This window comes from Vidua macroura, chromosome 1, assembly GCF_024509145.1.
Source record: "Vidua macroura isolate BioBank_ID:100142 chromosome 1, ASM2450914v1, whole genome shotgun sequence".
Taxonomy (NCBI): Eukaryota; Metazoa; Chordata; class Aves; order Passeriformes; family Viduidae; genus Vidua; species Vidua macroura.
In genome coordinates, this window is record NC_071571.1 from 14,528,194 (window position 1) to 14,589,141 (window position 60,948).

At 38.3% G+C, this 60,948-nt stretch overlaps 1 protein-coding gene across 2 annotated transcripts; it reads left to right on the forward strand.

Annotated features, from left to right (window-relative positions):
- The first annotated feature begins 26,601 nt into the window (after nucleotides 1–26,601).
- On the forward strand, nucleotides 26,602–60,116 carry KIF5B (kinesin family member 5B). 2 transcript variants are annotated; one of them, XM_053976177.1, is made up of 26 exons: nucleotides 26,602–26,935; nucleotides 34,258–34,345; nucleotides 35,922–35,995; nucleotides 36,418–36,522; nucleotides 36,930–36,978; nucleotides 37,278–37,333; nucleotides 37,445–37,532; nucleotides 38,921–39,045; nucleotides 40,529–40,633; nucleotides 41,028–41,173; nucleotides 42,941–43,089; nucleotides 44,436–44,629; nucleotides 45,565–45,633; nucleotides 46,736–46,942; nucleotides 48,687–48,830; nucleotides 49,467–49,655; nucleotides 50,491–50,608; nucleotides 50,948–51,009; nucleotides 51,121–51,230; nucleotides 51,407–51,508; nucleotides 53,515–53,575; nucleotides 53,679–53,750; nucleotides 53,927–54,031; nucleotides 54,534–54,750; nucleotides 56,066–56,195; nucleotides 57,575–60,116. In XM_053976177.1, the coding sequence occupies exons 1-26, from the start codon at nucleotides 26,810–26,812 to the stop codon at nucleotides 57,579–57,581; spliced, it is 2,898 nt and encodes a 965-aa protein (XP_053832152.1). In that variant the 5' UTR covers nucleotides 26,602–26,809; the 3' UTR covers nucleotides 57,582–60,116. The 2 variants fall into 2 exon arrangements, with proteins under 2 accessions (XP_053832152.1, XP_053832158.1); XM_053976183.1 differs by lacking the exon at nucleotides 35,922–35,995 and having other exon boundaries at nucleotides 26,852–26,935.
- Nucleotides 60,117–60,948: the final 832 nt, after the last annotated feature.

Consider the following 60,948-nt stretch of genomic DNA (forward strand, 5'->3'; position numbering starts at 1 on the left):
CTGTACTTTTTTCCTGTATTCAGAAGTTAAGAGCTTCTTGTAATTCTTAGTAATATCTGCAGTGCACTTTGGAGGGAAAAAAAAAAAACAACCTTTTCTGACCTACCTTTCCCCTTCAGCTGTCATAGTCTTCAAGCCCCCTGGAATTGTAAATGTTCTTAGTCCTGAAAACTGCTTTTAATTTGCCTCATCTCTTACTGTGTTGTGCTTGAATCACAGCTGAATGATTGGTCTCAGGACAGAGCATGAAAAACAGAATCCTAGGGAAAGTAAATTAATGCATCTGCTACTGCAAGTACAGTCCACTAATGAAATTATGGACTAGAAGCTCATGTAAGTCCTTGTAGCTACTCTTAATAAACAACATAAATGGTCATTGAGAACAAGGCATAATTCAGCTTTTTATTCAGCTGAGTCTGTATCTTTGAACAAATCACTTCCAAAACTAATTCTTTTGACTGCTAAAGTGAAAGATAACTGAAAAAGCATTCAGAAAACAAGATATATTTTAACTGTCAGATTGGGAAGACAATATTTCATATTTCAAGCTTAGTGGGACATATATTGTTCTGATAGAAATCCACAGTTTTTACATTAATTGGGTGAACTTGGGTGAACTTGAACCCAGAAACTAGATATTTCTGTACAAGTTATATAAATAATAATGAAAAAAGTTTAAATGTAATATTAATATTAAATCTATTTTTAAATTATTAAATTAAAAAAGGAAAGTGTACAACACTAAAGATAAAATAATTTCTGAACTATTTTAACAGCAAGTGTGCTTTGCTTGGATGAAGGTTATATCTGTTATGCATCTGACAGTGACATACTGACCTGGCTGCAGGGCTTGTTTTCATTTAAGGAGAAGCTGAGAAGGTCTCTTCAGTGGGTGACCATAGACCCCACTGAAAAACTCAGGGTCCCTTTTATTCTCCCTTAAACCCCATAGGTTTAGGAAATGCCACATTCCCTAGGTCCCAGTGGATAAGTTCCAGCTGAGCAGGGAGCAGCCCTGGTACCACCAGAAAGAGAAGGAAGGATTAACTCAGGGGCACAGCAGTTCAGGTTCAGGCTGCAGTGGGTGCAGAGAAATCTAAACAACTTGGAGGCAAAAGAGAATTTCTCCACCACTAAATCAAAACCACTCTGGCCACTGTCCCCAAAGCCAATTCCCTGTACTTCTCCAGTGCAATGTGGTTTTACTGGAACTTCTAATGTGAGTGCTAGCACCAATGTATGTGAGGAGCAGACCCTTGAAACTGTGGTTGTAAATAATTTTGGCAAGATTTCAAAGTGAATTTCACTGGATGTGTGATCTAAAATCTTAACAGTCTGGCCCTGGCTGATGTGCTGGAAGTGAACAACTATTTTTAAGTAAAATTAATGCTGTGCAGGACATGAACACAAGGCCCAGGAGCCAGAAGAAAATTTGCTGCCCAAGAAAGTGTTTAGTCTCCATAAAAGCCTGAGATGATGGCATACACACAAAAGGACCAGGATCATGGCTTTTTGGCAATAGAAACTGGTTCATTAGGTTACCACCAGACACCAAAAACCAGCCAAATACCAGCTTTGCAACATAAACTATCATGGTCCAGTTTCTTGATAGTGTGTTAGAAATCATGCTTTCCAAATTGGCCTTCTGGTTTAGTAAGTTTCTGGGATAAAAGAGTTTTTATCATCAAAGAATTCAAGTTGAATAAAAAGAGAGAATTTGTTTAATGTGTTTGATTACATAATTGTAATCAAACACATTAAACAAATTTCCATGGATAAAATGGGATCAAATCACCTGAATAAATGCACTTCTATGTTCAATAGTATTCTCTAAGAACAAAGATGGCATCATCTTAAGAGCAATATTAGTTTTGAGATATGTGTATTTTTGAGATATGTATTTCATAAAGCTTGAAAGTTTTCATTCTGTTTATAATTGCATGGCTCAGTGTGATAAACCTTTCTCTCAAAGTATGTTTGTGCACAGAGGCAGGAAGCCAGCCACATCAAAAATCTGGACAGAGATAGTATAGCACAGATAAATCTGAAGTCTGGCATCTGCTGGGAGTTCAGAGCTTGTTTAATTCTCTGATAGTTTGTGGTTCACTGATGTCATCAGGAGAACAGGCATAACTTTCAGCTTCAAAAAATGCCTGATTTAAAGTTCAAAGCATATGGCAATAGCTGTTGCTTTAGCCCAGGCGACTGCCACATGAGTGTGGAATCTGAGTGTGTTGGAATGAGTTGGAATCTGTGGTGTGTTTTAGTATTTTGTCAGCAATATGACCAAAATGAAAAATTTCAGAAGAAAAACCTTCTGAGTTTTGGGTGATTTAACATTTTGCTCCACAGATAATCAGTATCATTTGTATCTTAGAAAGTAAGGCTCAGGAGGGGTAACGAAGTGTGTCCACCAAGAAATCATCTATTCCATTCTTCATTTCCATAACCATCCTCCTTATTTGTAAGAGCTGTCAGCAGCAAATGCCTCTGCACGTTCATGTGGGTGTGCACCAGCTCAGCCTTGGTGGCCAGGATAATCACTGTCCCTTGGGGTCACGGCTGGCCAGAGGGCAGGGTCCTTCCTGCAGAAGGCTTGTGTCACTCTCTGTGGGTAGGAAAGAGGGCTGGGGGGAGAAGATTGCCCAGGAAGAGGAGATGGATGTGGGTAAACACTGAACAAACCTGGAGAATGAAAATTAGCAGCCTCCTTTGCAGTTTCCTTGGCGCCGGCAGTTCCTGCGGGAGCGCAGCCCTTGGCAGCCCGGCTTGCCTTGGTGCTTTGGAGGAACGCCTGACTCTGGCTGCAGACAGCAGTCAGATGCCATCAGCCAAACCCACTTTCAGCCTTTTTTATAGCTCATATTTCCAACTGTTTGTCCTTGTTTCTCTCCTGGTGTATGGCTCACAGATCTGCCCTCCCGAGCTGCTCACCAACTGCTGACTTTTCTCCTGCTGTTCCTTTAGATTTGGCCACTGCCCCTGGCTGTCTTTTGGCCTTGTGCTTTACCTTATTGTTTCTCTTAATACAGACAACATTGATATAGTTAAGTTGTCTGGTTCAGAAGAATCAAAGGCATTGCAGGAGTGTAACAAGGGCTTGCCCTGAGGGCATTTGTCTGCTTGCAGCACAGGCCAGAGCTCATCAAAGGACACCTTTTAGCTCTTTGGTAGTAGAGCTTTGCACAGTTTGTCTCAAGTCAGGTCCTGACAGACATGGATCAACATAATCATTAAACCAATCACCACAAATGCAAGTAATTTGGACCTCTGTAAGCATACATGTGAGGTTTGGTGATACAATCTCAGTCCTGAAGAAGAAATGTAAATGTGCTTCAGTGCTCTGCATTGAAGATTCAGCTTTAAACAGAGCCAACAAAGACATACCAGCTCCCTTTCATTGGGAAATTACATTTTCATTTCCCACCTCAGATTTAGCAGTAGTAAAGTAATCTGCACCTTTGCATCAGGCAGATGTAGGAAAGAAGAATTGTTTTATGTAAGTAAAGGCACCAAAAAGATGGGTTAGATGATACACTGAATCCAGCTATGTAATTATCTCCTTGCTGATGATCTCAAAAAAACCTTTCCTCAGACTAAGTCAAGTGATGACAAACATTATTTCTCAGGGATTTACTACTTTCTTTCATTCCCTGTAAATCAAGGTGACAAGATAATTATATGGAACACTCTATAGAGAGGAAGTTGTAGATTCAGCAGAGATCCACAGAAAGAGGCACGCAACAAGGCAAAGCAGCAGGGAAGATAACATGCACAAAATTTCTACTGAATATTGACATGCCAGAAAACCAAATAACCTAATTGGAATTAGGACCAACTTTGCATAAAATACAATGCTGAAATTATAGCAAGAACAGGAGAAATCTTGCTGACACTTGGCAACTGACACTGTTACCTGTGATGATCCCAGGGTAGACCTGAAAGAACTCTCAGCAGCAAGAACAAGTTGGTTGAAGGTGTTGAATGTCTTCATACACTGCCTTTTCTAATAGGATTCTATGTTTAACCTGGAAGTTTCAGGGAGACATCTCATAGTCAATCTTTCTATAATACATGCAGCTCTGCCAGATCAGCTGAACAAACAACTTTCAGTGATGAGATTATTTGTATAAAAACACCATTAAAATTGCACTCACTGAAATATGGAAACCTGTCAAGGCTTTGTGCCTTTTTAGATACTTACTGTTTCAATAGAAAAAAAATTATGTGATATCTGGCCTCCCTTTCAGTTGCTATGGAGTTTTGTGGATACTGGGAAAATTTACCTTTCACTTATGCTCAGTCTAATAGACATTATAATGAAAATATTTTGATTGAATGAGATACAGAAGATATTCCAGCTGGTGACTTTTCATCTTGTCAGGAATATTAAGCCAGTTCCCTGAAATAAATTGCTAGTTCAATTCCATGTGTCTGCTGGGGTTAAACAGCCTCTTACTGTAGGATGGAAAAAGACAGATTCAGCAGCAACCACAGAAACCTGGCCCAAAATAATTTGGCAGAGATTAGGCCTTGGGTTGGCGCAGTGCCTGGGAGCGAATTACATCCATGCCACTGGACTTGGTGGCCTTTCTCATATGGTCATTACTATATGCTCCTACAGTGACTTAGCATCTACCTCCATTTAGGTACTTATTTCCTCAAATATCTTCAAAACACCCATACCATAACTATCAGAAGATTTCTAGTGATTATGTGCTTGATATCCAGAAGTCTCATCTCTCTAACCTAGTTTGGCTTTTATTCCTCTCTTTGATAGTCATTTTGGATACATTTTGCTGTTCTCTGTCCTTCCCACTACATTTCCTGGTGCAAATTTCTATCAATTCACTGTGAACATGGCTTTTTGGCCAGCTCTCAGGCTTGAGATTCAGTGAAAGTACAGCAAAGAGAATTCTAGTCAGAAAAGCACAGAGATGAGGGGAAAGAATAACCAGAACAGAAGTCTGACTTTCTGCCAGGAGACTGACTTTGCACTGGCTGGCAGTGGAGCTGCACTGTCTGAGAGCAGCTATCTCTGTGGGAAGAAAAGGATTTGCCATCATCAGGGATGTGCAGCAGGCCTTCCTGGGTCCCCATTCCCTGTGTAGGGAACATCACAAGGGATATTAGGACACTTCAAAGACAGGAGGTGTCTCACCAGTCACAGCCAGCACTAAATTGCCTTGTTTTCAGTACTGGTGAAGCATCACAAGTACCTTTTTTTTTAGTTGCATCTAGAAGGTTTTTATTCAGGATATGGCAAATGGGATCATTGTGACCTCAGCTCAGCTCCATCTGCTGATAGAGACTTTATTTTTGAACATAAGTCACAATGACTTTAAATAGTTGAGACTGAAAACCTCCAGGATGATTCCTGCAATGAAAATCATAATACTTCCCATAGCATCCTGCTCTGGGGCAATGTGTAGAAGAAAGTTGAAAACCTGAGCTCAGCCTGCAGGTAGGGAAAGGCTGTGCATGGAAACTCAGCTGCTGTCTGCAATGCAGGGCAAGTTCCTGAGCTGGCCCTGGCTTGGCTGGCCAGGACCCCACTGTTTCTCAGAAGGCAGATTTGTCCTGGCACAGCAGCTGCTCTGTGCTCTGGTGTGAGACACAGAGCAGTGTCAAGATCCTGAGGGCATGTGCTCAGGGGAGAGAAAAGCAGAGAGGGGAGGCAAGGCAGCACAGAGGTGCAAAGCTTACAGGAACCAGACCAAGGGTCTCTAAATTTGCCTCCTGCTTTAGTTAACTTAGAATCAACATCTTACATTTTTGAAGGATAGATCTGACCACGTACTTCTACTTCCTTAGGCTGGACTCAAGTTAGTAAAAAAATTATGACTAGCTGAAAACCAATAAAACCCACACACATTGTGCTGTACTTTTGGCTCTGAGCCAGTGGGGTGTACATTCAGCAGTTTTTTCAAGGACTTGAGATATGCTTCTTAGCAAGAAAATCCCTGAAAGTGAAAATTCCCACACAACGGTCAGACTGCAGGAATGATGGATAGGATGAAAAAAACCTGATGTTGCAAATCTTGTTGCGGAGTGGAGGCAGCTGAGAACACTCAACTGCAGGAACACAGGACTTGTCAAGTCTGGATTATTTTGCTTATTTGTGCTATGGACAAGGACCACTACAGACAATGTCTATCCTGTCTCCCTCTGCACACAATATAACATGACCACTGTCACAAGTCTATAATGGTGGCTTTCTGTGCCAGTTTATAGGCAGGTTTCTTGAAAGACAGCTGGTTTTGGCTTTTGAACAACAGCCAGCTCTCATTGAAAGCACTGTACAAAGTTTTCTAGCAGCTTAGGAGTTGCCTGTCCTGTTCCCAATGCACGTTGCCCTGCTACTGATGGCAGAGCACATGGGTGGTATAACTAAGTTTCAGCAGGAAAAGACTGAAGGGCCATGGACATCAAATTCACATCCCACCCTTGGAAATTATTTCTGCCTAGTGAAGCTGGAAATAATAGTTGTGAAGTGCATTGACAAAGAAGGCTTCACAGATACTCCCCATATTAAGCATTTCAGTGGAGGAACCCTCATTCTGTAAGAGTCACTCATGCCCTGAGCAGCTTTTTCAATGAGGAACTCCCACTGAAATTGCTGAAGAGATAAAAACAGCCTTAGGTAAGGCAAGGGATATATTTCATTGGAAGTAATCCTAGATACATTGAAATTACTTGCAAATTTTGTTTTATTTCAACAGGATGAGACCTTGGCTACTTTTGATGTAGTGGAGAAGAACTCCATAGGATGGCAAGTAAATTTAGTACATTTAGTACATTTAGTACATTTAGTACATTTTCATATGTGTTAGTGCAGGAATTCCAAGCAAGGCATCTCTCCTAACATGCATGTAATGAAGCACAGTTACTGTTCTGCTGTTCCCAGCCTCTTTAAAGACACAAGTTAGGCAGAAATCAGCTGCTATCTGATCTCACATACTATCTTGGATGCCCAAGTTGTATTACATGGCCAAGGAACTCACGAGCAATTATAAATTAATTAACACAGACACAATGCAACACTAAGAAAATGGGGTATATGTCAGTCTAAAAATATCTTAATGCTAAATTTCAAAAATCCCAGGTGACTCTCCACAGTTACACATCTGGAAAGTTCTGGTTTTGCTCTCTCCAGTGACATTTCACAAAGCTTGGTCAGCTCACAGCTGACAGCTGAAAGCTGTCCTTGGTCTAGTTGCTTTTCCTAAGCAGATGTCCTTAACTACACCATGATTTCTGAAGCCAGCAGGCCTCTGTACAAGAATCAGCAACTCTCTTCTCATCCTCAACAGCAGAACCGAGCCAAAGCAAGAAAGAATGAAAGAAAGAAGGAAAGAAAACACCTCATTTCTGATAAATCAAATAGACTAATCAAATATAGTCAGGAAAGGCCCTGCAGAAATGTATTTATAATACATGGGATGTCAAACAAATCAGTGACAGAGGGAGAATGACTTGAGCAAGTTAAGTGTCCAAATAATCCATCAGGCTTTGAGTTGGCAAGAATGCTACAGGACCAGATGTAGGCTGTGAATCAGCAGCTCTGGAATGCCAGCACAGAAAGAATGGCAAGAGTGATCCAAGGGGAGACAGAGGCATGCAGAAACTGCTCCAAGACCATTTTAGCAAAGCACATGTTTCTAACATACATTTATGTCCCTATGATGGCAAAGTAATGGCTGAAATGCTTACTAGCTTAGTTCCTCAAAGCATTAATTGAGGTCAAAAAGACTTTCTAATGTCTTGAACAAATGAAATCTACTGCAGACCAGGCACTAAGACAAAATTTAAAATTTTAAATTAAAAAACATACTTTAGAAAGGCCTAATTGCTGGCCCATTTCAGTAAAATGTTTAATTACTGCTGCTTAGTTTCCAAAATCTGCATTCTGTAGACTGACTTCTGTCTTATCTGTCACCAGAGCAGGCTGCAGAACAAGTGGAGGAGAGCTCTGCCCTGCTCTGGCAGTGTGGTGCCAAGGGCAGGATTCCTTTCAGCGGGTGGGGATGGGAGGCATGCTGAGGGCATTTGCTCCCAGCTGACTTTGGCTGTTTGCTGAACAGCCTCAGGATAGATGTGGGTCCAGCAGGAGGGCTTGGTGGGTCTCCCTGCCCTCACCCTGCACATTGCTCCCTCTCCTTGGCCATGGGCGGAGCAGGATTATTGCACTTCATTGCTGAAGACCTTTTGTGTGTGAAAAGACACTTCACAGGTCAGTGAGAGTCCTTATACCATTTTCTTTTTGTAGTATCACTCCTTTCTTAACCCCTATGAGAGGTGAGTGATGCAAAAACACTTTCTGTCCACTTTATTCCATTTGAACTCATAGACTCTGTGCTCTTCTAGAGAAAAATCAGACTACGTATACTAGAGAAAGGAAATGAAGGGTCTGTTTCTAGAAACAGGAAAAGCACATGATACTGCCTGAAGAATTATCTTTATTTTTCTGAATTAAGCCATAGTTCAGGATATTTTGCAGGGGTTAGAACAGATCTGTTTAACTTCAAATGTGTCTTACTGATTTTATGATTAATTTTTCTTTTCTTTCCTTTTTTATCTCAAATGGGAAAAAAATGAATTAATTCCTAAAATTTTAACAATAACTTTTTCTCCAACTCTCAACCCAGGAAAAAACTTTAAAATAATTTCTCTATCAGCTGACTGGCTGTGAGTATACCCTGGTCTCCTCAACATACAAAGAGACCACTGTCAATAGTCAGAAAACACCTCAGCACTTCAAACAGAAATCACATGAGAGGACCTTTCTGATGCCCAGTTGGCAGGAGGAGAACTGATAGCAATGAGAACCCTACTCTGCATGTGTTTATAATTACCACACAGGCCACTGAGGATATTTTTATTTCTTTTTTCTCGTGACTCTGCTGTCAGCAAAGTCAAACATCCTCATGGCTTCCATAATGTACCCAAAGATGCATCTTCCTTGAAATCCATTCCAGTATTATAAGGCAGGAATATTCCTGTCACCAAGGAAGCAGGAACTGTTTTCTTCTTTCAATTAGAAATTAATTCTAGCTTTGACTAGTTCCTCAAATTACTTTGATCTAGTCCAGAACAGCAGATAGCAACACTTTTTTTTTTCTATGCTAATGAATTCTCTGAATGTAATTGGGATGAAGACAGGACAAGGAAAAATAAAATTAACAAGAAAATATTAAGGGAATTTCCAGTGTTCTGTTCTGCTTCTCAGGCAAAAAAAATCCCATGCAAGATGGTAATGCACTGGACCATGGGCTGTGGCCAGGAGGAGAACATTGTTTTCAGAGGACAATTGCAAATCTCCATTCCTTAGGCTGGAGCTGTGCTCTGGGGCACTGGGATCAATGACATTCCTTTCAGTTCCGCTGTGCCCAAACTGAGACCTGGGGATATTCAGTAACAGGGTCTGTGGGCCCTCTGCCCTCACTGCGTTCATAGCTGCAGCTGCTTCAACAAAGGGAGAAGCAGCAGAAGCATTTTCACCCACTTCTACCTAGTGTATCTCACACCTAACTTGAAAAGACCACAGGTAGGATGAGAAATTTATGTCATTCTTGTGTTCAGGCTTCACTTGCTGCTACCCAGGCTGCTGCCATGTCTGACAAAAGTGGTATTTTGGGTTCTGGGGACACCTCTGTCCTGGGAACTGGCCCATAGCTCCTTGCAGAACACTGGCCCATGGCTCCTTGCAGAACACCAAATACCTGGCAGCAATGTGCTGCTGCCAATGGGAGAATTGACCCAAACTGTTTGTTAGAAGCATAAATTGTGCTTCCCATTGCAAGCACCTGGGCATTTAGAAATTTGGAAGTGTTTTGTTGGTTTTTTTTTTTTTTTTTGGTACTGTTTAACCATAAAAGGAAGCTCCTCAAACAAGTGCAATTTTTTGTTTCAGTTACTGTATGGTGAAACTAATCCCAGCCTTATAAAAAGAAAAACTGGCTCCTGTTCAACACCTCTCTTTTGATAAAAAACTTGAAATAGTGTAAATAAAACTAAACAAATCAGAATTTAAAACTACCATGTATATTTCACATGAAGTGAACCTGCTATGCCTGCTAAATACTTACAGGCAATAGCTGATCTGCTTTTGATTCATCACTTGTTTAAGTAATACAGACATTTTGCTCTCCAAAGTAAATGCAGAAAAGACAAAGTAAAACACAATGTAAAGAACCTGAACCAGCTCTATGCCTACTGGCTTTTGTTTGCAGGTCAAATAAAGCAGAACTCTTTGCAACCCTTTCTGAAAAGCTTATGGGTTTGGGTATTATCTCACCTAGCAGAAAATCACTGAGAAATGTTGAATTTAAGAAAGACTTCATCAGCAGAAGTGTGACAACTCAATAAATGGATTAAAATAAGTTGATCTGCATCTTGAACTGGAGATAGCAGTGTGGCTCTGTGTTTGATCCTTTGCCAGTTGTGCCACTGGGAATTTGTCTTTGCACTTGTAACCCAGGCAGAGAAATGGCATGCAAGGGAAAAAGTGCTGGAAAGGCTCATTAATACCTCTGCAAATAGTAGTTCTTGCCTTGTAAAGGCACTGGGAATGCTTTTTTCATGAAGATTGGGTGAATACCCAAGCAGTCTCAACACTGATGAGCCTTGTGTTGCTTTAAAAACTTTATACAGACATACAAGGGAAGAGGAAAATGCATCTGCAAAGTATCTCAGTTGACCTTCATGTAGACTTATTCTATTAATTAACATTTTGATATTGAAAGGTTCTTTATCTGCATCCCAAGGTGCCACTAGCTAAAGTAAAAAGACAGCTCTTGGGTTTGCTAGTGAAAAACAGAGTGGATGCAGGGCACACAGAAGGATTCTGAGTTTGGCTGAGTCTACACATTCTTTCTGTTACATTCCCAGCCTGAATTGCAATATCAGAGATGACAATCATAATTTCACCTTGAAAAGCTAAAATACATGCCCTACAAAAAGAAAACAAAACAGTTTGTACATTCCAAATTGAATGAAATTATTTCCTTTACTGACTCATGGCAGTTTGTGCAGAACTGCCCATGGTAGATTGTCAGACACCTGGCAATCAGCATATTGCCAAAAAATATAATACAGTCAGCTGTGCAGACCTGATGTTTGTGACTTGAAATTATATGGCTTGATAGAGCAAATGTTTCAAGTTTTGTTAGTGACACATTTGTTCTTCTGACAAAATAATTAAGTATTCTGTTAAAAAGAGTATTTTATTGTGACAACCTCAGAAATAACAAAGCATCTATGACACACATCCATCGCATTCATTTGCGCAGTTGGAAGGCAAATCATCTGATTGATTATCTCTGTGACACGGAGCTCCATTTACATTATTTGAAAATATAAATTAGTGTAATGCAGTCAAGGAGTTTGAATTTTGGCAGTGTCATCATATGCACATAATGTTAAGAGATGATACTTATTAATCAATCATCAGTTTGACTCATCTAAAAACACCATATGCCAAAGCAGAAAAAAAATCAAAAAGAAATCCATCCAATCAAAATAATTCTTCTATCTTTCAATTTCAGTAAATAAAACTTCCATAGTCTTATTCATCAGCTTACTTTGATTGTTTAGGAAATCAAAAGTATTGCCGCAGGGTTAAGATTGGACAAAAAAATCATGGAGATGGTTTGAATGAGGACCATCGCATTTAGATGAATCAGACTGTGAGTGCTTGCTTAGGGAGTCTGGAATTAGAATACTAAATGATTTTCTATTTTCAAATCCTGTATCTTGAATGATGTGGAATTAATTATTTTCACTTATAATTCAGCAGTGAAAACATCCTCTTACTGGGAAAAAGGAACTTGAAAAGACTGCAGAAATTTAAAAAATATTGATATTACCCTTCTATATAAACTTAATTTTGATTGCATATTAGTTAATTTTGATTGCTAAGAACTTTATTATTTGGTTCTAAATTATTGAAATACTTTAAATTATAGTAAGGACCATTTTATAAGCTCAATTTTATGAAAATGAACTGTGTATTTAAAGACAGAAAACAGCAAAAATACCCTCTAACATAAGATGCGGTAGCTTATTTTTCATGCAATTATCTTTATTATCCCTTCCAAAAATGCTGATCACTTTGATAGTAACAGTACATAAACTGAAAGGAAAAGTGCATGCCGTGCTCTGCCAATGGAATGTCTGATTTTGATCATTGCAAAGTATCAATTAAATACTTATAATACACTGGCACACCATTTTTTTTTTTAATGCTGTGTGGGTAGATAACTTTTCCACACTATTCTGTCCTTAGGGCTTGTTTCCACTCAATCTGACATGCATTCATTGATATTGATGTTTCTGTTCCCACCTGGTGGGGAAAGCACAGAGTAGCCCATTACTGGCAGGCTGCTTAGTCAATCTTTAAAAGATTCCATTTTGAATCTGATTGCTCCTTACTTTCCTTTCAAATATACCACAGGCACCTGGCAAATTTGTCTCTTTGACATAAAAGTAGAAGGTTTCTTTAAAATATTTTCAAATCTAGTTTCAGTTGGGCGCTTTTTTTTTTTTTTTTTTTTTTTTTTTTTTTTTTTTTTGGTAGAGAAAATGCAATAATAGGGTGGACAAAGCAATAGAGAACTCAGGCACAGGCAAGAGGGGATGTACATGAATGCCTGAAATGAGTTATCCCAGAATCATGGAATGGCTGAGGCTGGAAGCGAGCTCTGGAGAGGATCTAGTGCTGCCCCCTGCTCATGCCCAGTGCCTTTCATTATGCACACTAATACCATTTGGTAGCTTCTCTCTGCTCATAACTCATGTCAGAGTCTAATCAGCCCTTTCAAAGGGCTAATGGCAGAGCTCTCACAGACAGCACTTCAGCACAAAGTTTGAATCAATAATGTTTTAATGGATTCTATTTGATCTTTGCAAGATACAGAGAACCGATCTAGTTCTACGTCATTTGAATGCTCTCCTTCAAGTGAGTACCAAATACAGCCTCTGCTTTGGAAAAAAACTGCTCTGTGGAGTGTACTAAATGCGTGCAGCACATCTGAGACTCTCACGTGATTAGAAATGTGTTGCTGTTATCACTAGATTGCACATTGCTGCATATCTTACTGCAGTTTTCTGGAAGTCTAATTAAGGTGGGTCCAAATTTACATTTAAGGGTTCTGTGGGTAAACTTAAGCACCTGACTAAAATTACCCCACTTAGGAGTCCAGCTCAGTCTTCATCCTATCTAAGCTTTAGGCCTCTAGTACTTGGATATCCAAAGCTAAATTGGATTACTTGGACTCTTATACAGTAAATAGAAGGTACATGGGCCTCTTCAGAAGATAATTTATCTGACCTACCTTGCAGTGACATAAATCACCTTCTGGGCTATTTAATTTGTTCACAGACTACAAGAGGAGACTAGGAACACTAGACTATATGCTAGCTTATAGATGCATAAACAGGTTAGGTGAACTCTGCTCTAGGTTTTAGCTGTTCTGTTAAACACTAGAAATCATCCTGCCCAAGGCAAGGTCAAAAAAAAAAAAAAAAAAAATAACGTAACACCTCTCTGGCAGACAGAACTTCAGCCTTCCTTGGTCAAAATGCTGAAGAGACTTTCCTGGACACAACCAGACTACAGAACATGAATACCAAGGTTCCTATATACTGTGGTATATGATGTTTCCTTAGATAATCTGTTTTCCCTTGCTATTTCTTCAAGAAAAAATTATTGGCAGAAGAACAGTGTTTCCACATATAAAATATTATTATTTTGGCTGTTTTTTCTTTGCAGGAGCAAAGTAATCTCAAAAAATTAATAATCAATTAACCAGTTGACAGCAACTTTAAAGTCTTGTTTATATGATTTTGCCTCTTTTAATGTTGAACCTTGAGGAAAGATCAAAGCAATAAATATTGGTAATCTCACGGGAAGCCTGTCTGAAGCAAACTAAACCTTTGCTCCTTTTTCTGTGTTCTCATTAAGTTACATAAATATCCTTGCTAGCAATGCAGTAAATTCTGTTGGCCGTGTATAAAAAGGAACAGAATTCAGCTTATTACCTAAGACATAATTACCCTGTCTAGCAGGAATAAAAAACAAAGGAAAATTTCTTTTGTTGCTTGTGTGTGCAGATAAAATCCTTACAGAACAAAGAAATGGATTTGCTAAGTGAAAATCTAACAGGTTCATATAATTTTTTTTCTCAGAGCAGAAATGCTCTTTAAAGTAAAAATCTTCTACACATCAGAACACACTGGTGTGAGCACTCTACTGTGTTACACTGCAACACAAAATAACTCACAGAAGCAGGTTAGATGTAAAAGGAAGGAAAAATAACTCAAAAAAGCAAACTTTATTTTCTGACTCCACTATACAATAGCAAAAATGACAGTGGATTGGAGGGTGAAACTGCCACATCTCCAACTACACTGGTCAAACTAACAGTCTATCAATTCTCTCTACCCACAAAGAAGAATGCAAAACAATCATTTATATGAACATGCATGAGAAAACTCAGTTGAAATATGTAAATATCAGAAGGCATAGGAACTTTTAGAAGAACTTTAAAACTCTCAAAGCACAGGGTGACACTGCTATACTTTCATTAACACACACAAGATTTTCTGAAAGGGTTTCCTCTATAATCTTGTATACCTCATAAAACCTTCAGTGATCTTAATGAGGATTTAGCTCACATTGGACTTCTTAGTTAATTTGAACATGATGTGACCAACATGCCAGTACTTGTCTTTTTTAATGTCAAGTCATGCTGTTGAGCTGGGAAGTACAAGAAAGGAAATGCCTGTCTCTCTGGGAAAGACCTACATCTAGATACAAAGAAGAGAAAGGAAAAATGTACTTTGCACTCAAAGCCAAAACCAGTTCATGTGACATATTCAGTATCCACAAAATGCTCAGTAGGGATTTCTGGAGGAATCTTTAATTTGGCCAAGAAAAAGAGCCCTAAGCAGGTCAGAGGCACAACCAACAGTCTTCCAAGCTTACAAATACTGCTTGTTCTTCTCTGGGTTCAGGCTCCAGCACAGTCTAGAACATAGTAATAGAGGATTGAAAAAGACTACTTGGGTCACTGAACCATGTTCCAGGCAATCCAAGAACAACTGCAACAGATATTTAGTCTTAAAAGGTCCATACAACTCCATGAACAGCCCCATACCTCAGTTTGCATGCTATTCCTGATTCCCTGTGGGCCTGAGACACAAAGAAAAAGGAGTAAAGCTGTACGTCTGGGGTACCATGAGAAGAGAGCAGGAGTGGTCATTTCCAAACACCCTTACAGCAGTAAGAATTGGAAGCAAATTGACCAAAAGATCCTAAGATGCTCCAAGAGCTCCTAACACCAGAAACAACAGCAGTGCTTCTCACTGAGTGCTCAGCCCAGGACCCACTTGACTGCCAGAGCTAAGAACAGAAGTCCTGTAATGGAAGGCTAAAGCACTGCAAACACACAAAATCTCCTCTCTAACAAGCATTTGGTTACCAGCCCTACCAATAAATTGATACAAAAGAGCAGTGAACTCAAGTTTTAATTCTAACTCCACAGTCATTCTTATCTTGTTTCGGGATCCCCATCCATAAACTTATCAACCTCCATCTTAAAACACTTTGAGTTTCTTATAACAATGTACCATTGTTGTCTACCTTTCCCCAGAGAAAGCTAGCCTTGGGGAATACAGCAGGAATGTGATGCTTTTTTTTTTTTTTAATTTAAACAGCATGAGCTTCTGTGTTAACCCTTACATCATTCTGCTAAATATTATATGTCTAAAATAATAGTGACCACTGCTGTTTTCTGTAGACGAGGCTATACCTTTGTGCAATGGAAGTAGGGCTGATGTATCTGTAATCAGTGTGATCTGTAATCCTTACACAGAAAGGACAGCTGCTCCAGATCATCAATTCATGCATAGAACACTGCTACAATTGAAATCATAAAGTCCTAGATTAAATGCAGAACACATACAAGCATCATTTTTTTCAAGACATACTAGGTATCCATATAAGCCACTGTGACCCATGACATGATGATAATGTTCAAGAGGGAGGATTTTCAGAAACAGTGACAGGATTAAAGAGGTATTCCTTCCTCTTCCATTTTTAAATGAATTTGGGGAATTATATCTGCTCTGGATACTTGATCATCAATTTTATTAACAGTAAGAAATTTATATATGATTCTAATATCACACAAAAAATAATGATAGTATATTTACAATGTAAATAAATACAAATTATTTTCTTTTCAATAATCACAAATAACCATAACAATAGAAGTGGAAATTTTCTGCACTAAAATTACTTCAGCATATTGTTAATGTGGTTGATTATACCTCCAAAAACGGGAGAAGTTAAACTGTTGAAAATGGAAAACGCCAATATTATTGACTTGTAAGTAGAAAGGGAGATTATGTTGATGAGGTTTAGAATTAACATGTAAACAAAGATGGAATTCTATAACAGAAACATAGAAAGGCCTATTCCAAGGAAGACAGTTGAAAAAGGACTCTGATATCCATGAAGGCAGTTGTTCCAAGGCTGCTGACTCTGACAAGCGTCAGGTACAATGTACACTGGGCCACAGCATACAAGGACAATTGATGTTTCACACTACAAGTCTGACATTACTAAATTAGTTTCAAATGGATTTTCACTTTAGAAAATAGTCTGGAGAATTTTCAGGTCAATGTATAAAATTATTTTCCAAGTTATTCTAAAAGTCCTTCAGTGATTATGAGGACCATGAGGAGTAACCATTCCGTAGAGCCGTGACTGGGTAGAGGGCTGGTGGATGAGGGAAGGGGAACTAAAGGACACACAAGGCTTCAAATCGACAGCGTCCTTTACAACCTTCTACAGGCTGATCTGCCAAACTGCAACGACCAATGAACCACATGCTAAAGCTTCAGCTGCCTCACTCTAAGCTTCCAACCCTCTTCTGACATCCTAACCCTCACACACTCTGCAAGGTAAACCTTTAATCCCACATCATTGAACTGGATTCAGAGGAATGCAGTGATCTATCACCCTTGTGTGCTGCCTGTAAAATGCTTGGCCAGAGCAAAGGGCACAAAGAAAATTTTAGTTTTAATCACATTATGCTATGTAAGTTTCAGCTATTGCAAGGGGCACTGTTTTCCATTTTAATGGACATAAACCTTACTGAAAAGTTTACTATGAATTCTTCATTTTTAGTGGATGACAAGTCTAATGCTTTTGGGGGCTCCAAAAATGAAGACTACACCAACTGAGGAATCCATTTCCTTATTTTTCTATCCAAGTACAAGACCTCTCTTCAGAGCTGTAGGCAAGGAAGGAAATATTCTTTGCCAGGAATGATGATACTATTGTTTCTGAAAGAGATGCATATGGACAAATCAGAATACAATTATTCAAGAGGCGTGGGAATCACAAGGACAATTTCAGTTTCACTATTCAATTTTTTCTCTGTATTTCTGGCAATGCCTTAAAATTTTCTACAAACAATTAGGAAAACAACAAGGTCGTTGATGTCTATGGAAAAAGAACTCAGAGTACCAGAGTCAAAAGGATTAATGGCTTTTGAGATGAATCCCTGTTTTCTTAATATCAGAAATAAAGGGGTTTCATAAATTGTTCTCACAGTTCTTTTGTCTTTTGTCTGCCAATATTATTCACCATTGTGGTAGGCATCATGACAGAAGTCATTCTTCCAGGTTATTTAATAGCTAGGGTGATGCAGTAGAAAGCATTGCTGCAACTCTGGGAGAGAAACTGTACTCTATGCTCAACATTGAAGAAAAGAGAACAGGAAATCATGAGCAGAGGCAAGGACAGATTAAAAAAGAGCAGCAAAGTCATACAAATCATGAAACACAAAACCAAAGATCTTTAATGTCATGAAGGTATTGAGAAAGAAAGAATTAAATATGTGGTGGCAAGAAAGGTTTCATTAATAGCTATACTTTTTAAAAATTGTTTGAGATGCCTGATGGACATCGGGAAAGTGACAAATGTATCACAGAAAACCATTACAGGGCTGGATAGACAGGGTAGAGCTGTATTAAAGCTGAAAAGTGACCACCTTCATGAATGAAAAAGGGATGAGACAAAAGTTTTTTTAGGATGACAACAGCTCTTTAGATGTTGCCAAAAAAAGTGATTAGTACCTGTCTCATCCCTTACCTGATTTTATTTTCTTTATTCAGCCACTCCTTAGTGTGCTAAATCAGCACTTTAGCACCAAAGCTCCAGAACAACCACTTAGAACTGCTGCTTTCCCACATACTAAATCCATGTTGTAAGATCTGGCAAAGATCCAGAGGAGAAAGAAAAAAAAAAAAGGGGGGGAGACTTTTACTAAACATCTTGAAAATCTGTTGTAACCTCTCTACTGTTTCCTGTGGATAGCAAGCTAAATGAGCTTGATAAAAATGTGACTGAGATGGAGAAAACAGTATGAATTGCACTCTGACACATACATGTGCATGCAAGCACACACTCCCCCACACCCCATCACTCCCTCCACCTAGGGCAGCACACATCCATTTATGGGAGCAGTGGAAGTCAGGATGGTGAGTCTGTGTGAGGTCAGCAGGAACTTCACAGGAAAGGTTGATTTTTGAGGTACAGCTGTCCCACCCTCTCACCCTTCATGAATGGTGTGTTTACAATTGCCAGAGAAGTTTCTTCAGCATGCAACTTGAAAAAGAACTTTCAGCCTGGCAGTTTTAAACTGAATTCTGAAAGTCAGCTCTGTTCCACCTATCAGATGTACTGTCACTAATGATAAATGTCAGAATTGAGACATTTCTGTTGATAAAAGAACTAGAAAAAAGGTTAGATTCTTCTCTTCCAACATTATTTCTGCAAAGCTTTAAAGTAGAGATTCACAAAATATAATTTTGCCAAGAGATTTTAGACATGAATTTGAGTATAAGCATATTTCAAACTTGCTGAGTAAAAAGCTATCTTTTTAAACAGAATTATCCCTACAAAATACATTTGAATTTTACAGTCACTTTGCGTGTGTGTGTGTGTGTGTGTGTAATGACTGTGAAAAACACGCTTTACTTCAACAGTCACAGCCTCTGACGTTTGGTGTTTTTTGATGCATGAATTGGACAAAAAGATCTAGCCAGGTATAATTTTTCAGAACAATATCAGTGGGAGGCAAACCCCTCTTATCTTAAACTGATTCTGACTTTAATTTTCACTGGCCAATAGAAGCATGACAAGCTTGGCTAGTTAGCTGCAAGAATTAAGAAACAAGAAGAAGGGCAAGATGGGATGTCTGCTCAAGCAGGCTTTTTAGATCCTTCCCTAAGAAATCAAAAAGTATTTCGCAAATATTACTGTCTTTTGAGCTTTAGATTTTAAAGAAACTTATGAAGAAATGGGGCTTTAACTGCTACATTTAGGGGCCTTTTATTCCTTTGATACTTCTAAATTCAAATTCAAAAACCATATGAATGAATATATGAAAATTTAGATTTTTTCTTGCAAGTGTCCAATAAAATACCCTGAGCAACAGCAGAGGAAAAAGTCTCAGAGAAGGCTCCTTAAAGTCCATCAATCACTGAAAATAAGGTCTCGCTGAATTACATGCACTATCTCAAGACAAAAGCGTTAAAAAAAAAACCAGCAAAAAAAGACCTAGGGGCCTTGGAGGACTTTTTTCCACACTCAGTATGGGACATTGCATATAATTTCTGACACCCTTATAGCCAGCTATATGAGACCACTGGACAGACTCTGATGTGCTTGGAACTACCCAGGATATATGACTAATGTATTTTGGTAGATAATACATGTCATATAGATTTATGGTCATAAAAGTACATAGCTTGACATTTCCTTCTCATTCAACCTACTTTTTGCACTCTTCTTTCTCCAAGTTTGCGGACTGAAGGACTGCAAATTTGCTGTGACCTAACCCAAATTATATCAGAGTGGAGGGGGGGTTTTGGCAGGTAAAAGCATTTACATTAATAAAGCAAGGTTATCTATAGACCATACCAATGAGGAGATGTGACTGGCACTTTACAATTAAGAATAGATCCAAAAATTGTGCATCCTTTAAAGTTCACAATGTAACTTGTGAACTCCCTAAATTTTTGTTTGCCATTTAAAAGTTGAGAAAAAAAAAAGCAAGGCTGCAGTTTGAAGAAATAAGCAAGGCTTCCGTTTCAAATGTAGACCTTTTATCCATAATTTTGCTGCTTCCAGGCAAGGTTATCAGGATATGCTCCTTCAGAAGAAAAATGCTGCAGTGAAGAGAAGGAGAAAACAAAATTGAGAACAAATAGGGGGAAAAAAAAGAAGAGCAAATCCAAAACAGAATCAAAGAAAAATGTTGCATTCTGATTACACTGGTGTTACACAGTTAAGGCTGACTTACATTTCACATTTCAGGTAAGGCTGCTTCCTGTGAAATGGCAGTTTCCCCACCAGCTAAGTGTGTAACAGAATGATCATCTCAGCGGGATTTCTTGCCATTTCTGTATGCAACCTGACGTGCAAAGCAATAATGTTCATAGCCACCAGTGGTTTGAAATCAGGTTATTGTGAGACCACCACTCCTGTCAATACCAGATCTTTACAGGTGGATCAGCCAAGAACAATTTTATGCTCTTTTGAACCCTTCAGATGCTAATTTTTGTAAAGCTTGTTCAGTGCATAACTTCTTTGTCCTTTAAAAAGCTTGGAAATTTCTCTCTATTTCTATATATTGCTATATTGTAGTACTGGCATGAATTTTGTTCTGCAGCGCCCCAGCCAGCTCTTTTCTGGAGTACCTGAATAAGCCACACAGACACTCTCATGATCACACTTTGCCCCTGCCCCTTCCGCTAACAAAGCCTATGGCAGCTATAGGATGGTGTGCCTCTGAGTGTGCCAAGATTCATGCGCTCGGTCCATGTTTCTTTGCTCACAGTAGACAATAAGGGATTGTAAATCTCATTCCTGATGCTGAAAGAGTTTCTGCAGAAATCACAGGCTTTTTTGCATGGTTCTTCTGTGTTCCCAAACTTCTGTTTTCCACTTTGCCTCTTCTATACCAACTACTTTTCTTGTTTCCTTCTGTAAATTCAAGACAGTCCTGCTCCTTGCCTTCAGCTCTGGCTCTCAGATCAAACAGACCGAAAAAGCAAAGGCTGCTAAACCCCCATTGCCGAGACATGGAGCAAGATAATTTGTTCAGTGATGCACAGACAGCAGCAGGCATGGGCTGGGAGTTTTAATTCCAATAAAAGATTCTGCAGGACTCTAAAAAATATGTTCATATGAGGTTTTTCCCCCAATGTCAGCTTTAGTTTTTTGACAATCAAAATCAGAGCCCTACAAAAGTCTCCCCACTGAATTTCAGTCTCTAGGTTCTCTTTTATAATTCCCACATGAAAGGATTCTACGTTTTCCTTTTGCAACAATGGAAAACAAGGCATTTCTAATTTAATTAAAAGAAAAAAGAAATAAATTATCAATTTTTGCACAACTATAAGAAACTTGCTTCAGGCAGGCACCCAGCAAGCTAAGATTCAGTGATCAGTTTAGTAAGGGTTATAAACAATGAAAGCAACTAAGAACAGAGATTTATGACAGGATGTTTCAGACTACATATGCTGGATGCTTTTAATGGTTAAGAACATAAACAAGGTCCACAAGTGTGTTTCTTCTTCAAAGAGAATTGGAGTCAATGCTTTAGGTAGTGAGCAGACAGATTTTTTTGCATGAATTTGCACAAATTAGCTGAAATAAACATCTAAAATGTGACATTATTCCCAGAGCTTGCTTTTACTTTTAATTAGTCTATCGCTATCAGAATATTAAATATGATCATGCTGATTAGGAACAAATTAGAGGGTTTTCAGGTTTTATGCATTTCCAGCTAAAAAGTGAAATAAAACTGATTTTTTAATTAATTACATTTTTTCCCAAGAAGACGTTACCATGTATCAGCAGAAACACTCTCAACACGTTTCATCCTTCTAGGTCACCTAAAATCCAAAACTTGATTTGGACAGGAGATACATTCCATATCATATTGTTTGCTGGAATGAAAAGAAGGTTTTTTGCAACCAGGTAAGAGCTTAAAATTATCTAGTTGGATTCCAACAGTTTCTAAGGCCATTGAACTTCATCCACCAACCTTTTAATCTCAATAAACCAGTTAGTGAATTCCTCAAGCTGAGTTGACCAGACACAGTGTCTTGGTAAAGAGACTTAAAATATATTTATATTATTTAAGATATATTTGCACAAGCTATTTGAGCCATAACACTTTGTTAATTTTAATTACACTGTTCCAGTGTCAGGCAATGTTTCTAGACTTCATAAGTCATTTTAATAGCGTTTATTTACAGAGTGTGCTACAAGCAACCAAGAATTTTGTTTGAGGTACACTGTATCTGGCAGATTAATCGCTCTTTTGTCCTGCAAATTGACTTGCAAATTTGGAATAAATTTGACCTGGAATGCACCTCAAATTCTCAGACGTCATGTAATATATTTTCCCAGCACACTGCAAATTAAAATGAGAAGAGTACTTGTGTTTGCATTAGGCACACTGAATGCCAACAAGTGCTATCAACCGATGAATCTCAGAATTTAATACTTGAAAGGGCAGGAGGAAGCAGCTTTAATTTGCTTCCCCACAAGCACCTGGTTTAAAGATTTATTCAAATATGTAATGTTCTTTTAAAACCAAATCAAGATCACTTTTGCTCTGCTGAAACAATTTTGAAGGTTAATTACATCATAATCCCGATATAGCTTCCCTGTAAGGCTTAGGTTTGCCAATTCACTTTGCTTAGCAGGTTTTTATTGCTGGGAAAGACTGAAGATCTAAAAGAGCCATAAGTCATAAAAGAATTTGTAGGGGTTTATTGCACAGTTAACAAATGGAAAGAAACATGGTTAGTGAACTAACAACACAAATTCCTTACATAAATTGCTTTAATAAAACATGTTGGTCTTTACTAAGAAACTTTACCAAACTTATTGCCAGCTACATAGGGCATACTAGGCTTAAGCACCAAACTAAACAATTCACTTTTTATGACAACTGAGATATAGTTTTTTCTCATTATAATATATTACTTTTAAAGAGAGTCTCTTATCCTAATTGTCAAAAAATGTATGCTACACACATTACATAGCAACATACAAGGCAGCAAATATAATCTTAATTGGCAAAGTAAGTGCATTCTGTTATTGCCACAAAATGGGAAACTTTCCAGGATGCTTGGTCTCTGCCATGTTCTCGTGAGACCACATCTTTAAACACAAGCCCTCAAGGCTGCTCTTCTGACACATCCTGGCGCCAGTAGAGATAACACAGTGCCCTCTTTGAGCACACAGCTTTGTTGTGTCAGTCTTTAAGTAGGTCATGCCAAGGAGCAGTTGCTATTTTGAACAACAGATCAGAGAAGAGAAACTTCATGGCAGAGTCCCTGACAGGGATCTGAGAGCACACGTGTGGTTCAGCAGAGCACTTTTACCAAGGGCTCCCACAGCTGGGATGGGACACCATCAGCCACTTCTCCTACGGGCTCGCACAGAACCAACAGCTTCAGAGTGGCCAGTTCTTACTACAGAGTTCGCACATGCTGACATCTTTTGTTTCAACATAGTTAGAATTAATAATTATCTACTCATGTGTCTGTGTTGTCTTTGTGAAATGTCTGCTCTGTCAAACATTCAACAGGTAAACAAGGCCAAGCACCTATTTTCTTGACAATCATGTAATTATGAGGTTTCTTTTTTGACTGAGATGTTCTTACATTGGGCACTACATGTCAGTAAATGCAGCTAAAGATACATCCCCTCTGCTTATGGATAACAAGAACTAGAAGTTTCTTCAATACATTAGGGTAAAGGATGTTCAGCAGGTGAAACACACTTCTGTGAGTCTAATAATCACAAAGTTGTTTATCATGCAGCTAATATTTATTTTCCTTATGTACAGAAATAAATGAATTGAAAAAGTAGTAAATAATTCAGGCTCCTTTCATAAAAGTAATAACCTTCTGTCACAGGAAATCTTTGAGGATTCAAATCCTGCAGCTGCATAAGAATATTGCTAGCCATAAGCTTGTGAATAATCCCAGAAATAGATGAGATAGAAGCATTAATACATCTTGCTGCTTGAGATACAATGTAATAATTTCTAAAATAGCAACCAACTAAACCAGGTTTTCTGACATGTAAAACCTAGTAACAATTATGTTTAAAACATTTTATTGAAAACTGTAGACAGATGTCTGTGTATATCTCATATGCTAGATGTTGTGGACTAGCACAGCACCTTCTATAGACTGCGCCTATATCTTGCCTTTTCCTGACAACTATTTCCACATGTGCTCATGGGTGTGGACACATCATTGTTGCTGCCCTGAATAAGACAGCACAGTCCTGCTGCATTTTTAATCACAGAGGAAAAATAAACTTGTTACAACACGAACTCAGTTTAGAAGACTTAGCTTACCTCATAAGATAAACTAAGCACAGAAATATTTTTTGCATTACTCTGTGAAAAGAACCTATAAGTGCAACTAGATTATTAGGTTATTTTTCTGTCATGTGGAGCAGTTTTGAAGTGTTTGCCTTGCACACCTATCCTAAGTAAAAACACATCACTGAAATCCCTAAACTGAGAAGTCTTAAAAATGGGGGATATCTGATTACAGATGGTCCCTGTTAAAATTCACAGTAGTTTCCCCCTTTTTTTATAATGAAAAATGAGTACTTTTAAGTACACTTAAAACTGCTCTTCTGAGTAATTCTGGCCTACTAAAATACACTAACTTAAGAGAAAGGCTCCCTATTATTTTTTCCTTTTTTTTTTTTAATTAACTTCAAGGCTATTTGAAAAATTACCAGTACAAATAATGATTTCTGTAAGGAAACTGGCTGAACTCAGCCAAGCTGTGAGTTTGTACTTTGTTCCAATCTGAAAATTCATTCTTGGATGAAAGAGGCACAGCTGTAAAAATGTGAGATTCTTGGGGCTCTCTGTTAGAATTGTTTACCTGATGTTTTTGTCTAGACACAGTCCCTAAGTTTTGGTCAACTAGATTTAGAGCCCCTGTAATAAATAGGTAAACAAAACTTCCAATAAATTAAGCTTTAAGAAATTCCTGTCCAGGTTTTCATTTTTCTTTTTTTTTCATTTGGGATGAAGAGGTGGTGAGAGTCTCCATCCCAGGGGTGACATCATGAGCTGTGGGCTGTGTGTGTTCTGATCCCACTCGCTGGGTTCCAGCTCCAGGATGCACACAGGCAATGAGGCTCATGGGCACACTGGCCTCTCCCTGGCATCTGTGAACACCTCATGGATGTGCACTTTCTCCCTTTTAGCTAACAGAGGAAAAGAAATGTAAACAAACTAAAAATCCCAAGTATCATAGGTAAGCCTTTACCTCACACTCAGCCCCTCAGTTTTGTCACACATACAGTGCTGCCCCCAGCAGTGCCATGCCTGCTGGGGCATGTCCGACCTGTCCAACACCAGCTGCCAGCGGAGCTGAGGTGGCAGCGCGGATCGGTGCCTGCCATGGCCATGTCACCTGTCTGACACCAGCTGCCAGTGGAGCTGAGGTGGCAGCGCGGATCAGTGCCTACCATGGCCATGTCACCTGTCCAACACCAGCTGCGAGCAAAGCTGAGGTGGCAGCGCGGATTGGTGCCTGCCATGGCCATGTCACCTGTCTGACACCAGCTGCCAGCGGAGCTGAGGTGGCAGCGCGGATCGGTGCCTGACGCTCCTCACCAGGGAGGCCAGCGAGGCTCGTCCCTGCAGCCCTCTGCCCATAACCTGCCTGAGGGAGCTGGGGGTGTTTAGCCTGGAGAAAAGGAGGCTCGGGTGTGATTTTATTGCTCTCCACAACTGCCTGAAAGGAGGCTGTAGCCATGTGGGGGTCAGCCTCTTCTCCCAGGCAACCAGCAACAGGGCCAGAGGACTTAGCCTTAAGATGGCCCAAGGGAGGTTCAGGTTGGACAGTAGAATTTCTTCACAGAAATGGTTGTTAGACATTGGAATGGGCTGCTCAGGGAGGCTGTGGTGGCTGTCCCTGGATGTGTTTAAGGAAAGACTGGATGTGGCATTTAGTTGACATACATTGTACTCGATGACCTCAGGGCTTTTCCAACCCGATTCTGTGTGGATGATGCCAGGTTGCCCAGGAACGTGGTGGAGTCACCATTCCTGGAGGTGTTTAAGAGGCATCTGGATCTGATGCTGGGTGATATGGTTTAGTGCTTTAGGGGTCACAGGGGTAGTGCTGGCTTGACAGTTGGACTTGATGATCTTAAGGGTCTCTTCCAACCTTGATGATTCCATGATTCTATAATTCTATAATTCTATGATTCGATGAGTTTATGGCTCCACGACTCTAGGCGCACGGCGACAAGAGCGGCGGCCGCGGGCGGAGCCATGGCAGCCCCGCCCGCCTGAGGCAGCCCCGCCCCTGCCAGCGCCCCCGGCGGCCCCGCGGGCACCGCCCCGCCCGCCTGTGGGCGGTGCCGCGCCTGCGCACAAGGCTGGGCAGGGGCGGGGCTGGTGCTGCGGTGGATGACGTCACCCGCCTGCCCCACCGGCGGGGCGGGGCGGGACCCGCGGCCGCAGCCGCCATGGCCGGTGCCATGTTGGGGAGGAAGTGAGAGCGGGAGGCGGCGGCGGCGGCCAGGAAGGAGCCCTTCCCTTTTCCCTCCTGCCGGGGCGGACGCGGGTTTCCCGGCCACGGCGACTTGCGAGACCCCCGGTGCGGGCGGTGCGGCGGCGGCAGCTGGCGGCGGCGGAGCTGAGCTCCCCGGAGGCGGCGGTGGCCTAAGATGGCGGACCCGGCGGAGTGTAACATCAAAGTGATGTGTCGCTTCAGGCCCCTCAACGAGTCCGAAGTGGCCCGAGGCGACAAGTACATCGCTAAGTTCCAGGGCGAAGACACCGTCGTCATCGCGGTGAGGGCCCGCCCGGGGCGGGAGAGGCGGGAAGCGCCGAGCGGGAGGGAGGGAGGGGGTGCCAGGGGTCGGCGGGGTCAGACGCCGCGGGGATGGGCGCGCTGTGAGGCGGGAGGGCTCGGGAGCGCCCGCGGGCGGGGACGCCTCGGGGAGGGGAGCGGCCTCCTTGGAGACCGAGGCAAAGGGGAAAGGGGGCAGGGACAGCTGCGAGCGGGGTGGGCTGGTCTGGGTATGGGAGGCGGTGGGGGCAGAGGGGCTGTGGAGACAGGGCGGTGGGGGCAGGTCAGGAGACCTTTGGCAGAGGCTCCAGCGAAAGGCCCAAGTGCCGAGGTGCGGAGTGAGGGCGAGTCCCGCAGACTGTCCGCCGGCCGGGCGCTCCCCGGGCCGTCCGGCCGTGCTGAGTGACTGCTAAATGCACGCGTGGGAGCTGCCGCCCGATAGCTGTCTGCGGAGAGTTTTGGGCAAGAAATGCGGAACGGCAGTGCAGGCTCCAGAGAATTAGTGCTCAAGATCTGTACATCGGTCTTCAGCTGACAGCTTCATTTTTGTTGTTGTTAAATCAGAATAAACAGACCATTTGCCTTACTGCATGTTCGTAAATGTATTTTAAGTGGAGTTTCCTTGCAAGGTATGAGGCCTGTTAAAAACAGTATGGATGTTGCGGGAGAAAAGATAATCCTTTTTCTTCAGTGGATCATAGCTAGCTACAAACTGGAGCTGGAGTATAAAAATAAAGTACAGTAGTTTGTTGCCTGGTTTGGTTGGTGTTGTACAAACACACTTTAGCCCCAGTGTTTGTTTTGTTTTTGTTAACTTTTAATTTGTGTTTTCGTGTAAATATATTTCATGAGAGACTGCTGAAAGTAACTTAGAGGCCAGTTATCTGTCTAAAATTTTTTGGGGTTTATGTTTTATTTTTTAAGGCTAACAATAATAGCTTTTTTGCACAATATCTGAAGTTGCAGGAGGCAGTGGAGGCAATTTAATAAAATACTTTTTTGTAAGAGGAGTTATAAATACTAGTGCTTTAGTCTGTTAATATTCAGCTGAATTTGTCAATAAAATACGGAATTCCATTAGTCTGGAGTGACAAGAACAATAGCATGCTTGTGAAATGAGGTAATTTGGGTTTATTTCAGCTGGCAAGGTACTATCTTGGAGTACATCACTTCTTCTTGAGGTTGTACAGGTAAACTCAGAGGAAGGAACCAATCCTGGAAAATGGAAAATTTAACTTGAGTGACTAATCTCACTTTCATCACTGAATACCCATTCATTGTGACACTGCACAGTCTGTTTATAATCCACAGTTTAGTGTAGAAACCTTGATGTGTTCTGACTTAAAAAATAAATTTTCTTTCCGTAGCCCTCATATAAATGAAAGCTTATCTTTTAAAAATACTCTTTAGGTGCATTTTAAAATTACCTAAAATGTTGATTTTGCTGAGGTGTTTTTGTATCCGAGTAGAACAGTTTGACATTGTGCTCCTGAGGGATCATGTGGGGCTTTCTGCTCAGGATTGATGTTTAGTGTTGCCAGCTGTACCTTGGTGATTTCACCTTGGAAAAAATCACAACAAATTTCCCAGTTGTCCTGGATCCAGGACTTGCTATGTCTGACTTGGGGGAAAATGACCCAAAATTATTAAATTGGGTAGCAGTGACAGTATTTGTGTCTTGTTTCACAAAATTTGAATAAAGGTTTGATACTCTCTGATTTTGTCTTTGTAATGGTGGCTGTAGGACAAGATTGATATCCTCAAAATTATTACTTGAATCTGTAAAACTGTTGACAATAACTTGTGTTTGGTGGTTTTGTTTTCAATAGCTTGACTGAGTTGTTACAAATTTAGGGACCCTCTAAGCTGAGCCTGTAGCCAAGCACCACTTCTTTCTGTGTGTTGCAGAACTGCCCAAGGGAGGATAACAGAAGCAGTGCTCATGAAACAGTGTCTGAAAGGCTTCCTCCATAAGCTGTGTGTTTGGTTACCTCAGCTCTTTGGTTTCTGCCCTTGTTGCTGCCTGTTGAGCAGTAATTGAGCCACTTTTGGTTTTTTATAGCTGCTTCCCTCAGCTGCCTGAAGGACTTGCACCTCCCGTGGGTGCCTGGCTCGGGGCTGGAGCAGTGGAGGCTGTTTTAATGATCTTGGGAGTTGCCTGTGATGGTCGATGGGAGGTGAAGACTGGGAGGCAGCGGAAGCAGAGCTGATACCAGGCTGCAGATTTGACTCCTCTGGAGGAGGGTGGGGAAGAAAATCAGTGACTATAGCCAAACCCTCCTCCTTCCTTGACTCCCCTGTCATCTCTGAGCTAGCTGTCTTCCCTTCTTTTCCTAGCTCCTATGAAATTAATGTCATCCTTGTCTTTCTGGACAAGTGAGTCATTTTGATCTGTGTTAGATAAAATAAGAGTTTTAACTATAGCTAGTGTGTGTAACAGCAGTTTGAGGGGACATATGATGCTTGTCTGCTTTAAAGAGCAGACTCTGAAACAAAGTATTGTCTTTCCACAGAATGAAACTTTTTAACTAGTAAAGGGCTTTTAATTTTTTAATTGCCGGTGACTTCTTTCCATCTTAGTATATAATATATATATATATAATATAGTATATTAATTATATTTTCCTAATGGCTTCTTCTGTTAATTAAATATAAGGATTTTGTTAAAAGAGATGATAGGATTACTCATTATATGACTTTTATGTTAAACATTAGAAATGTACCTGTATGTGAAAATTGATAGCAATTTGCTAGTGGATTTCAGGCTTTGAGTAAGATAGACCAGGAAGGAAGAGCAGTTTGATACGGGATTATCTCCTTTGTTTTATCAAACATAAAGCTGCTTGCAACTGAGTAGCTTTATAATTCTGCATAATGTATGTCTACATCCTTAAAAACCTTTCTATATCTAGTCTTGTTCATCTTAAAACTACCCAAAAGATAAATTGCTGAATACAGTGACACTCTGGGGTTTGGAACTGAAGCCTGAACCAAAAGCAGCACTACCCAGTGGCTGCAGTGGTGAGGCCTTATGGGTGTGCACAGAAATGGGCAGTATGCCTCTGTCCAAAAGGTTTTTAGCAATGGTAATTGTCTATTCCTTATTTGTATGGCTTTCAGGAAAGAATCATGGCTACTTATCTGTATTTTCATATTTGTTTAAGATGTACCCTTGTGATCCTGGAAAGAGCTTGAGACATTTGGCTTTCTTTTTTCATTATCTTTTAAACTAGTGTTGTATCGTAAATGAGACAAAGCTAGGTTAGAAAGTTCTTAGAATCAGGTAATGAAGGTCACTTGGTACTACTGCAGCTTTTAGTAGTAGGTTTTTCAAAAGAAAAATGCTGGCTGTATTGGGCTGTATAAATTCAAGAAATTAAATGCATTCTTTAAAATAACTTTAATATTATTATTATTATTGTTATTATCTAATGCTAAAAGAAAGCAGTGTTTAATTAGAGACCAAAAAAAGACATCAGGCCTACAGTGGACCTTTGCAATTCCTGATTCATATTTAATCTGTAGCTGAAATAATACTCTTCTTCCAATGTTTCTCTCTATTTCTTTTTCTTAATTTATTCCATTAAATTAACAAAGGTGCTTTTCAGGTGACAGTGGTGTGATGATTTAACAGAAAGGAAATATTCTGATGTCCAGGAATCTGTCAAGGCAGAGCTTTTCTCCCTGGCTGCAGAGCCATTTGCGTAGAAACACCTTGCTCATATTTGCTGGAGTTTTCTGTCCTGAAATTCAGTGCCAGTTTTTATAAACAGCAGTACTTGCTTTTCTCTTCAGAAGGCACTTTCTACTAAAGTAAAAGTTTGGCTGAAACATTTACTAAAAAAATACTGTTTCCATTCTGGAAATTGAGTTTCTAGTCACAGTGTTTTAAATCACATGGTTTACTAATTCTATAGCAATAAATAACTGCTGTAAAAGTTAATACTTGAGCTGCAGTATTTCCACAGAAATAAGAAAAAGAGGACAAAAAGCTGAGATTCACTGACTGTTCTGTATCAGCTGCACTTTTGTGTGCATGAGGCTAACACAAGAAGAAAATCCTCTTTCTTTATCCTAAAATTAAAATATTAATTTGTAGCTGTGCCTTTTCACCCTTTGACAGTGTTGGACTTGATTAGGTGTGTCAAAGCAGCAATACCTTAGCTTAGTAATAGGAAGAAGTGAGTCAGGTATCTGACATCATACTTTCCAGAAATTATTCCATTTTGGATAAATCTTTTAACATATTTTGTGCTGATGTGAAGAACATTCTTTAATATAGATGCAGATCTTAAAGGCAAAGTAAGCCCATTATGTACTACTTTAAGCTTTCACCAAGAATAGGCTAAACGTGGGTAGGTATTGTAGCACTGTTTTATCTGTCCATTCTAGCAAAAAACCATTAAAGAGCTTCTGCATGTGTTGTGGTAGAAAAATATGCTGCTGATTTTTCAAGTGAATTTTTTACTGCTGACTTTGCTTCAGATATCAGTGCATAAGAAGTAAGGTAAACTCAGGTGATCTTATGAATAACCAATTCTGTACTTTATGGAAAGTTGCAATAGTAATAAGGGATTTTTAAAATTACATTTATGCAGATAATTTCTAGTATTTCTTGGACTTTTGATGTAAGTTTTCAGTGTAATTGTGATTGCAGATTTTTCTGTAGTCTTCATTGCATATGTTGACAAAAAACTTTTCCACAGAAACTCACATGTACTCCAGATTTTGTATAATTTAGATTGGCTGAGCATCCTTTTATATAATGGGTAACTAGTCTTTAAGTTAGCTGTGGAACTGTACTTCAGCATTATCCCTTATTAAGATTCAGTTTAACTACTGCTAAATCATGTTGGCAGCTGCACCTTTCTGAAGGCTGTGAGAGCACTTGGAAAGTTTTGCTGTGAGACCACATCCCTTCAAGTGCAAGGCAACTGCGGGAGCTGCAGTTGTCTTGTGGTTGACTGCAGACAAAAGAAATGCTGGGCAGGGAACTAAAAGAGTTTGAGAGAGGAAACTCTGCTTGTTTGCTTGGTATTTTATATCTTGCTTATAAGGCCATATGTATTAAATTTCTAACAGAATTTGAGCACCAGTTTCTGAAAATTTCTGGAGTGTGTCAAAGCAGCCTCATACTGTGTTGGTGACACTGCTACTGCCCCTGTTAGGGACACCACACAGTAATGCTGCTTGGGCCCTTTGTGTCTTCAGTTCATCATTAGATCTGATTGTTTACTGCTTGGGGAAGAAAAGGCATCTGGTGCAGAAAAAATATCTGACACTTTAATCTTTCTTGATTAATCTCTTAAAGGTAATGAGGAGACTTTCTAGGGCATGATAATCCGTGTAATACTGTTTTAGCTTTGTTTACTGCAGAAAGTAGACTATGAAGAGAAGTGATAAGACATAGCATTGTATATGTCAAAGATGTGAAATCATACTGAGTGGGAGTAATTTGCATTCTTAAAACATAATTATCTTGGAACCTGCTTGTCTAAACTTACTTGATTAGATACTGACTCAGTGATGATGAAGCAGGGACATGCCACTAATATGGATTTTCATAGGTGTGATAAAAAATGAGGATATGTGAGGAAATATTCCACTTTCCACATGCAAAGGATGAAGAAATGACAAGTGACAACAGGACCCCTTTTGAGGATTCTCTTGGCCAAAATTAAGTTTTGTATATTGGTAGCAATTGTTAACTTGAGGGAAATTGAAATTGGTCATGTGCTTCGCAGCTTTCACTGTATAAATAAACAAGCTCAATTAAAGGCAATACTGCCCAAGTGAAGGCCTTGCAGCTTGATTTTCTATTCCACAATGGAATTGTTTCAGTGCATATAAATATGCACTAGAGCACGAAACAGAGCTGATTAATGGTTTGTGGTGTAGCTGACTTGCAGTGTGTAGTGTAGCTGATTGATATCTGTGAAATTGGAGGCTTTTTGAAACTACAACTGCTAGTGAGAAATATGGTGTCGTATTTTCTACAAGATCTTCATTTTTGTGTAATGTGTTCTCAGTCTTCATTTTCTTACCTCAGGGGTACTTGTTAGTTGCCTCCCGCCTGGTGTATCTAACGGCCTCAATTCTACCTGTAGAACATAGGTATTTGAGGTGTCTTTGAAGCTGAAATGAGTAATAGAGAAGGGTGGTGTTTTCCCTGCTGTGAAACAAGTGTTCTGACAAACTTCAGCCCTTAGGGACAGTTTCTGCCTACTGAGTCTTGTGGTTTCTTGAACATATTTATACAGTGAACGCTGTAATTATTTTTCCAGGAGAGTGCTCATCCACCTGATTTCAAGGCCTCAGATAAATGTGTTTAGTCTCAAAAAGCTTTGTTTGGTATGGTGCTAGATGTTATTAAAACACAAATGGAAGGCCAGGCCAGGGAATGCAAATGTGTGTGGGTAAAAGATGGAAACCGTACTTGTTTCGTTGCTGGAGAGACAATTCCAGAATATCCTTGTGGGAGGATGATAATGAATTAAATTTAGGCAGAATGGAACACTTAACATTTGCAGGGAGTTTAACAGTGTTAACTGACCTGGGTTTTTCATAAACTTCGCCCATCTGCTTGGCTACCTACAAAATCAAGCTCTGAAAATGCTACAAAAATTTGAGCTTTGTAAGATGAGCATGATCATTTATATCCTAATGGATTGTCAGCTGCTTAGAACTGTTATGAGAATCTCTTCTCTAAAACAAAGCAATATCCAGCATTACTCTCAAAACTCTGTCAGATCTTCCTAATGTAGTCTTTTCCAAAATGAGTCTTGTGAAAGGTTCCCTTCCCCAGTAGTGCCTTTTCTTCTGCTTGGGGGTCTTTATTTAAAGGATGTCTTATATGGCACAATAGTTTATGTTGAATGTTTTTTTTTGTTTGATTTTTTTTCAAGAAACACTACCAAGACAGATATTCTATGTCATGGGGTATGTTTTTAATAATTTGAGTTTACCAGAGTAAACTACTACCAGGGTAGGTGAGAATAAGGGGTTCTCAGATGTACAGACCAGGCATTGGCTTACCTTGTAAATCAAGTAACTTGAGGTCATGTGGCAGAGTAATTTTGCAGAACTATGTAAATAACACTTTGAACCCAAATCTATTTAATTCAAGGCCTTCCTTGTAAGCAGGCGTGTGAAGATTTAGGCAACACTATGAAAGCTGATTTCCGCACTACAGTCTTCAAGTGCTTAAAATAGAAGATTGGGCTGAGACAGTGTAGAGTACTTCTAAACTATTAACAAACACCTTCCAGTTCCACTTCCAGCATTTTTTGATAACTCTTCTGTTTTGGTTTTTTTTTTTTGCAGTCCAAGCCATATATATTTGACCGTGTATTCCAGTCGAACACTTCACAAGAACAAGTATACAATGACTGTGCTAAAAAGATTGTCAAAGGTAAGGTGAAAGAGCAAATTTACCATAAGAAAATCTTATATTCCTGTGGATTTCAGTGTTGGAAATGAATACTTCTATTGCTGCCTTTTATCTTTGGAATGCTTAATAAGTGCCAACATGATTGTAGCACCATACAGTCATCCTGTAGTTGAGCTAATAAATTATGTCAGTGCTTAACCTGCTGTTTCAGTTGATTGCAACATTTGATAACATTTACCTGTTACATTTTGGGTTTTTTTTTTACAGTTCTCTGCAATGATAATTTAAAACAATTTGTCAGAAATTAAACATAATAACTGTTATTAATAAGTTTGAGACGTGTCATCTGCCATCCCCATGTCCCCCCAAATTTACTGGTGACAAACATCATACAGAAATTCGTTTGGAGGAATGCAAGAGGAAATGAAAATTGTGAAATATGAGTTATTGCTGTGCATGCTAGGGTATACAATTTCTCCAAAACTGAATTCTCAGATTTAGCCTAGTACCTTCAGAAAATCAAGTCTTGTCGCAAAGAAGGATATACCACAGTAAGTTTTTGTAGTAAGCAATTAGCTAGTTCCTTGAAAATAAAATTGATTCATTTCTTGAGGGCATCAGTAAGTTCTAATTGATCCAGCTTCCAAAATACCTATACAAAGCCTTGTCAGAAATCCCTGAAATACCAACTATTAGTTAATACCAACAGAATATTGGGTAAACATACTGTGTTTTTCATCATTAGAAAAGTAAATTGCTGTGGGAAATTCATGCTGCTGCAAGTATTTAACCCATTAATGAGTTAAATAGTAATCAGGCTCAGATCAGAAGGTTGCTCCTTGAAAACTGAATGTAGCTAAGAATTGTAATGCTGCCCCTTTTCTTCATGTAAGACTCTGAGCTCTGTGTGGCATTTCTCAATTGTGCTGCATCAACTGGCAAATGAGGTCTAGTGGCGAGACAAATGGATTTATGAGTATGGTGGAGTGGCAAAGACCTCCCCATTTGGAGTATCTCCTCGTACTTGTTTTTGGAAAATGAAAGTTTGCTTGCAGGATGTAATTTTAGACTAACTTACACATAAACAAGCCAACCCACAAGCCCCTCCCCCCTTAATCTAAAACTTTGCTTGGCTCATTCATAATTTGAAATAGAAGCTTATGACCTAAGAGTAAGATGCTTGAAACTTAGGGCATTGCTCATTGTCATCACAATTGAACAATTAAACTTTCCTGAAAGCAGAAAATATGATGGTGTTCTCCTATTTGGTTTCTTCTGTGATATCAAAGACCATCTGTTCAGCCTGGCAATTGTATCTATTTCCTTTTTTTCCTAAATGTGAAGTCTTGATTTCTCTGGTTGAAGAAACAGGTGCTTCTAATCAGCCAGCTTCTAAGACACTGTCAGTGATGGCAAAATGCATTAAAAGATGTAGGGAGGAACACCCTCCCTCCCCCTAACTCTAGCACAAGGTTCCCAGACACTGAGTGATTTAACTTGCTGGGCGTTTTAGGACCTGCTTGCTTGCATTCTGCTTAATTCAACTTATCTTTAGAAGAAGGAAATGAACACTAATGAAAATACTCTTTCCCTTTAGATGTACTTGAGGGATACAATGGTACAATATTTGCTTATGGGCAAACATCATCTGGAAAGACACACACTATGGAAGTAAGAAATGTTAAAATAATTTTCTCTTACTGTCACTGTCATGTCTTTTCATCATAATAGTCTTTGCTTTGTAGAAATAAGATGTCAGCTTGTTTTCTTCTTGCAACATTTTGATATCCCATTATTTTTTTTAGGACTGAGAATGGCAATTAGAGTGGGTTTTTTTCACACTCAGTAGCAGGATGAGAAACAGAGGAGTAATATCAATAGCATAGTTTCACTTGTTGTAGTTAGGGAGAGTTCTGAGGCTGTTCTTTTCACTTTTGGGGAACTGTGGGACTCACTTTACTTCATGGAGTAAGTGCATCATACCTGTTAGCATTTTGTCTGTTAAACTGAACCAGGTGTTTTGTGTTTGAATACTGTTTGTAGTGCTGGATTGAGTATGAAATTTTTGTTATATTCTGTCTTTTTCTGTTAAGGGGAAGCTTCATGACCCAGATGGAATGGGCATTATTCCAAGAATAGTGCAAGATATTTTTAATTATATTTACTCCATGGATGAGAATCTTGAGTTTCATATTAAGGTAAACTTTTCTTGATTTTTACTTGAATCTGTATTCAAACTTGAAGGTAGTCTGTGTGTAAATGGATATTCTGTATCTGTTTCAAATGCCTGTAACTTGGAAACCTGATAACCTGAGTTATTACTGAAGTAACTAATTTTTCCTAAAGAAGAATTATGTTAAAACTTTCATTTTGTTCCAGTAAACGTTGATGGAAGCTATGCTGATAACCTGTGGCAGTGCTCATAGTGATTGAAACTTCTGATCAAAACAGTTGCTTCTTAAAGATGTATTTTAATTCAGCCTTAAGGACTTGAGCTGGATGTAGCGTTACGTGGGAGGTCGTAGTAATCATACTGAATCCTTGTGATCAAGAAGCAAAGCATTTTTGCCTCCTGATGTATCTCTTTTCCTCTTCTTACTTCTAGGTGTCATATTTTGAAATATACTTGGATAAAATAAGGGACCTTTTGGACGGTAAGACTTTGATTTGTATTTAACTATAAAATAAGTTTTTCTGGAGGGACATGTTAAAAAACCCCTTATGTTACTTAGGTATTCATTATGCTAATAACTTTGCATGATAAAGGTACATCATAATGGGAAAGCATGGAGCTCCTCTATAAGATATTACTAAAGCTGCAGTGGTGGTGGTTTCTTACACGTTAAGTTTTTTGTCAGGTGTTGCTGAGAGGTAACATTTATGACTCAGGCATGCATTATAAGCAGTGCTTTCATTCAGTTTTGCCTTAGCTTTGGAATGTTTTCTCTTCCAGTTTCAAAGACCAATCTTTCTGTTCATGAGGACAAAAATAGAGTTCCCTATGTAAAGGTGAGCATCAGTCTGATATATTTTCATCTTGCACTCCTCTAGTGTGCACCACTTACTTGTGCCTTGTTTATGTGGTGTTATTTTTCACAATCCCCCCCTTTTTTTCCAAAGGGTTGCACAGAGCGTTTTGTATGTAGTCCAGAAGAAGTTATGGATACTATAGATGAAGGAAAATCAAATCGACACGTAGCAGTTACAAGTAAGTGTCATCTTCTGTTTCCTTTTAGTGATATATCTATTTGCTTCTGGTATGCCTTAAAAAAGTAGGGGAGGCACAGATAGTGAGCTAAATAATTCAGGTGTTTGAAAGGGTCTGGCATAAGCAGTTTCACTTCAGAAACTAGTATTTGAGTTCATTTCTGGTTAGATCATGTTGCTCTTAGACTGGGATTGAAAAGAGAAAGTAAGTCATCCGTGAGGAACTGTGTATCACTGGAGAAAAAGGTGTAGTTCTGCTTCAGGAGTAGTGCAAAATCCCAGTTTGTGGAATTTGTTTCAATTAACCTAGAAATCTGTAAGTGTGGCTTGTCTACAATTTGATCATTCTGTTGCATATTCTAAGAGCAGCTGATCAGAATTCAGACCTGCTGCAGATTTAAGCATCATCCCAAGATTTTTGGCTGTAGCATGCAACTGAGTTGCAAGGAGCCATGCCATAGGTCTCCAAATTCCCACAGAGAGCAGGGTTTGGAAATGACAGAGGGGTTAGAGAAGACAAGGGAAGATGTAGGTGCATGCAACTTGAGCTCTTAGCAACTGAGGTGACTGTCAGATGTCTCAGAGCCAATTTGAGGATGTTTTACAAACTTTCTGTGTTTAGTTCTTTATTCAGAAAGAGAGATTATACAGTCATTAAGAAAATATAAGTGTTTTCTTCTCATTTCTTAGGTTAAGGATCAAAAATAAAAATAATATATTCCTTTTAAGGAATGTTTCAGTCTTGTGGCTTTGCTTCATCGCTCCTAAGTAAAAAAGTTCAAGTGGGGACTGCACTAAGAAAATTTGGATAGAATATTATTTTGTGTCCTGTGCTTCTTTAACATCAGTAAGCCAGTACTTTTAAAACTGTGAGAGATTTATACTTAAAAGGGAGAAGAAATGGCCAGATGTTCTCATTCAGATTAAATTTTGTTACTGGATTAAAATAATACTTTAAGTTCAACAAGCCTTGTTTTCTCTTAATGTTTCACAGCAGAGGGGGCAGTACAAGACAGGAATGAAAGGCTATGGCCAGTTAAAATTTTCAGAGAAGGATAAAATGGGGTACACTGGAAGTCTACAAAAGAATCTCCTATTAAGACCTAAATATACTTTCTGTTCTAATAAAGTAAATTAATGTGTGAAATCCATGGTTGACAAGCTAGCAAACCTGATGAGTGAATTTATGTGATATTAATAGGAGCCCAAGGAAAAACTGGATCTTTCTTACCCAATTGATGATACCATTGGTTTTGCTGCCTCTAGGTCTGCTGCCATTGAGAGATTACACTATACAGCTTCATTAGCTTTGGATCTCTTGCTGCACTGTGGGGAGGTGTTGTTTTAAGGTTGTACAAATCTTTTTGATGTGTTTATTTTGAATTATAGATATGAATGAACACAGCTCCCGGAGTCATAGTATTTTTCTTATTAATGTAAAACAAGAGAATACTCAAACAGAACAGAAACTAAGTGGAAAACTTTACCTTGTGGACTTGGCAGGTAGTGAGAAGGTAATTATAAGTTTCTCTTTCTGCTCTGAAACAGTGTTTTTTCTTTACAGTCAAGTATTTTACATTAGTGTAATACTGATGGTTCAGTTGTCATCTCTGAGGCGTGTTAATTTTGATGTTGAAACATGGTTTCTGAATCCTAGGCTGGCTTGGCTGTTAGACACTTTAAGCTGATCCCCATTTCTGCAAGTGAGGGTTTGTAAATCTGAACTAGGGTGGGGAAAGAGGGTAAAGTTCAGTTTCAATATCTGAGAGTGCAAAAAAAAAAAAGTGTTACAGATATGTGGGTTAGCCAGGTACAGGAATAAAGTTTTATGGCTGTGGAATATCTGGATTTTCTTATGTAGTGATATCAAGTTTCGTAATATGAAAATCTGATTAACGTTGGTTGACAGCTTGCTTTCCTGTATCAGTAGCTTAAAGCAGGGAAGGAAATAGATACTGTAATTAGTCTTCTAAGAACTGCATTTCTGACATTCTTTTCATCTTTGCTTCTGTGTTTATACCTATCTTTGCCTTCGGCTTTTTCAGACGTTTCTGCTTGCTGCTGTTTTTCCTTACATCATTGTTCTATGACCTTATTGTTGTCTCTGATCCTGTATTTATTCTGAAATGTGTTTCTTTAGTCAGTGTCTTTTTTTCTTTTAAAGAAGAGGACTGGGTTGCAGGTCTCCTTTGTCTGTAGTTCCTTTGCATTTCAAACTTTACTTTGGTGCATTTCCCCAGTCCCTTTGAAATACTTGGAGTTTTCTAACGCCTTGTATCAGTTTATATGCAGGGAAGTAGAATTGTTTCATTGTAGTCATGGTCACAGCTTGGTAGAAACAGTAAAGGTAGGTTTTATAGAACTGTAAGTCAAATTCAGCCCTTGAGGCAAAAGAGGCAAGGTAAATAGAATGGCATCAGGTCAGATTTTTTTCATGTTTCTGCTACTTACTTAAGTTCCTAGAGCACTCATGTAGGTCAGATTCTGCCTCTAAAATCCGTTCTCACAGATTTATGCTTGTGAAGATTTTCTGCTGTATTTTCCAGGGGTAGTAGTGGTATGTGGTTTGGGTTTTAGGGTTTGTTTTGTTAGGGTTTTTAAAGGGGAGAGGTAGTTTGGTTTTAAGGATGATTTCTGGACAAACTATTTTTAATGCTTATTTACTTTTAAGGAATTAATCTTTTTTACAGACTTCAAAAAACTTTTGAAGTTGTTCATTTGACAGAAGTTATTAACTATACATTTATCTACTACAAAAGGCGCACTTTGCAGGGAGAATATTTAGTTCAGTTAAAAATATGAGAAATGTCTTCAGACACTGAGTTTTGAATGAGAAATTGATAATGAATCGGGGAAAGTGTCTTAAGAGTTTGCTTATGTGTACCTCATAAAATGAGGAAGACTGACTTATAAGTGGGGAAATTACATAAGTTTTCTCTTAAATGTTGAAGGTATTTTTTGAAGATGCATTTAGTAATGTCCTGAAATATTGTATAGGTTAGTAAAACTGGAGCAGAAGGTGCTGTGCTGGATGAGGCCAAGAACATCAACAAGTCTTTGTCTGCTCTTGGAAATGTCATCTCAGCCCTGGCTGAAAGTAGTGTAAGTGTTCTCTTTTGTCTTTTTTTACTTAAAGGTTGAAGGTTTGCATCTCTGAACATACTGTGCAGAAATTCTTACCAATCTCAGTGATATGAGCCAGTGCATTGCAGGTGGCCATTACTCTTGTACTGTATTGACAGTAAAGATTAATAAGTTACATTTAATGCTGAGGGACCTGAGCATCATACTGAAAGTTTCTTTGTGCTCTAAAGGTTACCAAACATAGAAATAAAATTTTGTCACCCCATGGATCTTCAGTCTTATGATTAATGAATTAAAGTAGAATTTAATGTCTTTCTAATAAGGTCATACCTAGCAAAAGTGTAGTTCATATTTCAGCAAATTAAATGTGTCTGAAAACCCATGACTGATCATTTAACCTCTTCCTTGGTAGACATATGTTCCATATCGTGATAGCAAAATGACCAGAATCCTTCAAGATTCACTAGGGGGTAATTGCAGAACCACTATTGTTATTTGCTGTTCTCCATCTTCTTACAATGAATCTGAAACTAAGTCTACTCTTCTGTTCGGCCAAAGGTGAGTACATGACTTAAGAGGAATAAATACACACTGAGAAATAAGTAAGTTGCTCTGTTAAGATTCCTGAACCAAATTAATTAGAATGTTTACTTTCTTTGTGTAATTCTTCAGTGTATACATGGCTAAGTGTTGTGATCTATCTTGTCTCATAATATATAAAAATCCTTAAACCAGACAGGATCCTGAAGACTGCATTTTCAGGAGAAGCATATAATTTGGTTCAAATTGTGGTTTAATGTAAAATCTTGGAGGGCTATAAATACTTCCCCGTCCCCTGCCTTCCCTAAAGTGGAAGAAGGTAGGAAGGGGCTCTTCCCTGGTAAGTTGAATCCTTTATTTGCCAGGACAGCCTGTTCTCTGATCTGTATCTAACAGTCCAGTAAACTTTGAAGTTATACATGTGAATTCCTATGTAATTTGTAACTGAATTTATACATACCCATTTCCAATTAGGTACTTTGTTAGGTGGTTTTTCTTTACCATTGTATTATTGTTGCTGCTTTGTTATACTCCAGTTCCTGACCCCTAGATTGAATCACACCGTTTAGCGGAGCACATTACAAAACCAGTAAGTGTTTTGCTAGTCCACCTGGTCTTTGATGTTAGTATACCTCTTCCACTTCAGTCCAACAAGATAGTTTCCTACTGGTGTTCTCTGAGAAGTTTTGTATTATGGAAAATAGACCACATTAGAAATCTGTCAGAATATGAATAGTTAGTGAGCGTGGAGTAATGTCTGCATTCTGCAGCAGTGGAGGCTTTTGGTTTCCTTTTAGAAGGTAGGAGGTCTTTTCCTTTTATTATTTAGTGAATGAGGTACTGGAAAGTGTCTTCCAGCTGCAGCTATGTAGTTTCATTGCCTTGTGCTCTTGATGTCTTCAGGAGTTAACAGAGTGCATTCCTGTCTCAGCTACTATAGTTAGTCCGGTATAATAATTCAACTTCCTAGGGATATCAAATTTATGCTGAAGCTCTCAGCTGTAGTAACTGAAGGCTATGTAATATTCATATAATACAGTAGAAAATCATATCTCTTTTAGTAGTAATGTCTCCTTAAGACTTTGCAGAAGGGTCCTTATTGGAGTCAATGCAAGGCAAGAGAGATGTTTAACTGCCAGTAAGCTTTTTTCCTGTTCTGAATTTTGGAGTAGGATATTCATTAGTAGAAGACCAAACAGGAAAACTACTGAGATAAGTGAGGTATGGCACTATAGTGAAAACCATACATTACTTCATGAATATGTTATCAGTACCTGTAGTTTTGTCTCCAAACCTAATTTAATGGAATTCACCTGAACATAGACACTCACATCTGCCATTACCTAAGTAGCTTGTAACACCTTTTTGGTTAGTGGAGATCTAGTAAATAGACTTTTTGGTTGAAATGAGCTGTTTCTTAGATAAGCATGCTAGAAGTGTCCTCTCTATTGGACAGTGTTTGCTAGATGTGGAATACTATCCTTTGTTCAAAACTGTGTACAACTGTCCTGACCTCAGTTCTTTCAGATGAAGATATGCAGCTTAATTTTTCCAACTCAATCAGCTTGAGATTTCTCAGCTTCCCAAAAGTTGTGTTGCTCTGTCCTTTGACAGTTGTATCAATCCAATTGAAAGAATAGTTACTTGACGGGGAATAGAAATAAGGTTCTGGAAGAGATGGGAATGTTTATGCGTTCACTAGTGATATGTGAACATGTTATTTAGTAACCTTTAATTCCTTTATTTGAAAATGAAGTTTCAGAGCTTTTTGCTTTCTCTGTGTAGAGCAAAGACCATTAAGAACACAGTCTGTGTCAATGTGGAGCTCACTGCAGAACAGTGGAAGAAAAAGTATGAGAAGGAAAAAGAGAAAAACAAGACTCTGCGTAACACCATACAGTGGCTGGAAAATGAGCTCAACAGATGGAGGAATGGTAAGAAGCAGTTATATTATTATTCTGCAAACTTTAGACAAGACAGCACACACTGAAATAGTCTTCAGGCTACCAGAAATAGCTAAGAGCACTATGCAAGGCAGTAATAAGGATGTTAAAGCTATAGTAGTAAGTCAGCTTTGGAACATGATATTTTTCGCTTTATTGTAACTGAAATAACTTCTGATAATCGTGTTATGACAAAAATGTCTGAAAGTGTATTCCTGTTAGATTGTTCAATGCTTGGTTTTCTAGCAGGACTACAGTTACTTACATTGAAAAAAAATTATTTTGGGGGACAAAAAACTGATATTGTTTGTAAGTGCAGAAGCTAAGTAAAATGATTCCTCTCTTCTGGTTTTCTGATTCAAAACAATATCACAAGATCTTGCCCTCATTTAAAACTCAAACATGTGAATAGGCAAAAAACTCACCCAAACCCCAAAGTTGCTGATAGTACCAAATATATGCCTGTCAATTCTTCCTGAATTATTAACTTCTTATCAGTTCAAGTTGCTAGCAAAATGCAAGTTAATAGTGAAGTCATAAATTCAGGAAAAGAGAACATAGGTCATACAGACATACTCTGGAGTTTCACAGCTGTAGAAGATGATTTTGCAGTCTGACAACTGCACCACATCCTGATACAAATCTGAAGAAAAAGGGGTTTGCTGAAATAGGTTTGGTAGGATGTGGGGTTATTTTGGTTTTTGTTGGGGTTTTTTTATTGTTTTGTAGAGCTGGTGTGAGGCCACACCTGAAATGTCAATGTTCTGAATGAACTATACTTAACATGAGATACTGGAGTGTTGGAAAGAGCCTATACTTTCCAAGGACTGCATAAAATGTTTTGAATAAAGCACTAAGGAATTTAGTTTAATTTACCAGAGAAGTGCCTTGGCATGTTCTGTCTTCTTCTCTGCAAAGTTAAAGTGTTCTCATCAGAAAAATCTTCATGAAAATAAAAGGATAAAAGTGTAACTGAAAATATTTTAAACTAGAAGCAGAGCAACGTAAAAGTAAATGTGGCTACCTAGTAAAACAGTGCCAAGGGAGAGAAAGTTTTATGTCTTCTGGGAAAGTTAGGTGACTTTCTAGAAGATAAGGTTTGATCTGTAATTTGCAGCTCATAGCAGAGTAACTGGGTGAAATACAATGTTTTGTGGTAAGCAGGAAATAGTTTGAATGATCTAATGGTCTTTTTTTTTTTTTTTGCCAAGTAATCAGCTGAACTCAATTACTTATTAACTGTGTAAAACTGTTAGTAGGAAATATGTAACTCTCAAGGGTAATTTTGTGAGAAATATGTCATGGCTAATTGTACTAAAATTAAGTTTACTTTTAAGGGGAGACTGTACCAGTTGATGAACAGTTTGACAAGGAGAAAGCCAACTTAGAAGCTTTTGCAGTGGACAAGGATATTACTGTTATTAATGATAAACCAGCTACCACAATTGGAGTAACTGGCAATTTCACTGATGCTGAGAGAAGGAAATGTGAGGAAGAAATTGCCAAACTTTACAAACAACTGGATGACAAGGTATGCCGTTCTTACTTAATGTAAGATCTCTTGAAAATATGTCTTGAACTATATTATTGTATAAAATATCTTCAGCATTCTCAGGAGGAGAAACGAAGGGGCAGGTACAGATCTCTTCACTCCTGTGACCTGAGGGGGAGTGGCCTGAAGTTGTGTCAAGGGATGTTTAGTTTGGATATTAGAAAAGGTCCTTCATCCAGAGGGAGGTTGAGCACTGAAACAGGCTTCCCAGGGAAGTATTCACAGCACCAAACCTGGCAGAGTTCCAGAAGCCTTTAGACAATGCTCTTGGGCACAGGGTGTGACTCTCAGGGTGTCCTGCACAGGGCTGAGAGTGGGACTTGATGATCCTGACGGGTCCCTTCCAACTCAGCTTATTCTGTGATTCTATGTTTCATTTGCCAGTATTCATTTGTTAGCTCAGCTTGATTAAGTATTTGCTGAGAGTGCTTCCTCTTAATTCCAATTAAGAGAAATCAAAGTTGCCTTATCTAGTGCTAAGGGAGTATCGTTTGTTAGTTGGAAAACAATGGATGTGGGAAAATGAGTAATTTGAAGACAAATTTTTTTTTCTTTCCATGTTTTGGATATTTTATTTGAAATAAATAATCTCAAATTTAAGCAGTAGTATTGTATTTAAATAGAAAAATATTTTAAATAAATATTAATTGTTCCTTGGAAGTTAGAACAACTTGGAGAAGACTTGCAAAAGCACAGATATAAGGCTTTTATCTCTGAAGCATGGTGTATTACACATACATGCCAGTTAGGAGCCTAATTAATCAACCACTGAAAAGAATTAGTTTTTATTTTTATTGCCTTGTTGTGTGATTATCTCATAATAGGGAAAAGTTAGATACCTAACATCTGCTGTCTCATAGTTTACTTTTTTCTGAGTGGTATTTGTCAGTTTAATGACATTATTTCAACTACAGGATGAAGAAATTAATCAGCAGAGTCAACTAGTAGAAAAACTGAAGACACAGATGTTGGATCAGGAAGAGGTGAGTTTTGCTCTTGCATCTATATTTTATTTTCATTTGTCTTTCCTTTAAAGAAATTGGTGGTATTTGGAATAGTTCTCAGTTTATGACCAGGGAATAGAATGGCAGCTGACTACTGCACAGCAGTTCTCTTCTGTGCCTTATCTAAATGCTCTGCCTGTTCATTCCTCCCACCTACACTGTGCTGATGGCCAAACTTAAACCAGCTTTACTTGGATCTTAAGTACCCATGAAGATTGAAAGAATTGAAGTATTTTATGCAAAGACAGCCACAATCTTCCCTATGCAAAGTTAGCAGGTTGTCAAAAGTGAAGGTAACTTGATTTAATGTAAGAAATCTGTTCTAAGGTTTGCTTCTGGTCAGTTGCTGTACAGAGAGATGGGAGAGGAGGGAAATGTATTGGCCCATAACAAAAAAGGAAGTATCTATGTGTTAATTCAGACCATACTTGCTAGAATATTCAAATGATTTGTATGCACATGTTGCCAAGGATGTAAATTAATGAGGGGAAATTCCTATTAATAACGAAAATTTCATTTAGCCAAAATATTAGAAAAATTATTTCTCTATACCACAAAAGTTTTAAAAAAATGCAGTCCTTGTGTACATACTCAGAGAGAAATGGGCCAAGGAGTAGGGAAGTTGGAGCTACTGTTGAATCTAATTTAAATAAATAAATCTGCTTTTTTAGCAATTGTACCCTTTGTCTAGTTATTCTTCAGCAGCTAACAGTGTTAAAATGCTGGAAGTTTAGTCCCACACTATTGATAATTTCAGACTCATGAGTAGTGTTCAGTGGCTTTTTTGAGAACTTGCAATGTTCTGTGTACATTTCTAGTGGCTACTTCTATATGTCTTCATTTGTAATCGCTTCCATTTTTAAGATATTTAAAAACTTAAAGAACTGTGAATATAGATTGTGAATTTAGTTGTTCATTATATTCTGTTCTTGGTATCCTTATTGCGTGAAGATAGTCACTTGGAATGTAGATACAAGCTATTGTAGCAGCTAAAAGCATTAATAAAATTCAAGATATATGTGGAATTTTCTTCATGATTATTTATTGTTGTATTTTTATTAAACTTCTGTCAATATTGCAGCTTCTGGCATCAACCAGACGGGACCAAGACAACCTGCAAGCAGAGTTGAATCGCCTTCAGGCTGAAAATGATGCTTCTAAAGAGGAAGTGAAAGAGGTGTTACAAGCCCTTGAAGAATTAGCTGTCAACTATGATCAGAAGTCTCAGGAAGTAGAAGATAAAGCAAAGGAATATGAACTGCTTAGTGATGAACTCAATCAAAAATCGGTATGAAATTGGGATAAGAAATTACTGACAATCTTCAGTGTGACTTTCTTGCCTTACCTGTATTTCTTAAAGTCATTTGAAAGTATTTTACAAAGGAAAATGAGATCCTAAGTCTAAAACTTACTTGGTTTTTGCAGCAACCTGTAAGCTTAAGAAAAAATGTATGGTGATTATTGACCTTGATAGTGCTTGTCTTTTTAATGCCTGTGGCATTTTACAATCTGAAGGGCGTTCAGAAATATCCTAGGTGGCAAAACTTAACACTTTCATTACATGCTAGTTTTGTTTGTCTTTCTGGTGCAGTTGGAGAAATCCTGACTTAAGAATCTGCTTCTTCCAATCTTGAAGTTGCAGTGAGCATGCTGCAGTTTTTCTTGAAAGGAATATGTATTTACCTGCTGTGTGTTTGGAGTGTGAGATAACTTACCTTGATGCCTTCAAAAATAAGCAGTTTGGTTTACTTTCTGAAAAGGGGTAGTTGGGGACGTATTCCACAAGATAACCCTTGTTAAAATACAGATGCAGTATCAGTCTCACAGGCTGCTGTGCACCTCCTTACATACTTGCAAAGTTTCTGAACTGACAGTTTTGGTAGCCAGCTATTTGGCAGACCTCAATCAGTTTTAAGCAGTTAGTACTCGACCTACTATCCTAAAATTCTAAGTAGTGGAAAGGATCAGCATGTTTGCTGGCATTGCAGACAATATTAATGGCACAAGTCTCACTCTTCTCTGTTCTTGAAGATGATAATAAGAGGGTCTGGGTCTTCTAGTGACTGTGGCTTTCAACTTTCAGTTAGTAAGATTTGACTTGGTAGAACACTAGTGATGTAATTGAAGTTCACAAGATCATGAAACTTCTCTTTAAACTTCTGAGTATTCTAAGCTGAATAATCTTTACTGATAACTTACATCGCTTGAAGATTGGCCAAAAGTCAGAGTCTTATGAGCAGTATTTAAAATTTGTTGGAGTAGGTTTGTTCTGTGTGTGTGTATGATTCTGAAGTGTATGGGGTTTTTTTTTTGCTGTTTTTCTTTATTTGCTTTATTGATGTAGTTTTTAGTAATAGGTACTGATTCTAGTTATTATAACTAACATCTGTTGAGTGTCACAAATAACTCAATCTGCAAGAAAGCATCTGTTCAGAGGTGTCATAAAATTAATACATCCCAATCTGGCACTGCTAACCCATGCAGTAACCATTCTTTGGCATCTCTGCCTGAGACTTCTGCTGTAAAACTTCTGGTGTTTTTTAAAACTGGACAGCAAATAGCAGACTCTTGAGCATGCAAGCTGCTGAGCTGCAGCCACTGTAACCACAGCCGCTCAAACCAGCTGAAAAAGTGCTCAAGAATAAGGGTTGTGCGTATGAAATATCAGTACTGGAAGAGTACTTTCATTTTTTGATTTGCAAGCAGGGAAGAGTTAAGAGCTCTGCAGATAGAGCTGAAGTTGTTTTCATTTACCAAAATATGGTGAAAAGTGTTGGACTTGCTGTCCATTTACCCTTTTTCTATAAATGTGATTCCCTGCAGTATTTAATTGTATATAACTCTAAATGCTGTTTAACAGTGTTAACACTAATTTTGTTGCAGAATTTTAAGATTTTGTGAGTTGAAGGTCTCTGTCCCCAGTACTTTTTAGCTCTTTCAGAAGAAATACTGGTTCTCTGTAAATAGTATGAAACTAGTTCGAAGAACAAGAGTGTGTTTTGTTTACTCAAAGGTAACTTGTTTTACTATAGGTCACTTTAGCCAGTATAGATGCAGAGCTTCAGAAACTTAAAGAAATGACCAACCATCAGAAGAAACGAGCAACAGAAATGATGGCCTCCTTACTAAAAGATCTTGCAGAGATTGGAATTGCAGTAGGAAATAATGATGTCAAGGTAAGAGTTAAACACTGCTGTCTTCAGTGCCATGTATTAAACACATTGTGGATAGGTGGGGGCATTTTCTTAGTATGGTAAAAAATACCACTATAGGAAGCTTCATCTATATTAATTATTTGGACATAAGCTTCTCCATTGCTTATATTGTGACTTAATCAGGTCCCAGACAGAATTAGATTATTCATAGGCAAGGAAGAGCATGCATGATTTTTTTCTGAAGCAGTGTTCTCATTCATGTTTTAAAACTGCTGTATGAAGTGGTGTTAATCAACAGTATTGTCTTGGGAATCTAGTATTGACCCACGGTGATGATCAGAGTGATACTTGTATTAAAAACAGCATGAGGACATGAAATGAAAGATAAGTCTAGAAGATGGCTATAGGGCAAGAACATAAGCAGTATAAGAAATCAATAGTGAATTGTATTTCCTTCTTCAAGCAACTCTTTGTACAAACTCCTAAATCATCAGTCAGAAAACTTAAATACCAAAATGTAAGGGTATTTTTTTTTTTTTCCTTCTGTGGTTATCAGTTGAGGCTGGGGATGTGTCCTGGGCATTAAGATGCTCCAGTGCGCTGCTAGTTCACTTTTGTTATGTGAGCTTTCTAAATGTACTGTTCTACCCTTTTCAGCAGCCTGAGGGAACTGGCATGATAGATGAAGAATTCACAGTTGCAAGACTGTACATTAGCAAAATGAAATCAGAAGTGAAAACAATGGTTAAACGTTGCAAACAGTTAGAAGGCACACAAGCTGAAAGCAATAAGAAAATGGAAGAAAATGAAAAGGAGTTGGCTGCGTGCCAGCTCCGCATCTCACAGGTAAATATTTCTCTACAGTGCACAGTGTTCTTTATAAATTAAATTCATTAACCTATCGGGGAAAAAAAAAGTTGCAGGGTTTTTTTGGCACCGAACAAAGCACACTGTGAGTGAACAGCCATAAGACTCGGCTGTTTCCTTAGTACTCTCATCAGATTGAATGCTTCTAAGTAATTCAGCATGGCAGGATGTCAGAATTCCTGCAATTTATCTGTAGCCTGCTAATGCTTTTGCAGCACTTGTAGTAAATACTGGAGCCTGTGTGTTCTCCATCACAGGATTCTTTACTCTCTTTCACTCTGCCTGCTAATGCCCCTAGCTGGAAGTGGGAGAGGTAATAGCAGAGTAAAATTCTAGGAGGTTTGCGTAGCAGATTTATTTCTAATTTATTTCTAATGTGAGAAAGGCCATTTTAATGTGATTGTTAGAAAAGATCAGTAATGTGACTTCTAACACTTCTGAAAACTGTGATCTAGATATGCAGTTTAATAATTCTGTGTATTGTTTTTCATACAGATAATCATCTCTTTTAAAATCAGGAGATGCACGTTTCAGGGCAATCTTCTAAGTACAGTGGGCCTCTCTTGCCTCTGTTAATATTTAACATTCAAAACGTCTCTTCTCCCAGCCAAAAATGTAATTCATTCCAACCCAGAATAAAGACATTGTCTTAAAGGCTACGTTACAGCTCTACTTGAGTAGTCATATTCTTCTAAGAGTCTAGCTGGCACATTTTTGTTTTGAGATGAGGTTACTTGTTGTGTAAAAAATAAGTATGCAGATGTAATTCCATGGTACCTAGTTCCAAAGCAAATGATTCTTTTCATTCCACAAGCATGAAGCCAAGATCAAGTCACTGACTGAATATCTTCAGAATGTGGAACAGAAAAAGAGGCAGCTGGAAGAATCTGTGGATTCCCTTAATGAAGAATTAGTTCAACTCCGAGCACAGGGTAGGACTTGCCTCCCTACACCCCACTCACCACAACCATTTTAACAATATAGTGATAAAGTGGGAATTGCTCTGTTCTGTTTAGGTTGAAAGGCAGAGCTATAGAAAGGCTTTTTGCTACTGAACATGTAGAATTAATCCATCGTAAAACATGTTTGCTGCTTGAAAGAACTGTTATTGATAGGAGTAAAGATGTTACTAACTCAATTGATTTTTGTGGTGGGAGGGGACTTCTTCCAAATTGTAAGGTGTCAGCAAGGGAAGGGAAATAAATGCCATCATCCATGTGATTACATAGATACCTGGCTGAATTGTGTTTTTTGTTCCCTATCCCTTCTAGAAAAGGTCCATGAGATGGAGAAAGAGCACTTAAATAAGGTTCAAACTGCAAATGAAGTCAAAGTAAGTCAATTTCATTGCTTAAAAAAGAAGAAAACCCTAACAACCCAAATCCCCACAGAGTGAAGCCTGGTGGTAACTCAGAGCATTTAATATGTTGTTTTTTTCTAATAGCAAGCTGTGGAGCAGCAAATTCAGAGCCATCGTGAGACACATCAGAAACAAATCAGTAGCCTGAGAGATGAAGTTGATGCAAAGGAGAAGCTCATCACTGAGCTTCAAGAGTAAGTACTTGTCTTTGTTTTAGTGGTGCCAAATGTCTCTGGACTGGGCAAGTACAGAAGCACAGTACAGGGGAAGGAAGTGATGAAAGTTTCCTCCAGAACTGTCCTTCTATCTTCCATTATGTTACTGAATGGGCTGAGAGTTTCAGCTGATGAAATATTTACTTTGTGTTCAGCCAAAACCAGAAGATGATGCTTGAACAGGAACGTCTGAGAGTCGAGCATGAGAAGCTGAAAGCGACTGATCAGGAGAAAAGCAGAAAACTTCATGAACTTACGTAAGTGATAATGATGCATAAAACAAATGTGTGTGGGGATGCTTACTCTATAAACTAGTGACCTAATATGATGCAGTGCCTCTCACTTTATAGTATGCTTGTTAAAGAGGCCTTCTTGAACCTTTTTTAAAACCTTTGCATTGCATGAATACTTAAAATAAGAAGTAAAATTATGAAAGATATTCAGGCCATGACTCTGTTATGGATTGGAGTAATTAACTTTTCAATTTGCAGCTAAGTGTTGCATTCTCTTAAGGCTACAAGAGTCCTCTAACAATTCCCCTTACTCTTTTTCTAGTTCTTGTGTTCCCTTAATCTTTTTATGGTTCTTATGTGATTTAACTTGTTAGGTGGCTCTAATTGGTTTATTCTTAAAATTAAACAGTTGCATGCTTCATTGATTAACTAAATACAATGTGTTAGTGAATTAGAGACTCAAAAGTTAGTGGACAAGTGGAATTACATTCTGTTTGCAGGTAAGTATCCAAGTCAAGCTCAAAAAGAGTTCTCAGCTTCTAGAAATCTGACCTTAATCTCCTGGAAATCTTTCTAAGTGTATCAGTTATAACCCCTTCCTGGTGCATACAAATTTATCTTTACAGAAGCTAAAAATACATTATACTTTAAAGTACTTTTTCAAAAGTTCTTTTTGGCTATGTTTAAAACACACAGTGATTTTCAGGGGTTTTTATCATGGGATTTGAAGTAATCAGAGAGACCTGACTGATCTGTGCTGGTAACCAAGAAGCAGTGCTTGCTTTTTTTTACCTTTTTGTTTGTTTGTCCTGTTTAACTGACTGAAATTTTAAAAGTACTCCGGTCTTGTGATTCCATCTTATTTTGATTTATCTGCCACAATTATTACAAAACTTTAATTAACTACAATAGGTTTTCTTGTCTTGTAAGATTTGCTATACATACCAATTATTGCTTTCTATTTCAGTTTGTAGGCTCAGCTACACCTAGCACTGACCACCTGCTGTATAGGAACATTCCTCTTGAAAAGATTTGAAAAGAAGTTCTAAGAATTGTATTCTGTGTCCTTCCCCAGACTTTTAAAATCCAGTTATTTTCTACTGAATATCATAAATGTGCATGGCAAATGACAGACCAGGAACAATGCAGATTATTCACTTAAATTTTTTCAATTTGAAGTTGCAGAAGATGCCTGGAACTATTTATCCAGAGACACCTGGAAAATGGATAGGATAGTGGCATAATTTAGAATGTTTTATTAGGTCAAATGTTTGCTCATTTAACTGTGAGAAAGTAGTGAAACTGACTGAGGAGAAATTCCAAGAGGAAAAGAAGCTTTTTTAACTACCTAACAGGACCACTTCGTTTTTGTGCAGTCCTTGGCCTTTCTATTCTAATCTCAGGTCATAAAAAGGAAAGTCCAGGTTCCCTTCCTGTATTCTGTTATCTTGGTAACTGCACTGACTGTACAGTTCTGAGTTTCCTGTGCAGAAAATGATTTCACATTAACTGGCAAGACAGCAGCTCTGTACACTGATAATCATCAAGTTCTATTCCTGTAGACTGATATTGTTGTTTATGATGCTAATTTTGCCAACATGTTGAGGGTGAGGTGTTAAAGAAAACAAAGAGAAGATTTTTAATCCAGCACATGATACTTATCATCTCAACTGGTCACAGCTAAGAACATTTGTAGGATAAGATCTCCCCAAATGTTCACTCCGAAGCTAACTCTGAGAGTCTTGTCTTTTATTATTCTAGAAACTTTTATAGTTCATGCATCTGAATGTACTTGTTTGTGTTCAATATTAAAAGTACATCCCTCTTTTAATTTTGCAACTCCCCCAATCCCACCACCACCCCCATGCCATACAGATTTCTGAGTGTCATCTGTTGGTTACATCTTTAATTTAAGACTTCAACCAAAAGACTTTTTTCATTTGTATCATAGTGTGTTAATTACTCTAGTCCTCTAAAAGAAAATCTCTAATTTTTCTAGGATATTTCAGGAACAATTTATTCTCTTTTAGGGTTATGCAGGACAGACGGGAACAAGCGAGGCAAGATTTAAAGGGTTTGGAAGAGACTGTGGTAAGATAAAATATATTCCAAACCAAATATCAATGTTTGTTGTTTTTTTTTTCTTTCAGAGTTTGTTTGGGTTGTTTTGTTAATTTCTTGTCCTTAACTGTAGGCAAAAGAACTTCAGACTCTTCACAATCTTCGGAAACTGTTTGTTCAAGATCTGGCTACTAGAGTGAAAAAGGTAATGTGGTGCTATAGTTAAACTCGTTGTTTCTGAGAATGCTCTATGAATTGCAGTTTAGAACTAAATTAGGAACTGATATTTATTTGGTTTAATTTTTATGGCTTGATCTTAGTATAGAAGTTCAGTTTTGTACTCAGCCTCCTGTCTCCCTCCCCCTGCCTTTGTTACTGCAGAGTGCTGAGATCGACTCAGATGATACAGGAGGCAGTGCTGCACAGAAACAGAAGATTTCCTTCCTCGAGAATAATCTTGAACAACTTACAAAGGTTCACAAGCAGGTACAGTGAGACTTCATTTCAAATTACAGTGAAACTACTCCAGATCCATTATTACAGAAGCAACTGTCTATTGGTCATAAAATAACTTTTTTAAGTAAATACTTCTACGTCTTAAATGTCTCTCTTGATACAGGAAAACTTTAGTCTATTATTTTGTAACATAAGTTAATTAGCTGTTTGAAGTTCATGTGGGTGTATAACAAAGTGGCTGCACTTAAACAGAAAGGGATCCAAATTTGTGTTTGGACTACATATATGAGTCTAAGGGCTGCTTGCCTGTCTCAGATGGAAGAGGTATCTCTGTTGGAAGCAGGTTTTTCCACAGTAACTGATTTTTCAAATGGCAGTCTCAATGTCACTGGCCTCCATAGATTTACTAAAAGCTTAAGCAAAGTTAATATGGTAAACCTACAGCTTTGCCTCTTTAGGGGTGAGGAGAGTATTTGGTTAGCTCTCCCTATGAAGAGAGATACCAAGAAAATAATCACTTTTGGTCTTGTAGCTGGTACGTGATAATGCTGATCTTCGCTGTGAACTGCCTAAACTGGAGAAGCGACTTAGAGCTACAGCTGAAAGAGTTAAAGCTTTGGAGTCTGCACTGAAGGAAGCCAAAGAGAATGCTTCTCGTGATCGCAAGCGGTACCAGCAAGAAGTAGATCGTATAAAGGAAGCTGTAAGATCCAAGAATATGGCCAGAAGAGGACATTCAGCACAAATTGGTGAGTAAAGAATCCCCTGTCCCCTAAAGCTTCATCTGTCTCCTACTTTTTTTTTTTGTTTTGTTTTTGTGTATATGTGCATCTTTCAGTCCTCATTGAAGCTACACATACAGTATCCACAGCCCTCTCTAGGGGAAAATAACAGAAAAAAACGGGTGGGAAGTTGGAGGCAAAATAGTGATATTCCTTTGCTCCTCCCTGCTATTACTCTGTCAAGTGCTGAGGACTGAGAAGGTGTGTGACCTGTGGAGAACTTGGCACATTACACTAAAGCTGTAGAACTGAAGGACTTCAGCCATCAATACACTTCTCTTAAATGTTAATGTGACTAAAATGAGCCTTGCAGTTAAATTTTGCTCATATTCTGCAAAGAGCTGTTGCAAAATAATTTAAATTTTTTGGTCACGTGAAGTGGCAGTTTGCAGACAGTTGCTTTTGTGTCTCAATTATCTCTCAAGTGGTCTCCAAGAAAACAAACAATTCTTTAGTGAGCTCACCTGAGGTATTCAGCCTCTTGTGATTAAATGTCTAGATGAACTGGTCATGTCTTCCTGGAGATCAATTTCCTATAAGGCAGTAGTTGAGATGTGTTTCTCTGCTGCATCTGCTGCCTGTAGGTTCTTTTTTGCCTGCTGAAATTTTAAGTGCTTCTGCTTATTATTACAGAACTTTGTGAAGTCCTATACATACATTATGTATGTTCTATTAAGAGCTAAGTGCAAAACTGATTGAAAATACTGTTTATTAAGTGTATGCAGCTTATGAATGACCTGTCAAAACTACTGGATTTTTACTTTGGCTATTAAGCAGGTTTTATTTTTATGTGATGGTAGGTTGATGAAACAGTGTTATCTGTGGAGTATTGGTACCCAGAACCACCTGCAGAGAGAGTAACTAGTGACTTGATCAATCAAGTAGATATGGGAAGGACAGCAAGTATAATGATTCCTTACTGATACATAACTCTCAGGAAGCTGTCTAATGTTGTGTCTTATTTGAGTTCTTATTGCCAAAAAAAAAAAAAAAAAAGGATTCATAGAAGGTAATGCATTAGGTGGGATAGATAATTCTTGTGAAGATTATCAGAAGCTTTGCAAACTTTAACAGGGAACAGTAAAGCAAAACTTTGTCTATTTTCCAGAGTTTGTTGTAGTTGACACTAATCTGTTATGTTCTCAGAATGCCATCCTCTTTGTTTTCTTATTCAAAATGCATTCAATTGTGACTATTACATTTGGCTAATGATATCAGTAAATTTGAATAATCCAAGGTGGTGTTGTGTATATATTTGTAAGTCACATTTCTTGTCATGCAGCTAAGCCTATCCGCCCTGGCCAGCATCCAGCAGCTTCTCCAACTCATCCAAGTGCAATTCGTGGTGGAGGTGCGTTCACTCAGAACAGCCAGCCAGTTGTGCTGCGCGGAGGTGGACGGCAAGACAAAGTGTAAGTTTGTCTTGTAGCATTCTTAAAAATGTGTGATCAAACTACTTTGTATTAGGTTTATTGCAGTTCATTCTGTGGCATGAAGTCACTTGAATAGTCAGATTAACTCCTTTTTACAGAATTTTATAGCCAGTGGAATGGTATGATGTTCCCTGACTAAAGATACTGCTGCTTTTCTTCTGGAACGTGTTTGCTATAAAATGGTAATTCTGATGGCGTTCTGCAGAAGTAGAACAAAATATGGAAACAATCAGTTGGAGATGGTTACCAGTCAAAGACAGTAGCCACTGTTTGGGAAAGGAGTGGATATTTTAAATTCTTTTGGCTTGCTAGTATCTTTTTAAATACGGTTTTCTTCAGGAAAACATTCAGTGATGAAATAAAATTTACCATATTTTCACATGTTATTTATTTGCGTTTCTTACTGTGTTTGCACACTGCTTCATTATTTAACAGAAAAATTCATGTCCTCATCCAGTAAACTTTAAATGTTAGCCTAGCTAAAATGCAGTTAGAGTAATTGAAATTAAATGTGCACTTACTTTGAAACATCTCTAATCTCCAAAGTAATTACATGTTGCATGGTATTTAATATGTTTAAGTTGCTTTACAGAGTCATCTCTCTTTTTAATTAATATCTGCTTTATAGTTGGTTGATGATGTGTTGTTCACATAACAGTAATGCTGTACTTTATGTTCTCTGTTGTCATCTTCACTTTTGAATGTGCCTATAAATGTCTTGTAGACATTCCCTTAGTTAATTATCTGCATCTTCAGTTTGAAATACATCTAAAATGGGGTGGGGTGCTTGAAATCTGGGTGCTCCTCTTCTGAAGGGCTCCAGAACAGCTTATGTGAATCTTGTTTCTATTTGTTTCTTTTCATTAGCTGACTGACTTTTCCAAGCTTTCTCTCCAATTCAGAGAAAAGGCAGTAGTACTAGTCAAGGTACCTGGTTCTGTTCAGTAATGTCTCTTATTTACTAAGAGATTGAACTGATGGGTACTTTAACCTTGAATAACATTTGCCTTGAATAACCAAGGAGTTGCCACTAGCCAGGAATAGCAGCAAAAGTCATGGGAAATGGAGCTGGACTCTAAGTGGTTTCAATCTATAATGTTGACTCCATTATTGCAGTCAAGATTGCATACCCAGTCAGTTTGTGGTGCTGTAAAATCATTGGTAGCAGACAGCATTGCTTAAATGCTTTGTGTGTTGTGTGATTTCTTATTTTAAAGTGGGTTTTTTATTAGCACTTATCTGAGTGGTTTAAGAGCCAGGCTCTTAAGGGCCATGTAAATAGTCATATGGTCTACTGTAAATGTGAATAACTTTGCTTTTTTGTCATAACTCTGTGTTGTTTTTTTTTTCATTTACAGTTGCTGAAAAGTAAATGCAGCATGAGGAAGATTGGATATTGTGTAGAGGGAGTCATTCCATGACAATAATCTCTCCTTTTGGGGACTGTAGGATTATTTTTTGAAAATTGTATAAATTATACCTGGCCTGTACAGCTCTTTCCCCTTCTACAAATTCTGCTAACTGATTCCCAAAAAAAACCAACTAGAGTGCAATTTTGGCGTCTTGAAAAATGACATGTTACTTAAAGTGTAGCTCTGCTTATTACACAGTTTGTCTTTCATGTCTTAAATTTAGTCCGCACTGTGCCAAGCTGAATGTACGTTGAGAAAAATCTTAGTTCAAATTTTCTAGCTTAATTTGTGTACATCTTATTGTCTTAGGGAATGTGCAACAGTGTTTAAGTATTCTTTCATTTTTATCACTTCACATAACACTACATGTCCCACTGAATTAGGGCGGCACTCCTTACAGTTACAGTTTTCTTTTGGAATGCTGCATAGAGCATTGGAACTAACTGTTTGGTACAGTGTGAGGATCCTGAAGTGCTGCCACAGCTGCCTCGAGGCACCGACACCACCGACCTAAAGAGTCCGGAATGAACAAGGCTCTGTAACTGTTATCTCATCCCGTGCCCGGCCACTGGGTGACTTAGAATTAAATACTGTACAGTAATAAGAATAAACCTGAGTTTACAAAAAAGACTTTGGCAATGGATTATCCCATCTGTCCTGTTCCTGGTTCTGCACACAGTACAGTCTGGTGGAGTGAAAACATTCTGCTTCATTCTGATGAGCCTGTCTGTCCATTTGTCTGTATCTGTGACAGTTCACTTTCACTATTTTGTAATAGTGAAATGAGGGCAATCTAAACTGTAACTTTATAGTCCACTACATACAGCACTGGAATTTTTGACTAAAATTTTAATTTTCGGTTTAAAAAGCCTTTTTCAGCAACAGGCCAATGAATTCAGACACATAAATAAAGGACACAACTTTTTAAAACTGATGTATCCAGAAATGCCAGAGGCATGTGTTTAAAATAACAATAAAATAAAGTGCTACCCTGAATTGTATTTGTAATTCATTTGTAAGTAGGTGTCCAAAATGTCCAAAGTAGTAGTTGTTGAATTTCTTCTCTTTGCAATAAAGTCCTGTAAAGTGGCTAAAACAATTAAACGTGGGGTTTTGATTTTTTTTTTTTCGTTAGTTTTTTTTGAGCCCCGGTACTCTCACTGAGCTAAATCCAGGGTTTAAAGTTTTATAGTATAATTTACTTAACTTATTCATAGGGTTTAGCCACTATAATTTTTAGGACAGCCTTCTTCTGTATAGAAACTAGTTAGTTACCGGGTCTTTAAGAAAGAAGACATGCAGTATTGCTGGAAGAATTCAATGAGTTTTTCAGACCTGGTTGATAAAACTTTTTGTTCTGGCTTGAGTTTTTTGCTGGGTATTCAGTTATTGTAGAAACCGTAGAAGCTCTGTGACTGTTCAGACAGCAAATCACTTTCAATTTTTATATTTTTAAATAAGCAAAATATTTATATTATGATGGTGTATAGTCAAATTTTAGACCTTGAACCAGTTTTTTTTCTATATCTACAGTAGTCTGAATTTTTAGTAGTTTGATTTTTAAAGGTTGAGTATATCAGTTGGAAATCCCACTATTTTGGAGTTTTCTTCACTAAGGCCGCCAAGCACTCCAAACTTGCAGTTGTATTAGAGCACAGTTGAAGGCAGCATACTGAGAGAAAAAGATAAAGAAACAACAAAATATTTTGAATTAAATTTCTCATAATGGAATCAGCACTGTCCATTATCTTTCTCTATGTTAACTACAGGTTTTAGGCCTTCATTTGTCAATGTGCAATCATAAAAACAAAATAACCCACTCAAATGAAGCAGGATTTTTTTCTCATGCCTGTGAATGGAGGTTTCATTCCTGTAGGTAATTGTCATGGGTTTTGGTGCTGAAAATTGCTGTGTTTAAAAATTAGATTAAATAGTAACTAGTGTGTAGCTCAGTGTACATCACCTTTTTATATTTAAACTTTTTTTTTATTTTAAACCTTTTATGAAGTTTACCAAGAACTGCCTCTTAAAATGTAAAAAAAGAAAAACACACAACTTTCTTTGCTTTCTGGTTTGGCTGTGATAGGTCAGCCAGACAGGACAATTACTGTATTTTGTAAATGAAAGTACTCAGTCTATACAGGGAATGTTCAACACTGCTATTTCAACTTGCAGTCTTTTGAGTGGTTCTTATTTTTATGTTCCTCTAGATCATATTTTTAAAAAACAGTTTAGGATAGGAACTTGGTGAAATAATATTTATTTCTGGTGAACAACTAAATTATTTACATAACTTAAATGCTGACTCACTACTGTGTGTAACTCTAAATTTGACATGAGGACAAGTCTACCTGTGGAATCTGATTTAACTTCAGTACACTTAAGATGCATTAAAACAATTGGTTTGGGGAAGACGCCATATAGTTTTAACTTACCTGCATGCTGTAAATGTATTTGTGTTTAAATAAAGAGGAGAAAAATCTTTGAACTTCTTTGTGCATTTATTCCATTTATTATCTCTACATGTGGTCAAATGTGGTGATGCAACAATCTTGTCCAGGATGTGTTGTGTTGTGCTTGGGGCTCTCCTGAGTGTGGTGTCAGTTGTCTGTATGGTGGTGCTCAAAGCTCTCTTTATCCACACGCTTGGACAGTTGTTTCCAGAATCCATGTAAACTTGGTTGGAAAGGAATTACTATGAATTATCACTTGCTGTGTGAACCTCTCTTTTCTTAAACTTGGTGTCTGCTGTTTTGGTGACCCCTCTTTCTGGTTGAGACAGATTAATCCATTTCCAGTATTTCTGTGCCGTCTAGACTTTTTTTTTCTTTTCCTTTCCAGGGACTCATTTTCCTTTACCAGTATCTGTAATGGCTGATTCTATTTTTTCTTAGTTCTATTGAACTGATGTTTTTTATGGAGCAGTGTAGTTATGCAAGGCTGCAATCAACTTCTGGATAATTTCCACAGAAAGAGATTTAGCTAGATGTATAGCTTTGATATATAAATATATACACATATATAAAAAGCATAAAGGAGGTCATGATTTAAGTCTGCCAGTACAGTTACTGTAAAAGCAATGAACTCAGGAGGGAGAAATTACATCTGTAAAACTGTTCAGCAGTGAGCTGGTCTATCCTGTAAAATATTTTCTAGTGTGCCCTGTTAACAGAAGACGGGTCGACTCAGACCTCTTTAATTGCAGACAACCACTAAGGGTTGCTCAGAAAAGATAGGAAATTTTTCACTCTGAAGTTTCGTATGGGCAATGGAATGGTCCAAAATCCCTTTCAAATGTGAGCAAAAAAATATTATTGCAT

Bases quoted from the DNA above. Each gene is read 5' to 3' on its own strand.
- KIF5B (XM_053976177.1), top strand. From the start codon at position 26,810: ATGGCGGACCCGGCGGAGTGTAACATCAAAGTGATGTGTCGCTTCAGG. The intron at 43,090-44,435 runs GTAAGAAGCAGT...TTTACTTTTAAG, and splicing joins GCTCAACAGATGGAGGAATG to GGGAGACTGTACCAGTTGAT. The intron at 54,032-54,533 runs GTACAGTGAGAC...TTGGTCTTGTAG, and splicing joins TTACAAAGGTTCACAAGCAG to CTGGTACGTGATAATGCTGA.